General features: G+C 43.4%; 2 long non-coding RNA genes across 2 annotated transcripts; one reads left to right on the top strand and one right to left on the bottom strand.

Annotated features, from left to right (window-relative positions):
* The first annotated feature begins 12,973 nt into the window (after positions 1-12,973).
* Positions 12,974-17,354, top strand: LOC131925610 (uncharacterized). The gene is made up of 2 exons (XR_009383306.1): positions 12,974-13,380; positions 17,100-17,354. It is a non-coding gene; the product is annotated as an uncharacterized LOC131925610 (long non-coding RNA).
* A 1,979-nt stretch (positions 17,355-19,333) lies between these two features.
* Positions 19,334-67,102, bottom strand: LOC131925609 (uncharacterized). Its single transcript, XR_009383305.1, has 5 exons — positions 66,836-67,102; positions 27,634-27,754; positions 26,806-27,035; positions 20,131-20,238; positions 19,334-19,851 (listed from the first exon to the last, which is right to left on the bottom strand). It is a non-coding gene; the product is annotated as an uncharacterized LOC131925609 (long non-coding RNA).
* Between the last annotated feature and the right edge of the window lie 4,987 nt (positions 67,103-72,089).

The raw sequence follows: 72,089 nt of genomic DNA, 5'->3' as shown, positions 1-72,089 counted from the left end.
CTTGGTCATTTCTTGAACTTCAGTGACAGCGTTGCAGAACCATCTTGCAGGAAACGGCTGTAATATGTTTTGCAGACATCAGAAATACCCCGAGGAGACAGTTAATGGGAGGGAACATAATAAGCCTTTTTGTGCAAAGAGTGAGATGTGGAATATATTTTATCTTAACAGTTTTCAACAAAGCCCCTGGAGATTGTTTTTATGTGGTTAGAAGTTTTTCATTAAAGTAGAAGTCTATTTTTTTTTTAATTTGAAGCACTATTTTTGCTCTTAAATATCTTTTGTCCCTAAAGGGAACCTCAGGCCAAAACCCCTTTATCTCCCACAGTCCCCAAGCTATAGTGGTTAATCAGGGTCGTAGATATGCCAGGATCAATGAGGAAGCTTCCTTTTCTCTCCTTTGAGAATTTTCCTTGGGGGAAAACCTCTTTTAACTAAATTTTCTTGTTAATAAGACATAGAAAGGGATAAAAATTGCATTAAGTGATCTTGGGGATGTCTTATGGATTAAACAAAGCAGAACCTGCAAATTCATGGGGTGGTGTGGGGTTCAGCCCTGAAGTGTGAACTGGACTGAGGTAGAGGCTCAGCGTGGGTGTCTACAATGATGGCACGCTCACTGTTCCTCAGTGTCCTTAAGAACACCTCTCGGCCACACTCATAGCCTGCCTGTTCCTTGTAGCGGCATCTGCAGAGCTCCCTTCCTCTCAGTCTGACCCTCTCTAGCACTCGAGATTGAACCTAGGTCCTCCAGCAAGCACTCCACCCCTGAGCGATAGCCCCAGCTCTATTTTGCATAGTTGTTTATCTTAGATTTATGTATACACATTGCACTCAGGTCACCAGTTTTGGAGGCAAATGCCACCTCGCCAGTTCCACACCAGTCTTATTTTAACACTTTTAAAAATTTAGTTTGAGGCAAGATCTCAACTAAGTTCCCAAGGTGGCTTTGAACTCACTATGTGGTCCAGGATGACCTTATACATATGAGCGCTTTGCTTCAGTTTTATAATAATTGGGATTCGAGGCAATTATTTCATTTTTGTCTCAACATACAAAAAGGTAGACATGACTCATAGTTAACATCATACTGAATAGGCAAGAGTTAAAAGCTTTCTCTTTGAGAAGTGGGCCAGGACAAGGATGCCTGCCTCCCTCACTTGGAGTCTACATGTCCTGGAAGTCCTAGGCAGAGCAATCAAGACAGAGATTAGAATGGAGTTCCAAATTGTCAGTGTACAGATGGCATGATTTTCTATGTAGGAAACCCCAAAGACTCCATAAAAGAAAACATTATGACTAATTAACAAATTCAGCAGGTCTGTTCTCAGATGACATCACATAAAAAGTCTTGTATTTGAGAACTGAAAAGTATCCAATACATGAGATCTAACAGTGAAGGTACCTACTTTTAACTGTTGATTCATGATAAGTAATTATAATGAGTTTGGAATCAAAGGGCTCTAGGATGAATCCCTGTTCAATTTCTAGGTAGATGTAATGTTAGGAAGTATTTTTATACTTTACTTTCTTTTATAGACTGGTTCTGATAATTTAATATAATATAAAAGTGATAAATTTTTTATGTTTTAAATTATTTATGTTTTGGTTTGATTTATTTCTTTTGTATTTTTGAGACACAGTCTTGCTAGTTAGCTCAGACTGTCCTTGAGCCCATGATCATCCTATCTCAGCATTCCAAGTGCTGGGATGATAGGAATAAATCACCATACCTGGGTAAGCCAGTTTTAAATATTAAGAATGATGTGTACCATATAGACAACCACACATTAATTTGTGTTCCATACATTGAGCGTATGCCACATCCCATATCTGGGATAGTTGTGATTTGGCTTGTATATAGAATTCTAATCAGCATTGCTACATGTAAAAGTTAAAGTATCAACTACACTCACCATACATACACACACACACACACACACAAAATTCTTGTTTTATTTTAAATTATTTTTTATATGTATGAGCATCCTGCTTTTGTGTATGTGTGTATATCACATGTGTGCCTGTCCATAGGTTCACAAGAGGATATTGGATCATTTGAAACTGGAGATATGGGTAGTTATGAGCCACTACATGGTTCTGGGACCTGAAAATGGAACCCAGGTCCTCAACAAGAGCAACAAGTGCTCTTAACTGCTGAGCCATCTCTCCATCCCTTGGTGACGGATATATTTATTCACTTGACTTAATCAGTCCATATTGTATGGATGGATAATAACCTTAGCACCCCATAAATAAATAATTATAGCTTGTTAATTAATAATATTTAAAAAATCAACTGTATTCTCTAATGCACACTCATAAATATAGAAGTCTACCACTATTACAATCTGAAGTCAAAAGGAGAATTTGTTTGGCTAGATCACAGGACACGCTCTTGAGTTATCACTTGCCATTCAACTTGGAGTGCAGGCTCTTTGATGGAGCATTGTGTAAATGTGTGAGTGCCTGCAAGTTTGGAATTCGCTAATTGATCTGATTGTCCTCCTGTTGACTAACTGAAGTCTTAGGATTTCTCTAAGGGGTAGCTTCCATTGGCTTGTTTATCTTTAACTAGTGTTGAGCCCTGCCTTAACCACGGATGGGCAGTAGCTTGATGTTTTAGCCTTCATCCCCACATAAAAGGGGAACAGTCCTCAATGACATATCAAAAGCTATTTTAAAGGTCTTTCCAAGATGATGCAAGATCTGTATGCCCTGAGCGTGAGGAATACATATGTTGGAATCCAGCCAGAGTCATCCAGAGTAATTCCTGGAATGCCCTGCTAGGTTCTGGTTCTGTGTGAGGAAGAAAGGATGGAGAAGAAACACAAGGAAGATGGACATTCAGCAATCCTTGACTTGGAGGCACAGTCATGTACCACTTAGTGATGTGTTCTGAGAAATGCACCATTAGGTGACTTTATCTTCGTGTGAGCATCATAGTGCACTTCCACATACTAAGACAGCTAAGGCACAACAGCAGCACAGTCTTGAAAGACCACTGTGGAACATGCGGTCTGCTGTTGCCTGGAGCACTGTGGGGTAGTTTGAATAAGAATCTGCACCCCCCCCCCCATAGACTCATATGTTAAATACCTAGTCCCCAGTTGGTGGAACTGTTTAGGAACGGTTAGGAGATGTGGCTTTGTTGGGGGAGGTTTATCATTGGGGAACAGGCTTTGAGCACATTTCTAGTGTGCTGTTTCTTGCCTGTGGATGTGGATGTAAACTCTCAGTGAAGCAATATAGGCCCAACCAGGGCTGAAGATTTAGAAGTTCCCTGGAGAGTAGCCAGTAGGAATCTGCATTTAGAACTGGAAGACTCTAGAGGCTGGTGGCTGAGGATGAGGGCAGCAACAAAACTTCAAAAACTCAAGAAGACTTGAGTCCGACCATGGTGTAAGATTCTCCCTGCTTTTGCTTTTTGCTCTATTCAGGTCCTGGGCCAAATGGGTGATGTCACCCATGTTATCTCTACTTGTTTCTGTAACTGACAGAGCCAGTCTCTGGAAATGTCCTCAGAGACACATAAATTGCTTTCCCAACTTTCCAGGCATCCGAATGTAGTTGACAGCCAAAATAAGACATCCCTCACACAGAAATTGTGGCAGCCACTTTGAACCCATGAAGCACCAGCTGAGGATGAAGGGCTATGGCTGAGGCAGTGACACAGAAAGAGAGTCACCTGGCTCCTCAAGGAACTCGTCTTGCCACTGAGACTTCATTTCTGTCACTTGAGATCATGAAAATATACTTAATGTCCTGCATTTATTACCATTATGGGCTTATTGGCCACTGAAAACACCATAAAAGAAGTGAAATATCCCCAAGATCATAGGGGTAAGTGTCAACCAATGTAGTTGATAAGCAACCTGAGTTGCAAAAATACAAGTTGGGAATAGCAGAATCTTTTATCGGGAGGCCTAGGATGTTCTGGGCTTGGGGTGGCTGGGACAATTGCCCTTGATCGGAAGCAGTCACTGTGAGCCTGCGCACACATCAGAAGACATGCCATTTCCTCCTCCTGGTTCTAAACTTAGTGAGTGCTGTTTGAAAGCCTGTCATTTCTCCTCTGGTGTTTTTCATTAAACCCATCATTCTGTTACCAAAGGCAGGAAGTGGGAAGCAGAGGGTGCTGGCAGGGGATGACATTTGATACTAATAAATAAAACATGTTCAGATGCTCCGGAGAGACGCTAATGCTCCTTTACATGACAAGTCCACTGCTTTTAGACCTCGTTAAGATGATGACTTCATGCAATGTCACTCACAGCTGAGGGGCCTGTAACCGTGCCGGTGACCTCATTCTCATGTGTGTCCACGGCTTTCTGTTACCAGCTCATCTGTATGGTGAGTGGATCTAGGCCTCACCCCAGCCCAGGCTGGTGGAACACAGGCATGGAGGAAGGTATTCGCTTCCCCACACCTTGGCCCTCCATCCCTGTCTGCTGGAACTGAGGTCTGCATTAGTGGGTCATGAAATCCACTTGAAGTAATACTAACATCGAGAAGTAAGACAGACTAGCTTTAATGAAATCAGGTGAAAAAAAAATAGGATTGAGTAGGAGGCCTCAGAAAATGCCATGATTATAAAAACCATGAGGTCTCAGTTTGGTTTTATTTTTCTTTTATATTTGAGATGGTATCTCATGTTAGACCAGTCTAACTTCAAACCCATGTACTTGAGAATGATCTTGAACTTCTGATCCTCCTGGACCTACTTCCCCAGTTCTGGTACTATAGGCATGAACCACCAAGACCCTGGTTTATATGATGCTGAGAATTGAACCCAGGGCTTTGTGCATGCTAGGCAAGCATTCTACAAACTGAACCTCTGTCTTGATTTTAGGTGTATTCTTAAGAATACATTTAAAAATATTTAATTTAGATATATGTGGTGGCATGTCTATAACCTCTCAGCTCTTGGGAGGCTGAGGGAGAGGGATCCTAAGTTTGAAGCCATTCTGGGTTATATAGCAAGACCCTATTTAAAAATAAACACATTATATATATACGTGTGTGTGTATGTGTGTGTGTATACATACATACATACACACACACACACACACACACACACACACATATATATATAGTACTTGCTTTTGTTGACATAGTATTTATGGGCTAAAACATGTATAATGGTCAACTCAGGGTAATTGATATTTTCATCTCAAATACTGTAATTTCTACTTGAGCTGTTTTGAAAAGCATCACGTGTTTGCTGACTACAGTCACCCCACTGTGCTACACAACAGCAGGACCATCCTTCCTATTATTCAAATGTAGTCTGGCACTTAGCAAACCTTTCTCTGTTGCTCCCATCTTCCCAGCACATAGTGGCTGTTATTCCCCTCTTCCCTTCCCTTACCCCTTCCTTCCCCTCACCTCCTTTCCCTTCCCTTCCTCTCCTTTCTACCCTTCCCTCCCCTCCCCTGCCTCTCTCTTGTTTTATATTCCTAGGCTAGAACTCAGGTGCTAGGCAAACACTGCCACTAAGCTGCATCTCCAACCATGGATCAACTTTCTACTTCTATACGATCAGCTTTATTTTCTGTTTTTATAGATGAGTGATGATATTCAATATTTGTCTTTCTGTCCGTCTGCCTCAAAATGACCCTAATATCCTCCAACTCCATCTGTATGTAGGCAAATCTTGTATTTTCTCTTATTGTCCCTCTAATTGAAAATAGAAAATGTTGCCCGAAATAATTAAAGTAAAACCTTTAAGAGCCCACACGATGAAGTAAATGCACATTAATTCTAAACTAAGGCTGGCAAGACGGCTCTGTGGGTAAGGGCACTTGCCTTGCAAGCCTGGTGACCCAAGTTTGATCCTTGGAACCCACAGAGAGGTAGAAGGAGAAAAAAGACTCTCCAGGGTTGTCTTCTGTTCTCCACAGGTGCACTGTGGCATTTGTGGGTGTGCCCTCCCCCCACGAGAATAATAATAAAAATTTTAAAAATTAAAGAAAATATCAAACAAGCCTGTTCTAAGTGAGCTGTAGCATTCCTTTTGAGTGATTCTGTGATGGTTTCAAACTGAACTTGTGGCTGGGTAGAATGACACATGCCTATAACCCCACCAGGCGGGAGGCCGAGGCAGGATGCAGGATATAATGAATTCAAGTCCCTCATTGGCTACATGAGACCCTATAACATACAAACACACACATACAACAACAACACACAAACTAACACACAAACAAACCCTACCCAGGTCATAAGAACAGCCTATATTGCTTGTGGAACTCTTCAGTCTGTTTGTGGATGAACGCCTGCTCAGCAAGGCACATTTGGAAGCCACTATTCTAGATTAGTGCAAATTTCTGCTCAGTTCAGCAGATGGATCCAATATGATTTTTCAAATATTTGTGTCAGCTGTGAGTGTAGGCATTAATTAGTCTTTGAGTCAGAATCCCTAAAGCAGCTAGATAGAAGGTCCAAAGAAAATGAGGTAGAATGCATTGAAAGTCAAAGCTAAACTCTCTGCTCCTCCATTTTGATCATTTCCTATTTGTTTCAGAGAAACACATGTTCTTGGTAAAGCAGGCAGCTGAAGGGGTCTGCAGAACAGGGCTGTTGTGTTCTCATTGGAGATGGAAAGCGTTGTGGCAGGGCCTGGCTGGTCAGAGGAGAACCAAAGACAGGGGCCAAGACATTGTTGACTCTCTTCAGGTTTCTCTGTCCATTTCTGTTACACACACACACACACACACACACACACACACACACACACACACACACAAAGAGAGAGAGAGAGAGAGAGAGAGAGAGAGAGAGAGAGAGAGAGAGAGAGAGAGAGATTAGGTTCTATTTCACTAAATCACATTTGAAAATGTGCCAAAGATTAAACCTCAGAATGCTTGTACATAGTCTATCTATCTAATCTATCATCTGTCTATTGTTTATTTACATATATATACATCAATATATATGTATATACATCTATATATACATCAATCATCTATCATATCCATCAATCTGTAGTCTATTATCTGTCTTTGTATCATCTATTTATTCATCCATCACTGTTATCTGTCATCCACATGTTATCTATCTATCTATTTATCTTCATCATCATCATCATCATCTATATCATTTATCTACCTATCACCTATCTACCTACCCTATCAGTCTATCATCTACCCACCTATTTGTCTATCTCCTGCTATTCCAGAGATGGTTAGAAGCAGTGGTTCTTGAGCAGGCAGTCTGCTAGTCCCTTGGGTGATACAGAAATAGTGAATTATCCTCATCTCAAGCATGTCAGTCTCATGCTGAGACACACATCCTCAGTGTCAGTGCAGAATTTAAGTGCTAGATGGAAAGCCAATCAGTGTGTGAACCCAGGCAACTGGCCAGCCAAGGAGAAAGATGGTATGGGAAAGCTTCTAGATGAGATTTTAACTGATGAGTTCAAGACAGCTAGGAAATGGGGAGCACTAGAAGGTGTAGGGACAAAAGTTGAGAAGATTCTTCAAGCTGACATTTATAAATGTGTGCAAAGATACAGAGGACTAGAGCACATTTCATGGGAAGAGCAAGCGATGTTGACACATAGGACTTGTGGGGTAAAAGGGCTGGAGGATGAGGCTGGGGAGTTGGATGCTGTTGGAGTATGAGTCTTGTAGTCATGGTAGATAATGAAGATTTGCCTTTTTTTCTGCTGAAGGTTTGAAAGTCCCAACATCCCATCTCTCGCTGGTGTTTCCTCTTCTCCCTGTGTGTTACAGACTAGGGGTTCTTCAGGATCAGAATGATTTGGATAACTTAAACAAACAAACAAACAAAAACAAAACAAAACAAAACTGTGTGTGTGTGTGTGTGCTCTGCACGCCTGTGCACACATGCACGTACTTGCCATTCAGATGCAGGTCAAAGGACAACCTTGAGTGTTGATGAGTGCCTTCTACATTGTCTGAGACATGGTCTCTTTGTTATCTACTGCTGCATATGCCAGGCTCACTGGCCTGTGAACATCTATGGAGTCTCTCATCTCTGCCTCCTCGCTGGTTGTGGGAGCGCTGGGATTACAGATATGTGCAATTGCATCCTGCTTGATGTAGGTTCTGGAGACTTGAATTCAGGTCCTTACTTTTACATGGCAAGAACTTTACCTGTTGAGGCATTTCATCAGTGGCTTTTTTTTTTTTTCTGAAAACAAATTGCTGGGCTCCCCCCCAGAATTCCAGTCTCAGTAGGTTTGAAATAGTGCCCTAGAATATGCATTGCTGAGGGTGCGGGTGGTCCTGGGAACCCCAAGGTGAGAACCACTTCAGTAAACTGTACAAGCTCCAGCAGGGACATCCAAAGATATGTGGCCAGTCTAGCTTCTCTCCACCTGCAGAAGTAGCCTAGGTTTAATTGGGCAGCCTCGAGTTTTCTATGTGGGTTCTCTAAGGAGAAAAAAAAAGAAAAGAAAAGAAAAAGAAAAAACACAGGGAAGAAAGGCCAGGCTGTGTCTACACTGACTTGCTGACCTTCTGCATACATCTGAGCAGAGATGGTTTGGGAGTACTCTGGAGGCAGGCTGCCAAGCAGGAAATTAGACAAATTGCTTATCTTTTCTAAGCCTCAATTTCTGAGTCTGCAAAGTGGGTCTAATGATGCCTGAGTCAGAGGATTTAGGCAAGCTTACAGGAGGAAGTGCTCGCATATGCTCATCAGCATGCCGGTTCATTGTGGAGAGCTCAGCGGGGGCGGATGTCATTCGTTTATCAAACATTTTCCAAATGGCCCTTGAAAGGAGACAGAACAATGTATGTTTGGAACAATGTGTCCCAGAGAAGGCCTGATAACCAGTGACATAAGGTTCTCTGGACAGTTTCTGGTTGCCATGGGAGCTAACCAGTACTTAATGCCAGTGCTATCTATGTTCACACAAACTAGCATTAGGATCAGTTCTGGTGCCTCTGCCTCCATCTTTGCTCACACAGAGTCTGAATATACCCATCCATCCTGTCATTCCCCAGGGAAGCTTTGAAAGTCTGGGAATGTGGTCCTTCAGATAGTGGGTTTAGAGAGATCCAGTCTCATTTTGGCTGGTTTCTCGCTTGAGAACAGGCTATGGATAGAGCAGACTTTGAGCCCCTTGAATTTCATGGGGTTGATTTGCTTAACAACTAAACACTGAATTTTATTTATTTATTATTGTAATGTGTTATACGTATGTGTGATATGTCCAAGTGAGTGTACTCTGATGTATGTATGCATCAACTTTGTGGAGTTGATTCTCTCTCATCACCTTTATGTGATATGACAGTTTTAATCACCTGGGAAAAGACTATCTACGAGGGATTACAGGTTGGTCTGTGGGTATGTTTGTGGGGAATTGTCTTGGTTATGTTTATTGATATGAGAAGACCTGGCCTACTGTGGGCAGCACCATTTCCTAGGCAGAGGATTCTGGAGTGTGTTAAGTACAGAGAGTGAGCTAAATTCTAGTAGGCCTGTATGCATTCATTTCTCTACTCTTGACTGTGGATATGACTGGCTGCTTCAAGTTCCTGCCTTAACTTCCCCACACTCACCCACTGTAACCTGGAACTGGAGGCTGAGTAAACCTCTTCTTCCTTAAAATTGCCGTTGTCATGGTGTTTTCTATAGCAGCAGAAATGAAGCTAACATATGTGCATGCTTGGGATTGGAGACAGTTCGCCGAGCTTGTGCAATAAGCACCTCTACGCACAGTGAGGGTTTGAATGAGACTGTCCCCCGTAGGTTCAGGTGTTTGGATGCCTGGTGCCCACCTGGTGGTTTGAAGAGGTAGTAGAGCCTTGCTGGAGGAAATACGTCACTGGAGGTAGGCTGCCAGAGCTCAGAGCCTGGCCCCAGTTTTAGCTTGCTCGCTTTGTTTTGCGTTTGTGGTTTAAGGTGTGGTCTCTCAGCTTCCTGCTTCTGTTTGCTCCTTGCCTCCGTCATGATGGACTCTTATCCCTCTAGAATGGTAGTTTTCCACCCCTAGACCATGACCCTTTTCGAGGGGTCACCTAAGACCATCAGAAAACACAGATATTTATATTATGATTCATAACAGTAGCAAAATTGCAGTTATGAAGTAGCTACAAAAATAATTTGTATTTTGATTGGGGGTCACCACAACATAAAGAACTGTATTAAAGGGTTGCTGCATTAGGAAGGTTGAGAACCACTGTGTTTAGCTGGGAACCCCACTTTGGACCCACTCTCTGCTCTCTCCAGACCCTGCCCCTCAGAAAGTGTGCAGCAACTCCTCCCCCAGAGCTCCAGACTGCACCTACAGGGTATTTAAGGTCCAGTCCATAGACCTTCCATTTGGTTTCTCCTCTTCCCCAAAGAACACCAGGAATGCTTTTGTTGATTAAATCTGGACTTTTAATTTGGTTTGATTTGGCTTATTGCATTGGTGGAGAAACCCACTACCAGAGATTTCAAAACACTTATCATGCTACTCTAGAATGGTAAGCAACCCCCCAAAACTCTTTCTTCTGTGAATTGCTTTTTGGTCATGGTATTTTATCACAGTGACAGAAAAGTAACCAATATACCTGCTGAGTCAACCTGCCAGCCCGTTAAGCACAATTGATGTGTAATCTCAAGATCGCAGCCTCTCTGTAGCTACAGCTTGCACAGTGAGATTCAGAGTGATGACTAGTAACATCTACCAGGAACTCGTCTATTCAGCCCCGAGGTACGTGCTTTTGGAGTCATAAGGGAATGTCTGGGAGGGATGTTGTTCTCTAGAATCTTAGTTGTGGCCTTGCCTGGGTAAGTCTGGTGAATGTGTGAGTTGGGTATCAAACACTGAATTCATAAATTCTCTTTTTCAAAATCTCAGCCAGGAATCCCCTTTGATGCCTCACTAGAAAAAGACTTTCCCAGGAGAGCCCTGGACTGGGAGGGCAGAACCCAGCAAAGGGTCTGCTATTAAGTCATCCTTGTTCTCATCCCTCAGTGGGGGCTGATTCACTTAGAGGTCTTGGAGAACTTCCCCAGGTTAGTACATTCTCATTATGCCTTGTTGATTGCAAGTTTAACCATGGCACAGAAAGGCAAACGGTTTATCTCCAGAGTGGAAAGTGTGGAGGCTGGAGGATTAGCATGCCAAAGTCTAGTCTCGCGCCACCTGCTTTTGGCAGAGTCTGGATCCAAACTTTCATGGAGCCAGAAGCAGACTCTAGTTGAGGCGGAACCTCTCAGACTTGCCTTCTGTGAGTGTTGCAAGGGTGCTTGCAAATGACAAGAGCCTCAGCCTTTTCTTTTCTTCTCTTTCTCTCTTCCCTCCTTTGCCCTCTCTTCCCCTGTTCTCTCCCCGCTTCCTTTCCCTCCCTCCCTCCCTCCCTCCCTCCCTCCCTCCCTCCCTCCCACAGTTGGAGATTGAATCCAGGGCTTTGTGCATGCTAGGCAAGCACTCTATTGCTGAACTAGATTCTCTAGTCCCTTGATTTTCATTTAATATATGTAACTCTTATCCTAAATGAAAGGATCACCTGCACTTAGGTAATAAAACTGTAAAAGCAGATATAAAATATATGTGTTTATGTGCACATGTTAGGCAAATGGGTAATCAAGGAAAACTCTTATTGCCAGCATAGATATCTTTCTGTATAAATGGCAGAAGCTGTGATAATATGTACAGGGGATATTATTAATGTTTGAGACTGAAGTCATGAAAGCTCAGATCAAGCAATTCTTTCCTGCTTAGCCAGGATACTATAAAATAAATTTAATAACAATTTTTCATCTACCACTGTGCTCTTAAATACATAATAACACATAAAATAAATGGGAACAAGAGAGAATCACTGTGAATACAAAATCTCTTGGAAATTTATGAACCTACTCACAGCTCAACATGGACAAATCAGTGATGTTGAGCTTGTCTGAGTCTTCATGGTATGTTCAAGGTCCTGTCTGCAGATTCTCCGAGGGTAAAGGTCAGTGTGGTGTCCGTCTGGTGGGGAAGGGCCACGTGGGTGGACATTTGTTAGATGTCCGCGGAGTGCCTGACCTGAGCCGGGTGCTTCAGAGCTGGGTTACTAAAGCAGCCTCATGTGTTTCTGTCCCCCACCCTTCGCAATGAGGAAACTGGGGCCTGAAAGGTTAACTAGAAATAAGCAGAGAGAATCCCACTGGTTCTGATTTTCTGGGGGTTTTTGCTTGTTGTTTGTTTTTATTTCCTTCTTCTTTTGACTTTTTTGCCACAGGGCCTCACATATCCCAAGCTGACCTTCAGTTCCCTATGTAGCTGAGGATGACCTTGACTTTCTGATCCTCCTGCTTTCCCTCCTGAGAGCTAGGATTACAGGTGTGCATCGCCATGCCCACTTTATACAATGCTGAAGGTTGGACCAGTGCATGGTAGGTTAGCACTTTACCATTTGAGCTATGATCCCAGGCTTCTGGATATGAGTTTTCTGACATTCTCAGGGGCTCCTACTAGAGGAAGTGGTTAAACAGGCATTTCTCTTTCAGGGAGCCACAGAGGGTAAGCTTCTGGACATCCCTGGAGGAAGTGGCTTGAGAACAAATTTTCGCTGTAGAAGGGGAAGCCTAGGCTCCCAGAGTAAACATTCAACAGTGGTGTCATCATCACACACAGCAGTGACCTGGAGGTGACTTGGCTCCTGTGCCAGCTGAGGGTTGGGGTTCTATTGCAGGCTAGAGCTGTGTGCTGTCAGGATGGAGCAGGGCATCCAGGTCAGGATGGAGCAAGGGCATCCAGGTCAGGATGGAGCAAGGGCATCCAGGTCAGGATGGAGCAGGGCACCCAGGTCAGGATGGAGCAGGGCACCCAGGTCAGGATGGAGCAGGGCATCCAGGTCAGGATGGAGCAAGGACATCCAGGTCAGGATGGAGCAAGGACATCCAGGTCAGGATGGAGCAAGGGCATCCAGGTCAGGATGGAGCAGGGCACCCAGGTCAGGACGGAGCAGGGCATCCAGGTCAGGATGGAGCAAGGGCATCCAGGTCAGGATGGAGCAAGGGCATCCAGGTCAGGATGGAGCAGGGCACCCAGGTCAGGATGGAGCCCTCATCTCTGGACCCCTCCATGGGGACTCTCTTGCACGACACAGTGCAGCTTCTCCTACACAGAACCTCTGCTGATAGCATCAAGGCTGAAATTGGCACCACCACCAAGGAAGCAGAATAGAAAGCAAAGAGGGTTGCCTCCCTGGCACATACATCAGGTTGACTGACATTATCTAAAGGAGACATGGGTCTCTGCTCCCTGAGGAAGCAAGGAAGTGTCAAATCTGGAGAGATGTGCCAGACCAAAGGTCCCCCAAGCATTTCTTCCAGGTGGCTGTCTGACATATGACACAGAACGGGCTTGGCTCAGATCTCTGGCATGAGTCTCTGCCCATTGGCCTGGCTGCAGGACACACCAAGCCCAAGGTGAGAATCAGACCTCACCCTTCCTCTTGCATCCAGAGGCTCTGGAGAGGGCAAGGGTGGAGAAGGTTCTTCAGCCTCTGGTTCAGACCGTCTCCAGCGCGCTCTGTGCTCAGCCTTTTGCTCCATCTCCAGACCTCTGTATGTAGTGGAGGTCCTCTCCTCAGCGAGGCTTTCAGGGGCCTGGCTGTGAGGTCAGCTGAATTCTTGCCCTGTGAGGTAATGGGATTCATGATGCAGATTCCAGGACTCTCTACCCCAAGCAAGGACAGTACCGCAGCAAACCCTGGTCTGCCATGTTTTTCCCCAGCTGGACTCCAGCCCTCACTCTACCCACTGACTTTTTCTCTGGGCCTCTTGGAAGGATGACAGTGGGGAAGGCTTGAAGGGGAAAGCTGACTGGAGGAGTGAAGTTTTAGATACATATAGTGACATTTTAGCCCCTGCCTCTCTGTTTCTCCCTCTCTGTCTCTCTCCGTGTGACTCCCTGCCTCCATCCCTGTCTCTCTCCCTCCCATGAGAAAGAAAATGACTCTGAGGACATAGGCAAGTGTGCTATGTACCGTGTATAGCAAGAGTATGGTGAGAGACTGAAGATCCTTGGTGTCCTAGCCCACAAGATCTTCGCTCTTGTTTTGGGTGTTAGTAGATACTCCCAAAGACAGCTTTACGTCAAAACTGACTTGGAGGCTGGATAGTCACATTCACTGTCATAACGTGCCAACAGACAGGGCAAAGATAAGTTAAACCCCTGCTATTCATTATTTATTTATTGACTTATTGCAGTGATAGAATCTCCATTTCTACGTCAGATTCCCTTTGAACTGTTTTATTTCCTCTTGGAACTGGGTTGCACTGGGAATAGAGCAGTATGTTGAACAAATGATTCCATTAACATTCGCTGTGCAGAATGGCACAAAGGGGTATAAAAGTATGAGTACACAGCCCCCGGCTCTGGCTCTCTGACTGGTATGCAAAAGATGTCCTGGGGTTGTGACCTGCTGGAGGTAGGCCCTCCAGATGCACAAGAAGCACAACTTGCCTGTGTGTGTTCTCGGGACCATATTCAGGACCAGCACATGCCTGGTAGTACTCAAGAGAAATTGTCCAGGTGGTTTGTTAAGATGGGCAAGTATCTTAGGTCAGAGCCCTGTGATAGAGGAGAGACTGAATGCCACTCTACTTGTAGCAGGGACCAATGGGGATTTATAGACAACAGTTGGGTGAGGGAGTATGTGTTAGACTAGTTTCTTTAGAGGAACAGAACCATTAAAATATATAAGTGATTAACAAGGGACTCTCTAGACTGGCTTACAGAGTAGGGAGGGGCTTTGTTTGTAGTCCAACAATGACCATTAACCTTGTGCTAGGGAGTTTGAGAACCTGGCCACTGCCAAGTCCACTAGGCTGGATGCTTCAGCATTCATGATGTGGTGCTGAAGGACTGGAAGGCTTCTGGAGAGCCACTAATATTCAGTCCATACTGGGAAGAAGAAGAGAAGAAGAAGAAGGGAGACAGGTGATGATGATGATGATGATGATGATGATAGATAGATAGATAGATAGATAGATAGATAGATAGATAGATACACTATCAGAAAGAACAAAGGGAGGCAAGCAAACCATGCTGATATTTTCCTCAGATCTCTTTGTGTCTGTGCTAACCTTATCTCACTCTGTGGGGAGGGCTTTCTCCCTAAGTTAATTATTCCTGGAAATGTCCTTAGAGACGGACGGTCCAGAGCATGTCCCTCAGCTGATTCCAGATCCTGTGAAGTAGACAACCAACACTGACCATCAGAGTGCATGGGGAATTACTGAGAGACGTAGTTTGGTACTAATGTTGAGGTGGGATGAAAGGAACTTGGTTAGATCTCAAGGGTGGATGAGGAAGAGCTTGGTTGGATAGCAAAGTATAAAGGATGAGGATTCTCTCTAACTGGTACCAGAATTCTTGGCTTAAAATGGGTTCAGAATAAAGTTTGATCAAGGAAGGGTCTTTGTCAGTAGTCAGTCTGCATTTGTGGCTGAATGAGGAGACACATTTTGGCATTGGAATGGGGAGGCTGTGCCCATTCTTAATCCTGGCCTGAGTTGTGGAATCTGAAAGCCAAGCATCCATAAATGAACATGTGTTTGCAGTATAGCTAGAACCAGTCTGTCCTGGTTAGTTTTTATTGTCAATGTGATACAATGTAGAGAACCTGGGGAAAGGGGACCTCAGTTGAAGAAACACCTCGATGAGATTGACTTGTGGCTATGTCTGTGAGAATTGTCTTGATTGATGATTGATGTAGGAAGGCTCAATCCACTGAGGGTGGTACCATTCTTAGACAGGTGGGCCTGGGAGATACAATAAAGCTAACTGAGCATGAGCCAGAGAGCAAGGCAATAAGCAGCTTTTCTCCATGGTTTCTGCTTCCTTCCTGCCAAGTCCTCTCCACAATGGACTGTGACCTGGAAGTTTATGCTGATGAAAACCCTTTCCTCCTCTAAGTTCCTTTTGGTCAGAGTGTTTTTATCACAATAACAGAAAAGCAAACTGGTCGGTGGAGGGGGGTCCCTGCAAGCATCATGGCCGGCAGGGAAATGAACTGTGAAGAGGTGAGAACGAAAACTCAGTTCAGCTCGACTTAGTCAGACTGGATCAAACTTCTAGAGTCTGACCAGGCAGTATAGAGGTGTTTGTTCCACCCATGATCCTGGGCTGCTGGAGCCTGGTCCTCCAGTTGACAACAGTGTGACCATGAATCTCTGAAAGAGGAGGGGCAGGAGATGGTGACAGCCTCCCATTTCCTTCCAGCTCTTTAGAGGTCTTTAGCAGAACAGTCACACCAACCTACTCAGCTTATTAATCCTGATACTTAGCCCGGGGCCTCATGTCAGCTAGGCTCAAAAACAGAATACATGAAATATTTGTGAGCTTGTTCTGATGTCCCTGCCTTCACACAGGGAACTGGAAATCAAGGAAGCAAACGTTCATTTTTTCCACCTTACAGGAGCTCACAAAGGAGGCAGGGGACAGATCTGTGATAACAACAGCTTTGCCCAACCAGGAGAGTACAAGGTGGAGTCAGGTGCAGGAGTTCCACCCTAGGGGCACTGTGGTGGGGAGCATGTGTCAGACAGGCTGGCAGGACTCCTAGTGTGCCCCTGCAGACTGCTGTCTGCTTTTCTGTTCTCCTTGTGAAACACTAAGAATTCTCTTTTCTCCTTTGAGCTTACAGTTGGAGAGATGTGTTGCATTTTTAAAGAAAAGATTGTTTTAATTTAAAACTGAGAGGTTTGTCAAGATGACTTCAATTTGGCTCTTTCTTTAATATGAACTATATTTAGCAGTTATGGGAGTCCTTATTATGACCCAGGCACCATTGCATGATTCATCTTTCATCCTCAGAACAAACGCATAAAGCAGTGCTCTTACCTGCTTCATTTGCAGGTGAAGAAAAGGAAGCAGAAAGAATATAGATAAGTTACTGTCTAAGGCACTGTGCTGGGGCTTCTGACAGGCCCCAGAGTCCATTATTTGAGTCTCTAAGGCACTCCCTTACCCTAACAAGGGTCCTCCTAACTTCTTGGCTTCTGAAAAAGAGCTCAGGACTCATTCAGGCTGACATATGGAACACTTTTTTTTTTTTTGACAAGTAGATTAGACCCCCAAACTCAAAAGAATGGACCTTTCAGCACACAGACAGTGAGCCATTCTCTGCAAATATTTACAGGGTCTCATCCATGTGCCAGACACTCTGGAGATACAGAAGTTCATGGAAATAGACTTAACCCCATCTCTCTGGTTGGAGAGGAAGCTTGGCAGGAGCCATGAACAGCATGTTTTCACTCTACATGGAGTACTGCTTCTAAGGTAGACAGGAAGAGCCTGGCTATACTTGTTGGGGGCATTATTCAAGTCAGTGTCTGTTGTATATTCCTCAAGAATATTTGAAACTTGAAGTAAAATAAAACATACTCCCACCTGGTTTCTTTGTTTTAAATAGGTGTATATATGAGACTTCCAAGCCCATCAGGACCATGTGGGTATGTGGATTCTGTGGTGGAGCAGTCTCCTGGCACTAGACACAATTTGATCTGTTCCGTGAAATGCATCTAGGACATTTCCCCCCTGAAGCAAACTTCTCCTGAGTGAGAACACAGTGTATTTATCTCTTCAACAAGAATTCAGGTCTCAGGAGGCCAGGGAAGTCACAGTGACACAGAAAGGGTAAGGACAGCTTCAGGTCAATGTTGAACTAAGAATGGTCTTGGAGGGACAGGAAGACAGAGGTTCACAATTCTGTCACTGATTAGCCCCGAGGTTGCCTGGCCTTCCTAGAATCAAATGATAATAATCTTCACATAAAAGAGTTTTTGTGGATATTGCACATGTGCTTACAAAGATGCTATGTCCTGATACATGTTTAGTGACATCCAGATGAACTCACTGAGGTGTTGGCTTGACTCAGTGTCTTTCATGTTAAACACAAGAACACTGCTCAGAAGCTCTTCCATAAGAAGCTTGGCTCCAGTAGTCAACCTTTGTGTTAAGTCATTCTAGACAAATGATCCAGAAGCTCCATGTCTTCTTGCCAGATAAAGCACAGGACACCCAGCTGTGCCTCATGAGATAAACAATCTACTTCTTGGTCATCTGATAATTGGTCTGGCCAGCCTACATGTTTCTTTGCTAAATTTGCAACCTTACCACAAAAGCATTAGTTTTCCAACTTCCCCCTTTAAAATAAAAGAGTTCATCAGCTCATGGTTTCTCATCTTGAGAACTTTGGGAGAAGATTCTGGAAAAACATAAATTCCCTCCCCACAGTTCCTTAGAACCCTGGAATGTATTCATAATATTGAAACAGCACTCCCTGGGTTCAAATGTCTTTCTTGGTCTCCTTGGAGCACAGGGTATCTGGTGGCTTTCAGTGCTGCTTTTGCTCATCTCACAGTGCTTGTGTGTCCCATTTGAACCAAAAATATACAATGAGATTTTAGCCAAAAAGGAAAGTTAATACTTAACACAGAAAGCTTGCTTGGGGCATTTTGCTTACTTCAGAGAAGCTTGTGTCTTTTGGTGGTTCCCCAAAGGTTCCCAGAGAGAAGCTATTGGGAATAGATGGTACCTTTAAAACAGGGACTGAGTTGGGGTGAGGGTCATTATTAGATTGCAGAGAATGTGCCCTTAGAGAGGGTAGTGGAATCTTGCCTCTTCTTCTTCTTTTTCCTTCCTAGCTTCCTTTCCTTCCTTCCTAAGTAGTTTTGCTTTGCCGAGCAGTCATGCCCTAATGTGTTGCCCAAGACCTAAGGCATCAGGGACAACTGGTAATGGGCTGAGGTCTCCAATATGGTAACCCCAGATAAACCTTTTCTCTTTATAAGCTGATTAGCCAGGCATTTTGCTGTAATGGCACAAAGATGATTGACACAAGAGGGGAAGGAACAGGGAGCGTGGATTCAATGAACTGTGTAGACTGTGTAAGTATACCCACGCCTCCTTAGGCTTAGAATTACTCCATCACTCTTTTCTTTGTCAGTACTGTAATTATATCCAGGTACTGTTTAGACCCTGTGGAGACAGAGCAGTGCTCTGCAGGTGGGACGGATTGCTGATGAAGGATGCAGAAGCAAAGGATGGGATACTGTGTAATCCAGGCTATGGTAGAGGACAGCGAAGAAGGCTTCAGGGATGCAGGGGTGGGAGATGGGGGCAGGGAGGTGTCCTGGGTCCTAGAAGAGAGCCTGATGGAGAAGCAGACTTTGTTGACTTGTTGACACCACAGGAGGACAGATGGGAGAATGAGGCTGTGTGAAGGAAGGCATGGCTTGCCTGAACAGCTAAATGTAGATCTTCTGATCTCACACTGAGGTCTGTGATCGGGGCACTAGGGCCAGGTTCCTAAGTCTCACTCATTATTTGTTTGTTATTCATTTCCTAGATACAAAAAGACATGAAAACTAGTTGGAATTGTAGATTCTTAATGCCATTTATATCGAATCAACAGAAAACAAGAAACAAGTAGGTGAGATGTGTTGTGAAAGTCCAGTACAGGGTAGGCAGAGGAACTTTCCTGAGCCTTGGTTTCCTCCTGGGCAGTGGAGAGCATTATGTTTGTCTCTGAGGAAGTGTAGAAATGAAAGTACTCAATTACACTTGCTCAGTCTTTACAAGGTACCTGGCAGTTGTGTCAAAAGGCTGTATTAAGGCAGTTCAAAGTTGCGTATTTGTAGGCTGTGAAAAATCTGGATTCTATATCCCACCAAGCCACCCCCTCACCGTTACCTAAGCTAGACACCATCTTTCCCTTGATCCCAAAGGCGTGAACCCGCAATCTGATGCTGATGCTGTATGTGGCACACCCACAAGCCTCTATCACCATCAGGGCAGCCTTCTCCCAGGGTCATGATCATTTCTTCTTAATTCTTCAGAGTCCAGCAGTAGAAGATTTTCTCATACAATATGCCCCTGAGGAACAGTAGCTGCAAGATAATTAAGCTGATTGTTTTTAAAACACGTTATGCATTTCATGTCTGTCATACCCAGAGTACAAGGCTGGAGGACATTCATACTAATTAATTGCACTAATTATTACATATGTAGAGGTTAGGGCCACTTGAGTGTATTATTCAGATTTATGCAAAATAGATGGAAATGGCATAATCATCACCCTCTAATACAATTAGAGTTGTGGCTCTCACCCAGGAAATGTGTTTAGAAGACTGCACTCAAATTGTTGCTAACACAGACAGAGCTCTCACCTCTCACATCCTGTTTAATGGATTTCTTTAGGTCTGGAGTTTGAGAAGCTAATGGCATTTTTGGTTCTTTCTGGTAGTCTCGTTGATCAAACTTAAATACATGAATAGCTGACATAAAGAAGGAAGGAAAGAGGAAAAATTGTAAAAGTAAATGTTTGCTACTGTGATATAACACAGATAATTGACAAATAAAATCTAAGGGAAGGTCATACTTTAAACAAAGATGATAAACACAAATGAAAGAGGCAAATAAGGGTCTGAGAAATGATATTAAAGTTGAATGCTCTGCTTTCTAAAATAATTCACCTTTAGATAAATAAAATGCCAGCTTTCTTGGCATATTTAAAATGTGATTTCTATTTGGAACATGAACAAGCCACCCATAGATTTGGAAGATATTGGAAGAAGTGTTCCATAATGCATCATCATATAAGGTATTTTCTGTATGACTACATTGGAATTGTGGATTGAGGATGGATCTGAAGTGAACCTCAAGGGGGGATGAACTGGACATTGGCTGTGCGGTGAGAATAAGAATCATTACTTTTATCTCTGTAGAAGATTTGCAGCACAGGAACACTGTTCAATGAGTGGGGAAACTGAGGTGCTGGAGAACATTTGAGAAAAAGGAGTGTGCTTTGGGTTTCAGAAAGCAAGACCCAGGGACCTTCAACCACCGAGTGCTGAACGCTGAAGAAGGCTCTCAGCTGGGTTCCACGTGAGGACATGATGAAGGGATGGCCGGCCACAGCAGTGCCAGGCATTCAGAACTTACACTGTCCTAGAAACTGCCTCGGAGAGTTTGGTTTTATTTACTTGGCACTGTTGTGCATGCATGTGCCATGCATATAACATATGTGTGAATGCGGATGTGCTCATGCTACAGCATGTGGGTGGAGGTCAGATGTCAGCATGCAGGAGCTAGGAGTTGGTTCTCTCCTCAACTCTGTAGGTTCTGTGTGTGGAACTCAGATCAGCAGGTGTGTGAGGCAAGTGCTTGTCCTTGCTGAGCTATCCCACCAGCCATGCATGGGCAAGTTGTAGTAGTATTATTGCTTGGTTTCATACCCAAGGCAACGTCCCAAAGCTGCAGGAACAACTTAGGAACACCAACAATGCCAGATGTGTTGACTCTAAAACCCAGACTTTCAAGTGATTATGTCCAGGCATTGGAAAGTCCTGTGACACTCTAGGAAAACTTACCCATCAGCAAGTTTCTGAGAGTGCTAACACATTGCTAAAATATCCAAGGTAATATTTGGTGACAGGGAAGGCGTATTTGAAAAGGATGGACTCTTAGCTGCACTGGATAATCCAATGAGGATCAAGGTCAATGTTGGAGAACTTTGCAATTTTCACGTTGGTGGTTCCGAAGCAATTTGGGATTGCATATCCCTAGTGACATCACATTTGGCACCAAGATGTAGTTTCCAGATCTGTCATAGGGACTGTGGTTTAAAATGACACTGTTATCTGAAATGAAATGGGTGTGTGAGCCAAGACAGACCCTTTCTCTTCGTAATCTCTGGGTTTTGTTGCAGTACCAGGACGCTGATTAACACATGGGGTACCTGAGCCTGCCCCCACCCCCACATCTTCCCTAGCTGAAGCCACCCTGCTGTGCCTCCCTTTCAGATCTTAGACCCTGTACTTCCCAGCTGGTCTTCCTGTCTTTGTTTCGCTCCTCATGATTGAATGGTTTAATTTAGCTGTCATGAAATATCTTTCTACTATAGCAGTGGGTTTTGGTAATTTGTATCCTACACTGTCACATACTTTGGAAATTGTAATTTGGCAAATCCCTCTGTGATACAGTATATATGAAAAGTCATATAAGAGAAAATTATACTGTATTGATTTCTTGGGATCTAATTGTTGTCTTGGGGTTTTGGTGAATTGGATTGTCTTTTCCCCCCTCCCCCTCAGATATCTTTGTAACAATATCCGTAGAATTACTAACAGCATTTTTTATCTGTACAATCTATTCTGGGTTGTTTTGTTGACTTGACAGGCTAATTCTTTCATGCCACAGTTTGGTAGATAGCATGGGAAATATTTTTGGTTCAAGGGCAGTTTTCAGCTTATCTAGGATAGATGATTAGGAGGAGGGAGAGAGAACTCCGTGGTTAAGATGTCTAGAGCCTGGGAAAGTCAGTTATCTCTACGGAGAATGTTAAGATTTGAGATGCCTCTTTAAGAATGAACACAACTGTAGAACGGAGAGGGGAGAGAAGGGAAAAGTGTTGGAGGGAAGCAAAATGAGCCGAAGCATGGGGGTGGGGCTCCAGCCATGGTATGTGGAGAGCAGAGTGTGGAAGAGTACCCAGAGGCCAGGCACAGCAGCCCTGAATGTCAGCTAGGAACAAGCAGTGCTCTCGCAGAGGACCCAGGCTCAGTTTCTAGGACTCACATGGTAGCTGACAACCATCTAGAAATCAAATTCTAGGGGATCCAATACCCTCTTTTGTTCTCCACGGGCACTTCATGTACATGGTCCACACATATACATACATGCAAAACACTCATACACATAAAAAATAACAATTCTTTAAATGCTAAAAGATTGGTGAAAGCCATCGGCCACAGTGATTCTGACTGGCGCATTCCTCTTATTTGGCTGATCACTGACGTTGCCCATTTTCCTGAAAGCACATCTTCCATTCATATTAAGATTGTTTGTGTTCATTGAAAAGGATGTTTGGTAGTTCTTCTGCCTTGCTGTCGGGAGTGGACATCTCTAACTCTTCTTGGGTGATGCTGTGGAGGGAGCCAGGTGATACCTGGGGCTTAGTCCCACCCTGTCATAATTTGTTCTGTTTTCTTACATACTCCACCAGGTCATCCTGTGAAGGGGAGCCCAGCAAAGCTCCAGCTGGTGATTATGACATAAAATTTCAGTGGTTGAGGGCCCAATTAAATTAGATATTTTGTGATATTATCAGATTTTTTTTCTGAAGCCTTCTTTCTTTTATTAAAACATGATTGCCTGGCAATTAGAACCAAATGAATGACTAGATAAAAGGATAGCCAATTGTCTTTATTTTAAAAATGTATTTATATTTGATTAGCAAGCAAAATTTATGTATTTATGGAGTGATATTTTGATCTATAGAAATGTGAATATATGAATACATAAATCAATTTATGTATAAACATATCTATATATGATCATATATGAAATATATCCATTTACAAACATGTTATATATTAATATATAACTTATCACATCAATATATCATATATTAATGTACATAAATATAAGTAAATTAGTTAATGCCACCATCTTCTAACATCACTTTTGTGTGTGGCAACATTTGAAGCTTATTTTCTTATCTATTTTTAAGCATATAGCACATCATGCTGTAGATGCTCAGTACTGAGTCCCCATCATGCTATTCTAAAAACCTTAGGACTGAGTCCTCCATCATGCTGTACTGTAGACCTAGGACTGAGTCCCCATCATCCTGTATTATAGACCTAGGACTGTGTCCCCATCACGCTGTACTATAGACCTCAGGACCAAGTGCTCCGGCATGATGTACTATAGACCTTAGGACTGAGTCCTCATGTCTGAGACTTTGCATCCTTTTCCTAACATTTCCTTACCTCCCCATATCCCCTTAGGCTCTAGTAACTAGCATTGTATTTTCTGTTCCATATCCAAGTAAAGTAAGATGCCACTGTCTATCTGAGCCTCTGCCTCCCAAGTGCTGCATTAAAGGCTGGGCTACAGTACCCACCTAGAGCTGGAATTCTTGAGCAGCCTTGGTGACAGACAGCAACGCAGATGTAGTTCATAAAATCCCGATGGCTCAGTTGGCTCAGTTGGTGAAGTGCTTTCCAGGCGAGCATGAGGACCTGGCTTCAGTCTCTAGCGTTTATGTATAAAACCAGGCATGGAGCACCTGCAATTCCAACACTGAGGAGGTGTAGACAAGCGGACCCTTGGGCTTCCTGCTCTTTACCTTGTTGCATCAGTGAATTTCAGGCTAATGAGAGACCCTGTCCCCCCTTCCAAAAAAAAAAAAAAAAAAAAAAAGATGGAATGACCTTGTTCTGAGAACTGAGAACTGAGATCTGAGATTGACCTTTGGTTCCTATACAGATGGGCAAAATGGGCGCAGATGCTCACATGATCACACACACACAGTTAATAGATTGAGGTATCTTTTACGTTAGTGGCCACAATCTATAAGAGGAAGGAGTCTAATATTCTTGGAAGTCCCCTAGCTTTTCCTAGAGGTGTTATTAGATTATCAAGGAAGAACAGAAAAGCCTGTAGAAGTATAGAGACTGATGGTGTTTGGAATTAGCTAACATAAACCTCTAAGCTCATTCCTCAGGCTGCCATTCAAGGCTGCCATTCTGGGCTCTGGGTATTCCACACATCTTGGCTAGAGCCTATTTCCTGCATGCCTTGGCCCATTTTGCTTCCTGTATAGTTTTTTCTTTCTATTCCCCTATCCATTCTATAGTTGTGTTCATTTTATTATTATATTTATTTTTTTCATTTATTTTACATACTGACCACAGATTCCCCTCCCTCCTCTCCTCCCATTCTCTTCCCCCACCTTCCATCTACTGTCCCCTGAATCCACTCCTTCTCTGCCTCCATTCAGAAAGGGGCAGAAGGGACATGCCTCCCATGGGAGTCAACGAAGCATGGCACATCAAGTTAAGGCAGGACCAAACTCTTCCTCCTGCATCAAGGTTGGGCAAGGCAACAGAGCATGGGGATTGGGTTTCCAAAAGCCAGCTCAAGTGGCAGGGACAGGTCCTGATCCCACTGCTAGGAGCCCAACAAACAGACCAAGCTACACAACTGTCACTCATAGCAGAGGGCCTAGGTCAGTCCCACGTAGGCTCCCTAGCTGTCGGTCTAGAGTTGATGAGCTCCAATGAGCTCAGGTTGGCTGTCTCTGTGGGTTCCCCTGTCATGACTTTGACCTCCCTTGCTCATACAATCCTTCCTCTCTCTCTTCATCATGACTCCCAGGGCTCGGCCTAATCCTTGGCTGTGTATCTCTGCATCTGCTTCCATCAGTTACTGGATGAAGGCTCTGTGATGACAGTTAGGGTAGTCACCAATCTGATTATAGGAGAAGGCCAGTTCAGGCATCCTTTCTACTATTGCTACTTGTTTTTGCTGGGGTCATCCTTGTGGACTCCTGGGAATTTCCCTGGCACCAGATTTCTCCCTAACCCCAAAATGGCCCCCCAGGCTGTCTCTTTCATTATACTCCCTGAGTTGTGTTCATTCTTTAAGGCTCATCCCAAATCTTACATTCCCCATGGAGATAATTGACTCTTCAGGCTCCAATTATCTTAACCACGCTGGATTAAATCAAAGATGGTACCAACTGTTGATATGGTCTCTTGGGTTGCAAGGCCATTTCTCATTCTGAATTGATAGAACTTTAGAAGGTAGAGGACCTGTCTTTCATCATTTTCTGCCACATCTCACATTTAATACAAGCTCATGGTAGGAGTCAAGTCCCCACCATGCCTCTGTTCTTTCTTTCTTGGAAATGGTTAATCATAAATACAAGGGCAGCCTTTTTTTCTAGTCAGCTCAGGACCCTTGATGCCATTCTGAAAATGTTTGATAGCTCTTCATGTGTGGTTAGTGCCCGTTTAGTTTGTCATAATCCCAGATAGCAGCTCTGATTTATAGGAGTTCAATCAGAGAGACAGTGGTCTTACAGAATGTGTGGCTAGTAGCCGCCACTTCCTTCCATAGCATGGTGGGCTGCAGCCCATAACTGACATGCTCACTGTCTTCTCTGGGATGGATGCTGTAGGTACACTTGGCATAGAACCTGGTTCTTCCAGTGTGTGTGTGTGTGTGTGTGTGTGTGTGTGTGTGTGTGTGTGTGTGTATACATGTACAAGTATATGTGCCTGTATGTGGAGGCCAGAGGACAGCCTCTTAGGTGTGGCCCTTCAGGCATTGAGACAGAATCTCTCACTGGCCTGAATCATGTCTAGTAGCTGGGCTGACTTGTTAGTTAACCGTAGATATTGGCTTGTCTCCTCCTCATCCCTTGGTTTATGAGCACAAACCACACAGGGAACTATTTTAAAATGTAGATTCTGGAGATCAAACATAGGTCCTCATGCTTGCAAGGGAAGTTCTTGACTGGAGGAGTTCTTTCTCAGGCCCTAGGTCTTTCATTTTTAATACCTTGCATAAAGGAAATAAAAAACTTCAAGCCATTGTCCCTGCCCTGAGAGACTCTGCCGTGTTGTCACAGAGAATCTAAAGATTTGGGCTGCTCACCCCAGGCCCACCTCCACCTTGGAGCAGAGTGGAGCCCTGTCATATGGCGTTGGAAGTGGGCTGTGCCAGGGAGTGGTGGCTAGCTACCTGATTTAGTAAATTGAGATTTTCCTTATCTACAGACTGTAGAATTATAGCACCTAGTTGGAATTGTGAGCATTAAATTAAATCATGGACTTGAAACACTTAAAAAAAAACTTGACTCATAGCAAGCGTTCGGAAAGTGGCCACATTGGACCCCTGTGTTCTTGCATCATAGCACCTTAGCCTAGGCCATCTTCTCCTGTCTTCTTGGCCTTCTGTGTCTTGTCCTCTCTGACTCCTACCTGCCTTAAAGTCTTCTTGATTATGTCATGACCACGTATGAACACATGCTGTATCTAAAATTCACTTACTGTGTATTTAGTTGGCATCCTCTTGGTAATCCCTGCTTCTCCTCTATCTAGGAACGTCCATCAAAGGGCAAGTGTGGCTCTTCACTTCATTTCTCAAGGAAGACAGCTCCTCGACTCCATACTTATCGCCTGACTTGCCCAGCATGCAGAAGGGAAGTCCAATGGGAGAGCACTGGCTCCGTGGGGTTCCCATTCCTTGTCAGTGTGCTGCAGCATCACCGCACAGCGTCCTGAGAAAGGGAATGATTTTAGTCTGTTCTGCTCTAAAATTCTACAGCTTAATACAATTTTTTTATGTGTGTGAGCCAGTGATAAAAGTTCTAATCTCTGGAAAGCACGAGAAGTGTTAATGCAGCTTGGGAAAATACCCTCGTGTCCTTAATTTCTTGGCAAGTTCTCATCCGTTACCAACACAGAGCTTATCTCAAAAAGGCAGTGGATGCTGGGTGACACTCTTCAGACCAGGAAATGGAATTATATATATACATATATATGCACATTATATATATATATGTGTGTGTGTGTGTGTGTGTGTGTGTGTGTGTGTGTGTGTGTGTGCCTGCAGTTTCTTTTAAGTACTTTGTGTGGAAGCCACCGGCGTCTCAGAGGGAAGACATTATTGATTTGGATAGCTGCTTTCCTGCTTGTGTTTCCTGCAGTTTTATTAGCCACTGGTTTTACAAGGGCGTACTAAGAGAATCTAATTTTGAGAGAGGAAGGGGAAAGGCTTGAGATCTTTCTAGAAGGATGTCATGTTATTTAGCTGGTGAGCTAGACTCCTCAGACTCTTGTGTGTTTCATTAGAATACTCAGCCAGTAAACTCTTACCTGGGGGCTTGTTAAGAGCAGATCTTCACAACTGGCGTTGTTCAACGAGTGGAAGAGACTATGTAGCACTCAGCCCTAAGTGGAATATCTTCATCAAGACCCTCCCCTCAAGCTTGGAGATCTATGTGGAAGAAGAGATGGAAAGATTATAAGAGCCAGAGGTGGTGGATGAGTCCAAGGAAATCATATGTTCCAGATACAACAGCGGTGATACACATGAACTCACAGAGACTGTGACAACATACACAGCCCTGTACAGGTTCAAACCAGACAAAATCTCAGCACTGAGAGGGGACATGGACACAAAGTCCCATCCCCAACCAAGGAGCTATTTGTAATTGATACCTACTGGGAAAGGGAAAATCAGTTTTCTCCAGTGGGTATATCAATCCCATTCCAGGGCAGGCCCCATGCTCAGGAGTAGTTGGCCAACACAAAATAGACTCCATGGTTTTTCATGCACTTTTTGTTTTGGTGTGTGGTTTGTTTGTTTGTTTGGAGAGAGAACACAGGTACATGAAGTTGGCTGGGTAAAGAAGTAGAGAAGATCTGGGAGGAATTGTGGGAGGAGAAAGAATATGACAAAATATATTGTATGAAAAAAAATTAATGAAAAAAAAAGCATGGGTCTTGTCTTATTTATCTGTGGCCCCTGTGATGGGTAACCTTTATCGCCAACTTGATTGAGTTAGTCACCATGGATGGCACTGATGAGGTCCACCTTTGGGTGTATTTATGAGGGTGTTTCCAGAAGCATTACCCAAGAAAGGAAGAATGGGCAGTGTGGCAGTACTGTCCTCTGGGCTGGGGCCTGGGACTGATCAGAAGCAGAGGAAGAAGCCAATGGGAAGCCTGAGTTCCCCTGTGTTTGCTTCCTGGTTGGTGCCACAGCCAATGCTGTCCCCACTGCTGTCTTCCTGCCTGGTGCGCTACTTCCTGTGATGTGACCCAGGATAACCCCTCCCTCTCTTGAGTTACTTTTGTCAGCTTTCTGGTCTATTTCCTTGAGTGACTGTGGAGAAATAAATGACCGAGCTAGAAATCAGTCAAGCGTAGGCTATAGTCTGAGTTGTATTTCCCATCTATAAGACATTAGGTGAGTTTGATTTTTTATTTATTTATTAGTTGTCCTTGGAGAATCTCCTGTGTGATAAAGTTTTCTAAATGCAGACAGACAAAAATGAAAATCTTCTTTTTCTTTTCCCTTATTCTTCAAATGATATGATATCTACAAAAATAAAATAAGGGAGCTAGGGAGATGGTTCAGTGGTTAAGAGCACTCCCACTCTCGTAGAGGTCCTGGGTTTGAGTCTTAGCACCTACATGGTGATACACAACCATCTGTAACTCCAGTTCCAGGGAATTTGATGCCCTCTTCTGAACTGTGTGAGTCCCAGGTGTGCACATGGCACACACACATACTTGCAAGCAAAATACAATAAATATAAAATAAATAAATCTAAAAAAATCTTAAAAAGAAAATAAAACTCCTAAATACTTGATACATTTATGCACCCTGGCACCATTTGGCCATATTTGCCTCAGTTTTTGAAGAGTAAGAGATGTGACCTACAATTCTGATGTTACCAGTGATAACTCTCTTCCATCTGATTGTTCTCCCTTCAAGATTAACTACTATAATGAAATTGTTGTATATAGTTATGTCTGATTGTACTACTTAGTGAATGAATATATAATAAATTATATTGGAGATAATATTTTTATAAGCATTAAACCTTTAACTCCTAAATCATTGTAGCTGGGTATAAAATTTAAGTTTGATGGTTATTTTACTCCAGAACTATACAAGGCTTGTGGAGTTCCTGTTTGGCTATTATGAATTTGTCCACCTGTCTGTTTAATTCCTACCTCCTCATTTCTTTGTGTATATGTCTAGAAGTAGAATGAGTAATATGGTAATTCTATGTTCAGATTTTAGAGGCACCTACCATGTGCAGACTGCTTAGATGTCATGACATTAGTATCCAGAACATAGGGGGAGCTGAAAGTTCCAACAGCAATTAGAATATCTGTGATAATCCAACTTAAAAATGAGCAAAGAATTTTAATGCTCAATAGATATTTCTCAGGATGTACAAACAGCCAACAAGTACATTAAGAAATGTCCACCAACTAAATTCCATAAAGTGGTTAATGGATAAAGAAAATGCACTGGAGTACTACTTAGCCTAAAAAAAGAGACAGTCCTGGCATTTGTTGTAATATGGGTGGGTCTAGAAGGCATTATCCTAAGTTAAAAAGAAAGACAAACATCTCACAATTTCATTCACCTGTGGGACATACAACTATGGTGATATTTTATTTGTACTGAAATGTGATTTTATTTGTATGTTAATAAATGAAGTTGCCTGGGGGTCAGAGCTAATAGCAAGCCATAGCAGAGCTGGGTGTTTGTGGCGCATGCCTTTAATCCCAGCACTTGGTAGGCAGAGCTAGGTAGATCTTTGTGTGGTCAAGGATACAGCCAGCATTGGAGACACATGCCTTTAATCTCAATACCAACCATAGAAGACCTGGAGGTCTGTACAGACAGGCAGTGATGAGGCGGTCATGTGGTTGGGTTTACAACCAATGAGAAGGCAGAACAGAAAGTCTATATAAAGACAAACACACAGGAAGTAGGTCTCTCTTGGCTGAAGAGGATCGCTGAAGCAGGAAGGCTAAGGCTCTTAGCTCTGACCTCTTGGGCTTTTATCTTTACATTGGCTCTGTGTTTCTTATTTAATAAGACAGTTACTTCTACATACAACAGCTGAATTCAGAAAAGCACAAAGTAGAACACCCTTCTAGAAGCCAGGAAGAGGTAGAACTTGGGAGAAATGAGTCCAATGCCATACCAGATAGGAAGAGTAAGTTCCGGCATTCTGTTTCCCAGAGGGTAATTTCAGTCTGAAGAATATTGCATCATGTCATTCAAGCTGAGAAGGAGAGATAATTTTGAATGTTTCTATCCTGAAGAAACAGTAAGTGCATGTGACGGTGCAGAGCCCAGGTATCTTGAATCACTGTTGGTGCAGGCTAGAAATGCACCAAGCATCCAGCTACCACCCATAAAAACTCATGCTTCCTATTATCTGTCCCCAAATGGAACAAGCTCTCCTCCCCTCCTGGGCTATGGTCTTAGGCACAGAATATACAAATACAGGGAAACGTTGAGTCCTTCTGACCACTTTCCAGATGTAGTACTTCTGGGGAGTCTTATGACTGCCCAGACCCCAGTGGAAGAAGAATGCTGATAGACCTGAATGTGTCTAGGGGAACCCATTTACACAAGGAAGATCTTCACAGACTGTCACACAACAGAGGTAGAAGGAAGTAGGGATGGTTACAACGGGTAACGTGAGGAAGATGAGGGGACACACGGACTTTCCTTTAACTGTTGTCACGTAAAACGGACTTAGAAACTGTAAACCAAGACGAGAACCAGGACTTTCAGGTTGGGCTGTAGGGAGATGGGGTTCAAAGTAACACCCCAGTAGAGAAGCCAAACTGTAGGATGATGGAGAGTTTGTCAGCTGTATGATATACAGAGCAGGGCTGTGGTCTAGAAGGGAGATTAAAACAGGATCTGACTGGTACTGGGCAGGCAGAAAGACGTGCCTATGTACACTCTGGCCTCAGCAGGGGTCTTCAGCTTTCCAGTCACTGATGAGCCGGCAGCAGCTGCAGTCAGGGGGCCATGCCTTCCTTCTCAAACCATTTCTTTCCTCTGCCAAGGATTTTTAAAAGGTGCACTCCTGCTTTAACTGTGGCCTTAGGAAAACTGCTTTCACTTTCTGGGTCTTAATTCCCTTTCTCATAAACCAGGGCTAGTATTTATAATCACGTCTTCATTCCTGATGTCCAACACTTACTGTGCTCTCTCGGATTCCTCAGTTGGAGTCTGACCTTTGCGGTCTGACATACTACTTCCCTTGGGGAAGGATTTCTGGTGGCTCTCAGAATTTCCAATGACCTCCTTCAAAGCCGCCTGACACCCCCCTACCCCCCCATGTCTGCATCCCATACCTTAAGTTTCACTTAAGATGAGGCATCAAGAGAATGTCATCCTCTGTTTAAGCACTTCAAGGGAAAGGGGGACCAGGCCCTTCAAGAGACAAGTAACTCATCTTTGTTCAGGCAAAGGATTCTCTTAAGAGTTGGCAAGCTTTAGGTCGATCTTAAGCCTTGATGTCTCTTGGTTTTTGTGTCCCCTGAGCTGTGAAGGGGAGGATGGGCCAGAGGCATGACGGGCAGGAATAATGGGGAGAAAATGGAAGCTGACAACCCTCAAGGCTATCCTGCCCACTGTCCCTGGAGCAATGAAGCAAATGTCCCCATTCCCAGACAGCACTGATAAAGCCACACCTCTTTCCTGGAACTGTCAGTTCAGAGCTGTAGGAGGCAGCTGTGTGTCGCCAGCAGAGGAAGAGACAGTCATGCTCTTATTACTGCCATGCTCTCATTAATCCTTTCAGAACACCGGCCATCTTTCCCTACCACAGCCTCCCTTTCCTGGAAGTCCAGAGGCTCGTAGTTGGCCATACTTCTCCAGTGTTGTATATTATATGTGTCTCTGACTGTGGATGATGGGTCCACAGGGAATGCCTGTCACTCTCCTCATTCACGCTTTTCTCTCATAAACTTTCCTGTGCCCTCCAGAGGCAATTTTTTTATTTTATAATTTAATTTAATTTTACATATCAGCCACGGATTCCCTTGTTCTCCCCCCTCCCTCCCCCCTTTCCCCCCCAGCCCACCCCCTATTCCCATCTCCTCCAGGGCAAAGACACCCCTGAGGATTGAGTTCAACCTGGTAGATTCAGTCCAGGCAGGTCCAGTCCCTTCCTCCCAGGCTGAGCCAAGTGTCCCTGTATAAGCCCCAGGTTCCAAACAGCCAGCACATGCACTGAGGACAGGTCCCGGTCCCACTGCCTGGATGCCTCCCAAACAGATCAAGCTAATCAACTGTCTCACTTATCCAAAGGGCCTGATCCAGTTGGGGGCTCCTCAGCTATTGGTTCATAGTTCATGTGTTTCCATTCGTTTGGCTATTTGTCCCTGTGCTTTATCCAATCTTGGTCTCAACAATTCTTGCTCATACAAACCCTCCTCTTTCTCTCCAATTGGACTCCTGGAGCTCCACCTGGAGCCTGTCCATGGATCTCTGCATCCAGTTCCCTCAGTCATTGGATGGTGTTTCTAGCATGACAATTAGGGTGTTTGGCCATCCTATCACCAGAGTAGGTCAGGCAACCTTTATAGCACGTATTGTCCTTCGGTTCGTGTCCAGAGGCAGTTTTTGAGAACAAAGGTTCACAAAGGAAAAACAGCTCTGTTCTGTATCAGGTCCTACCTATTGTGTGTCTGCACATCTAGGGGGCAGAAACTCACCCTCTCCCCAGGCTTTCCTACCTCTTGGGTTCCCTCATCCTTGGCAGGGGAGTAGGGGTAGAGCAGTACTTCAGTAGGAACACTCTAAGAGAGTTTATTGTTGGTAGACATCGCTCAAAATTTCCTCAAGGAGCCAAGGATCTGTGGCAAGTCTACAAAGCACTCATGTACATTATCTAGTCAGGTGTGTCCCAGGCTGTGGGCGTACTGTGCTAGTTAAGGACAGACGAGGCACATGACTTTCTCTATATGGATCTAAAGAATGTCACAATTGAGGTTTAAACTGCTGGGTTTGGGTTCTATGGTACTCTTCTTTAAAACATAGTCATATCCTTTTCCATTAGCCTAGGATTTTTAGTCAATATAATATCTCAAAACACATTGTTTCTTGCTGCATTTACATGCTCTGTGAGGTGGTCATGGCAGACATGTATCACATGCCACTCTGTCTGAGAATTGTGTCTAGGAAAAGCACCATTGCTTCCCAGTACACGGCCACCCCGTCTCTAAGAGAGGTGAAAGAGACACCGTAGATTGTCATGTTGCCTGTGCTCAGATAAGCGTGTCACTGGTTATTCCATGTGGAGCTTTGATCACAAAGCTGGGCGTGTTTAATAATTGCCAGGACAAGTGTAAGCTGGGACTGTTACAGAAAATTTGAGATGCCTAGTCATTCTCAGCATTAGGGAAAGGAGAAAGGGAGGAAATTAACATATTTAAACAAAGTGGTATGTGTGCTGCACTGAGCATATTTTAGCTGATGCTAGATGTACAGGCTTAGAGAAGTCAGTGCATTTGCTCACAGTGCGGGCTAGTGATTAAGAGTACAGTCTGAAAGTATGTTTCTAGCATATTCATTCATAAGGCAAATGTTTACTGAATACATAGATATTCCACACACATTATTAACTGCTGGGATTGAGCAATGGTGCTCTTATGTTAGCAGTAACCTACAGCCAAATAATTGAATCTAAGTCTGTCCATGTATCCATCTGTGGTAGTGTGAATGGAATTGTCCCCATAATCTCATAGGGAGCGGCACTGTTAGGAGGTGTGGCCTTGTTGGAGTGGGTATGGCCTTGTTGGAGGAAGTGTGTAACTGTGGGGGTGGACTTGAGGTTTCCTATGCTCAGGATACCTCCCAGTATCACAGTCAACTTCTTGTTGCCTGCAAGATGTAGGACTCTCAGCTACTTCTCCAGTACCACATGTGCCTGCATGCTGCCATGATCCCATCATGATGATAATGGGCAGAACCTCTGAAACTGTAAGCCACTCCAATTAAATGGTTTTTTTTAATAAGAGTTGCTGTGGTCATGGTATCTCTTCACAGCAATATAAACACTAACTAACACAGTATCCATCCATTCATCCATCTATCCATGCATACATGCATGCACGCACCCATCCTTCTCTCCATCTATCATCTATCCATATATTAACTATGATTTATTTAATACTAAATATGTGCATATCTATTTATCATCTATATATCCACTCATCTCTCATCTATCTCTGTTATCTACCCATCACCTACCTAATGCTTAATATATTAAGTGATTATCTACTTCTTTATTATCCATTTATCATCTATCTATAATCTATCTATCTATCTATCTATCTATCTATCTATCTATCATCTATCTATCTATCTATCTATCTATCTATCTATCTATCTATCTATCATCTATCTACCTATCCATCTATAATCACTGTCATCTATCTAATACTATGTTAATCTCTGTCTACCATCTATTTACTCACATAACTTACTTACCTATGTCATTTCATAAACAGGTAGTGACACAAAAGAGCACAGCAGAATAAGGGGGCACAGATTGTTGGGGTACACTGTAAGACTGACCGGGGAGCCCTTCTGAGCGAGTCCTTTGAACTGCAGGGAATGAGATCATGGTTGTGTGGGTAGCTAAGTGAGGAGTGACCAGGTGGCAGGAGAAACAGATGCAGCAACGTGGAGGAGGTTTCTGGTGTGCAGGAGGGCAGCTGGAAAGTCAAGAGGAAGGGTCCTCTGTACAGGAAGGAGGGCAGCCAGGAGGCCAGGGGTGGGATGGAGGCTGGCTGAGAGGGAGGAAGGGAAAGAGACCAGGAAGTAAGAAGCACTAGGTTATGTGGATCCTTGGGGGCTCTGGATTGTATCTTGAGATAGGAAGCTGTACAATGTTGTGACAGAGGAGTCATTGCTTATTTTCATTTTCTGAGGACAGCGTTGGCCATGTGCATCCTGGATGGGGGCTGTAGAGAAGGGAATGGTGAGTGAATGTAGAGAGGGAATATCCTGAATACGTTGTGATGTTACAACCGGTAAGAATACTGTTTAATATGAGAGAAAGATGGGAATTGGTGATGAATCTCAGATATTTACTGTAAGCCTCTTGAGAATTTTAACATCATGATTGTGATTGTTATCTTTTAAGGTGGGGGGATCTTAGGAAGAATTTGATGTCAGGGTGTGGGGGGCCAAAATCCGGAGTTCTGCTGTGGGCACACTAGGTGCCTGTTAGTCACCGAGTGGTACTTGCTTCATATTTACTGATATTTTTTATGTTGGGATTTCATTTGGCCAAGTTTGTTCTCAAACTTGCTATGTGGCAGAAAATAACCTTGACATCATGATCCTCTTGTTTCTACTCCTGAGAGCTAGGGTTATAGGCATTTGCTACCATGCCTGGTGTCTTAGTTAGGGTTTCTGTTTCTGTGGAGAGACACCATAACCACAGCAACTCTTATAAAGAAAAACGTGTAATTGGGGTGGTGACTTACAGTTTCAGAGGTGTAGTTAATTATCATCATGGCTGGGAGCATGGTGGTGTGCAGGTAGACATGGTGATGGAGAAGGCGCTGCTACATGTTGACATGCAGGCAACAGGAAGTAGACTGAGTGTCACAGTGAGTGAAGCTTGAGCAAAAGAGACCTCAAAGCCCGCCCTCACAGTGACACACTTTCTCCAACAAGGCCACACCTACTTCAACAAGGCCACACCTCCTAATAGTGCCATTCCCTTTGGGGACACACACCTGGTTTGTGCTGCAATAGGGACACAAACACAAGCTAGCTGAGCACTGTACCAGCCGAGCCACATCCCTAGCTCTCATATTTATTCTGTAAGCTGTAATTATGCACCATGTACACCATTTTTCATGTGAAATATAACTCTAGGGGAACAAAAATTTCAGAGCAAGCAGAGCACAATTATAAATGACAATTAGAAATCTTTTAAAGAATTTTGCTATGAGGTGGGAAGGAAAAATGAGCAGTCACTCATAAGAGCTTGAGGGTGTCAAGTGGGTTCTTTTATTTTCTTTTACTTTTGTAGGATGAGAAATAAGTTTGTGCTGTGGGATGTTCTGTATGGCAAATGTGTTGCTGATTGGTCAATAAAACACTGATTGGCCATTGGCTAGGCAGGAAGTATAGGCGGGACAAGGAGGAGAATAAAGCTGGGAAGTGGAAGGCTGAGTCAGAGAGCCACTGCCAGCCACCGCCATGACAAACAGCATGTGAAGATGCCAGTAAGCCACGAGCCATGTGGCAAGGTATAGATTAATAGAAATGGATTAATTTAAGCTGTAAGAACAGTTAGCAAGAAGCCTGCCACGGCCATACAGTTTGTAACTAATATAAGTCTCTGTGTTTATTTGGTTGGGTCTGAGTGGCTGTGGGACTGGTGGGTGTCAGAGATTTGTCCTGACTGTGGGCCAGGCAGGAAAACTCTAGCTACAAGTTTGTGTAATGGATGCTCAAAAGGTCATCTGGTATGGATAAATCCCTGGGATCTTTCTGGAGCTGAAGTTACCAATCCCGTAAAAAGTTGATGCAGAAATGGTTAAGGCAGGTGGCAGGTTACTAAAACAGTAACCTGGGGTCTTAAAGGGAAGGGCACAAGTATTGTGTGGGAAACTTGATCCATAGTAAGCTCTGGAAGGGTAGAGACTGGCACAGATCTGGTAGATAGGTGGAGATGACAGGGGAAATGTCCACAATTTAAGTCTGATTTCTTTTATTTGCCTCTGTGAAATAGGAAGCAACTATCACCTGATGGAAGGGGAAGGAAGAAACAGGTTGAAGAAGACTAGAAGATTTGGAATAGAATGCTGGAGAGAAGGAAGGTCAGTGGACTAGGGTTGCACCCAAGCTGTTTAGGTAGCCTGTACATTGCTCTCTGACCATGTACTAACACAAAAGAAGCACAGAGTCCTATTCAGCCAAGTTTCCAGGAAATGGGACAGTGACAGAATTGGAGGTCTGTTTGATGGGTGGATTCATGTCTCTGGTTAACTGGGGGACAAGCACATGAGGTGGTGATGGAGTGGTGGTGGTTTGGGGATGGGAAGAAAGGGATGTGCAGTAGATGAGAGTTCTCAAAGGAGGATTATTAGAAGCAGGGGGCTGAAGTGAGGGATCAAGGCAGGAGTGATGAGGTAGTCAAGTAAGATCACAGCAGAGCTACGGCCTTGCTAATGATGAAGTCTATGGCTTAAGAAGGGAGCTGATAAATTAGGAGAAGTATAAGACCAGACAGTCAAACTTCATACAAACTAAAGAACTAGGAAGCCATGCTTTGGGAAGAATGGTTACCCAAATGTTCAAATAGCCGAGAATAGTGAGCAGAGTAGTGCTGGGGATAAGACATTGGCCCAGGTCATAGAGTTATCATGGGATGAGAGGGAGTGGGTCAGACTTCCAGATCTTTTTTTGGTTTTTTGAGACAGGGTTTTTCTGTACCTTTGGAGCATGTCCTGGAGCTCTCTCTGTAGACCAGGGTAGTCTTGAACTCATAGAGATTCTCCCGTCTCTGCTTCCCGAGTGCTGGGATTAAAGGCATGCGCCACTGCCACTTGGCTAAGACTTTCAGATCTTTCTCCTGGGCCAGCAGCACCTATACCACCAGGATGCTGGTTGGGGATAGGAAATCTGCAGCTTTATATAGGATTTCAGCACACATTGAACCTTGGGATTATATCCTTAAAGCCTTCCATCAGTGAAAGAAGTAACCTAATTACCATTGTTGAGGAATACAAGCCATTGAGGAATACAAGAAGGAGAGAGAGGAACCTGTGGTCAAAAGCATCTGTGAGGAGCAAGGGCATCTTGTGTAGAATGAGAAAGAGGGCGAAGGTGAGAAAAGAGCCAGCACTTGAGAGGGCCATGCAAGAGTTCACACCTCCAGGGGATAAGGCTGGGCTTCAGTTAGGGTAGATGGTGATGGTGGGTGTGTAGGATAATTTGCTAATGATTGAGGTGCAATTGGCAAGGGGATGGGAACCAGGGCATTATAATTTAATTGGACAATGGCTTAACGAAACAAAGCATGCCAGCTGACTTCAATGAGCATCCAGAGTTGAGATGCACTTTGCATAACGATTTTTGTGTTGTGTTGCTTCTACCCAAACTCGTATGTTCGGTTACCTTGTGCCTGTGACCAAATACCTGACAAGAAGCAACTTTAAAGATGGACCATCCAGTCCATCATGGTGGGGGAGGTATGGTAGCGGGAGTTTGCGATGGCTGGTCACATTGTGTCCACTGTCAGGAAGCAGAGAGCAGACAAGGAATGGGACCACACTATAAAGAAAGCCTCATGGCCCACCCCAGAGAACCACTAATTCCAGGAAGTCTCCTAAAAATTTTAAAACCTTCCCAAAGAGTGCCCCCATCTGGGGACTAAGTGTTCAAACAAATGAGCCAGCCCATCAGTCATCACAAACGCAGGGCAGATGGTAAGTTTCAGAGTAATTTTTACAGCAGATGGGTTGTCACAGAAAATAAAATGAGTAAAATTAATCAGTGGCATAGAGGGAAAGGATGTCCTGGAAGGAGGAAGTGGTCAGACTCGTGTTCCAGATAGTGCTAGCAGCTCGTGTGGAAGCTTCAGGAACGATCTGAGGAGTCTGCAGGTCTGTAAGGGGCGCTCTCTCTCTGGACCCTGTGAGTTTGGGAGCCCCAGGCTGCACAGTGAGGTCATGCCTGAGAGAAACCCTGCACTAGTCAGTGGGAGACCCTGCTGCCTTTGACACGGGCTCTCCCAGCTCTGTTCTCTACACTCGGGAGCCATGGCAGGAAGTGGGGTTAACAGCTGAGATGGTGGACCACTGGTCTGCTCTACCTGAGACTTTTCTTTCCACCCTCTGAGAGCCTCTAGAAAGACCCTGGCAGCTGCTTTTACATCTCTTGTTCCTTTACCTATTCTCTGCCTGGGTTTGAGTCTGATGTGACCTTGGCTCTGGCACTCTATCTGTCTCTTCTCCACTAGTGTGAGTGGTACACTACTTTTTTTTTTAATGGAAATCTTGACAATGGCTCTCCCTACCAACATATGGGCACACTAACCTTACCTGCCTCAGGAAAACACAATTACATTAGATTCCCTGAATGGCAAAGTTACCTGAGTTCACAGTTTATTGCAGCCCAGAGAGAAAAGATATGGAGATGTTTGGGGCACATTCTGAGGCTGTGAAAATAAAGGTCAACAATGGTGGAGGGCTACAGTCACTGGACCCCCAGATCCTGTGACATCTCTAATTCCACTGTTTTGACTAGACTTCTTGTTGGGCAGAATTGCCCAGCATGTGTCCTGTATCTTTCATACCAAGTTGTGAACTTCCTCTAGGTTAACAGCATCTCTGCCCAGGGCACCAGTGAGCCTCTGAATGCAAATGAGATCATGCATATGCAAGCAGTCTGTAAACAGCACAGCACCCTATGCATGCAAATCATCTTTACAAATTGCACACATTTTTAGTTGTTTATTGCGAGCTTTCCTGTATGGTCCAGCTCTGCTTTGAAATCCGTCAGCCTGGTATCTCAAGTGAGGTGACTCACTCACACAGTAGTTCAGCTATGGTAGACTGGGCAGAGATGTGGGTACCAAGTTCATCCCCTTCATACTGCCGCTCTCCCCAGCTCTGTCACTTGGCCACATCTTGTCTCCTTCTTCTCCATTTGTTACAATCTCTGTTTGTATATATCATCATTTGACAGATATGTTTTGACTTTCAATAATTCCTCAGCACCTAGGTATATCCCCAGATTGGCAAGTGAGTTAATTGCTATAAACCAAAATTTCCTTATGTATAAAATGATTCCTGCTTCACAGTATTATAAGGACTAAATAGCTTTAAATAGCTTAACTATATAAATGAATTCAAGTGTAATGTCGTCAATATATAAAGCTTGGGATATTAAGTTGTTTAGCTTGTTATGAGAGCATACTGAACTCAGAGAACTTGAGTCACCTAGAGACACACTGGGAGAGGTTGCTGAGCCTAGATCAGCATGCTGGTGTTAATATAGAATCTGCCTCTTTACATATACTGTCTGCATTGGTGTCTGTGTTCTTTGGCCTCCTCTTCCTACCTAGTTCTGCATTATGTTATCTGCTTAACCTCATAACAAACCTAAATCATATGAACTTTCATATAGAGCATGATGCTTACAACCCCATTGACCTCTGCAACAGCCTGGAGAGATTACTTGCATTTTAGGATGTTCCTGGAGATGAGCCAACACCCCGCTGCCTCTAGGCCCTTCGCATTTGGCAGTCCTCTGTGTATCAGTATAACGTCCTTACAGAGATCCTCTTGGCTGTGTGAAGCATCACCATCATGACTGCCTCGGCCTGCATCTTCCTTCATAGAACTGGTCACCACCTGGCAGCTATGGCTGTCTTGGTCCACCTACTTCTCCTAGTAGACTGCAGCCTGCCCGGGGGTCAGGTTTTAAATGATCAGTCCTCCAAGCACGCCTCAGGAAGTTATTGAATGGGTAGGTCTTGTACCATGCCTTTTCTTTTGGGCCACCAACCAGCTCCCAAATCATGACATGGAGGGTTATTACTAGTTATGAGTGCTCAGCCTAGCTTAGGCTTGTTTTTAACTAGGTCGTTTAACTTAAGTTAACCTGTTTCTCTTTATCTACCTTTTGGCTTGTGGCTTTTTACCTTTCTTTCTGTATGTCCTACTCTGCACCTGCTGGCTGATGGCGGGCTGGCAGCTGCCTGACTGGCCCTGGGTGTCTCCCCCTCTTTCTCCCTCATTCTCTCTTCTCTTCTTCTCTCTTCTCTCAAGCCTAGTGTTCTCCTCCTACTTATCCTCTCTGTCCACCAGCCCTGCTTACCCCTCTCTCTGCCTAGCTATTGACCATTCATCTCTTTATTAGACCAATCAGATGCCTCAGGCAGGCAAACGAAACAGATGCAACGCATCTTTACATTGTTAACAAGGCAGCAGAAACAAATGTAACACATCTTTACATAGTCGATCTTCTGCAGCATAAATAAATGTAACACATTTTTGCCCAGTTAAAATAGAATTCCACAACAAGGTCTATTCCACAGATGATAACAAGGTTCAGAGAGCACATAACCTGTCCGGTCACTGAGGGTTGAGAACCATGGCAAGCCTATACTGTGACTCTCCTAGGCTGGCACAGCTCTAACTCGATAGATGCATGCTTCAGTTGAGTTTCTGGACATACAGGTGTGATGGGTCCGTATTCAACTGAGGTCCCCAGATCAGATGGCTCTCTAAGTCTCCTGCAGGTCTTTCTTACAAGGTTACCCTTCTTACAATGAAGTGGGCCTCTGTAGGGAACTCCATTGTGCTGCTCTTTGGAAGTCTGAGCTTAGGAGGGTGGAAGAGAAATGGGAGGGGGTTCCATCTCCCTCCTTTGCCCTGGATTAGGGAAAGCCTCAGTCCTGCCTCTTTGCAAGGGAGTCATATCTAGAAGCAGAGAAAAACAGGGCTGTGGCCATGTGTGTGTCTAGGGTCCTGTAGTCAGGGAGGAATTAGCATTATGGAGTACAGTGAGGTCGCTGTCAGTTACTGAGGGTACCTACTGTTACCACAGCATCAACTCTTCCTTCCTAGTCTGCTTCTTACCTTTTTTTTTTCCTCTTTTGGGTATCATTTGATCTTCCAGACGAACACAGCAGGCAGGTGGGAGGAGGCAGTATGATGGTGGAAGACTGGGGTTCAGTCATGAACCCCACCACTGGGTATAGGTACTAGATATTCACAGAAGGGTGACATGTATCTTACATAGTCAACCGCGAGCTGCTTCCTGACTGACTCAGCCACGAGCACTCAGCGTGCACACTCAAGAATAATCTCTTAGGTTAAGTGAAAAGTGTGGCCATAGGAAGATATGCTAAACTTTGAAACTGTCTGCTTTGGGCTTCTCTGCTCATAGCCCAGACGATGGCTGCATAGATGCAGACAGCCAAGATTAAAACAGCAGTGACTGGGCAATGCCGTTGGTTGTCTTAACGACTGCTCTCAGTCATTAAGATGCCTGGACTGGATTTATCACCCGCGAGTGGATCGATTACTTGGTGCTCAACTGCAGTCTAAGTCTTTCTGTGCCTCCCCTTCAGTTATTTCATTAAGATGGATGAGCTGGTCAAGCCACACCCCCTGGGAAGCCGGGCTGGAGAGTTCTGCCTGAATGGAGCTTTGTAGATAAAAATAAACCAAGCATACAGTGGGTGAAGGGGCAGAGGGATGGGGCTCTTTGTTCACATCCCGTGGTGCTGGGTGAGCCACTTAGCCTGCAGCTGGTGGTGCAGCTCATGCCGAGAGGGTGGTGGCCTTCCAACGGGACTGTCCACATTGGCTGACTATGAATGCAGTTTCGTGGAGAATTTTAGGACTCTATTTTCCAGACTTAGGTCCTCTTCCCACACACAAAAATCTGTCTTTGTTGTCATGTGGGTCTCTGTCAGGTTCTAGCTGGGTTATTGTACCATGACTGACTTTTCGGGGAAAATTAAATGTCATCATGTCAGTGGTTTGTGCCTCTTGAAGAAGCTACAGAAGAAAAGGGTGGACAGCTGGCTTAGGCCTCGTGGTAGTTTAAATGAGAATGGCCCTCACAGGCTCATAGATTTGAATGCTTGGTCACCAGGGAGTAGCACTATTTGGAAGGATTAGGGGGTGACCTTGTTGGAATAGGTGTGACTCCTTGTTGGAGTCACTGGGGGTGGGCTTTGAGGTTTCAAAACCCCCATTCCAGCCTAGACTCCCTCTTCCTGCTGCCTCTGGATCCAAATGTAGAACTCTTAGCTACTTTTCCAGCACCGCGTTTGCCTGAGTTCCGCCATGCTACCTGCCAGGATGACAATGAATCCAATCTCTGAAACTGTAAGCAGGTCCCACTTGAATGCTGTGGTCAATGGTATCTCTTTGCAGCAATACAACACTGACTAAGACAGCTCCCATTGGTCCCTAGTTAGTGGAATTGTTTGGAAAGGATTAGAGGTGTGGCCTTATTGGTGTGTCACTGGAGGTGGGCTTTGAGGTTTCAAAAGCCCACACCAGCTCAGTTTTCCTCTCTCTGTGTCTGCTGTCTGTGGATCAGGATGTAAAATTCTCAACTACTGCTCCAGTTACTACCATGATGTTCATGGACTAACCCTCTGAACTGTATGCAAGTCACCAAATAAATGCTTCCTTTTATAAGAGTTGCCATAGTCATGGTGTCTCTTCTCAGCAATAGAACAGTGACAGAGACAAACCTCTTCCTCTTTCTAAGGATTTGTCTCTACTTGGTCAGTATGCTGACCAGCTCCTTGCTTGTTACCTGCTTTGCAATGTTCTGATCTCATCATTCCCCAGTCTGCTGCCACTGGGACATTCCAGGGACCACTGATTTATCCATCCATGTCACTGTTGCTGTAGTCTTGTAGAATTGCAGGGTCGCAAGAGGCCCCATGCTTCTAAGTCAGACAGTGGCCTGCTGGGTGTGTTTTTGAGTAGCACTGCACATCCCTTCACTGTGACACACTCTGATTCCTTGGCAGCCCTTAGCAATCTGAATGGATAGTTTCAGGGGCCTTGGCAACCCCTAGAAGACACTACCTGCATTCTCAAGAGGTTCACTACAGCTTGAAGTTGCTGTGAGCCTTTCCAGGTTGTCCTTTGCAGGACCCCTGTATTCATGAGGAGCCCAAGCCCTAGGACTCTATGTCTCAAAGTATTCTCGGCCCAGTGGCTTTCCTCCTGTGCACTAGCTCGCTCCTGGACTTCTTTTTCACAGAGGCAGGTTTTATTTACAGTTTTCTCTGGATATGCTATGCATCGTTCTTCCCTTTCTGGAACCTGTAACTCAGAAGCTTTGGGTGAATCACTTGCTTGGCCCTGCCTGGCCCTGGCAGCCTGTCTCAGCACAGAGCCTGGGAACTTAGCAGTACTCCATACGTTTCTGAGAGGGGCAGCCTCGTCCCTCTCGTGGGAGCATCTTCTTTCTTTGGTCACAGGTGAGTGTTGTACTTCTTCATCTTTCCTTTTTTCTTTTATCCTAAGGAAGAACGTATTTACTCTCTATGACTTCACTTCTTACCCCTCAGTCTGGGAAAATATTGATTACAAGCATTCATTTGATGTTCTCAAAGCCATTAGAACTTTTTAATGAGCTTCTAAAAGTTTAGCGGTGCGTACAGATTGTCTTTTACGGAATCTGCATAATCTGCTTTGAAAGGGGTTAGCACTGAGGCTTTCCACATGTCTAGCAGTGTGGTTGATATATTGTGCACCCCAATAAACTTATCTGGGAGTCAGAGGACAGAACAGCCATTATAATAAACATAGGTTTAGGCAGTGGTAGCACACGCCTTTAATCCTAGCATTTGGGAGGCAGAGATCCATCTGGATCTCTGTAAGTTCAAAGCCACACTGGAAACAACCAGGCATGGTGACACATGCCTTTAATCCCAGGAAGTGATGGCAGGAAGCAGAAAGGTATATAAGGCCTGAGGACCAGGAACTAAAGCCTTTTTTAGTTTTTAGCTTTTAGCAGCAGTTCAGCTGAGATCCATTTGGATGAGGACTCAGAGGCTTTCAGTCTGAGGAAACAGGGTCAGCTGAGGAACTGGCAAGGTGAGGTTGGATGTGGCTTGTTCTGTTTCTCTGATCTTCAGCATTCACCCCAATACGTGGCTCCAGGTTTGTTTTTATTAATAAGACCTTTTAAGATTCGTGCTACATAGTAGGGACATTTTCTTCCTTGGAAGAGACAGGCAGGCACCCTTGTAAGGAGTATAATGAAAGTTTGTGAAGCGGCTTAGGGGATATTTTAGTTTTATTCCTTGTCACTGTGATAAAATACCCTGACCATAGTAAGTTGAAAGAGAAAGGTTTACTCAGCTCACAATTTCAGATTGCACTCTGTCACTCCAGTGAAGTCAAGGCCACAGGAACCAGAAGCAATTGGCCACATCACATCCACAGCGAAGAGCAGAGGATAGTGAATTCATTTTCTCTACTCTTACACAATCCAGGACCCCATGCACAGTGAATGGTACTGCCCACAGTGGCCAGTTCCTTTCACTCAATGAATGTAATTGAGATAATTCCTCACAGCTGTTCTCAGAGGCCTTTCTTCTAGGAGAGTCTAGGTTGTGTTAAGATGATTAGAGCTAGCCATCACAGGCATGGAGCTGGGAAGTGGCTTCTGATTCTTATTCTTGGTAACAAGTTCTATCTTGGTCAGGATCCAGAAAGGCCCTTGGTTATACTGGCAATTTTGTCCTGGATGTAGAGGCCAGATATGCCAGCAGTGTTTAGGGATAGTCTTTTGGGTTCTGGTTTCTTGTTTTTATATTTATTTTCCTTTTACACATAGCTGCCTTGAAGGGATCCATTATTAGATACTTCATTGCCCTAGAAGGTATGTGTGAAACCAGACTAACTACTGGGATGGAGAGGTGCACAGGCATCTATCTCATGGTGGGCCAACTGACCTCACCAGCTCACGTTGCCACACCTCAAGAAAATAAAGCCTTATTAACACCAATACAAAGATTCTCAGTGGAAATTCCTCTTGTTATTTAGGAACTCTGCTTGCTTCCTTAAAAAAAACTCTCTTCTACAATAAAACTTCTTTCTGAAACATGCTTATGTTGACTGTGAAATCCATTCTTCAAATTTGTAAGACTGGCCCAGGGTGGCTTTGGTAGTTGCTAATCATCTAGTGCCCTAGCTTCCAGGATTATACTCACCTGTGACGAGAAAGTCTCTGTTTAATTCCAGAGTTGAACAGCAGGGTATGAGCACCATAGGTACAGGGCAGGCAGAAGCCTGGAAGGGCTCCAGAGAGAGATGCTGATTGACACTGATCAAGCATGGTCAGGAGGCTCATGCCAAATGCCATGGGGGACCAAAAAAACAGAGGTGGCCTGAAGAGTGCCATTGGCCACTGGGACGTTCATGGGTGTTTTCTGTCCAGTCTAGCAGGAGAGTGGAATGAACAGGAGGAAGTGTCTTAAGTCCGTGGAACTCACAAGCAATGATTCTCACAAGCACTGATTCTCCAGTGAGTTGGGAGCCTGGGCGCCACTGGGGGTGGTGGTGGTGGTGGTGGTGGTGGTGGTGGTGGTGGTGGTAGTGGTGGTGGTGGCTTGAAGAAATTCTTTCACTAAACTTATTCATACACTGAGGACTTTGAAAGATTTGGAGAGGGCAACTTATATTTCAAAATGTAATGTCTATCCTGAGAGGATGATAGGATTCATGAGTGTTATACTTTTCTGCAGCAATGAAATGGCTTCTGATCCTGTCAGTTGGTGACATTTACTTCTCTGGGAATTTTAAGCCTTTGATAATAAGGTATTGTGTACTAACACAGAACATAAAAACTTTTTCCCTTCTTTACTAAAATATTTTTTCAATAAATATTTTTCTCATGTTGAATTATATTTTTGGGGAGTGTGTATGTGTGTGTGTATGTACACAGTGCAGATGTAAAATGTGTCTGTGTGAGCTTGTTTCATATTCAGTATGTTGGACAAGGAATATGCTAAGTGTGTATAAGTGAACAAGAGGGATATGGTTGAGCTTGTTCAAGTTGAGATGTATATGTCTGTAGCCAAAGTATTTTATGTCATTTTGGGAGAACAAATAAGAAGAGCAACCATATAAAATTTTAAAGAGATGCAATATCATCTCTATTTAAATAAGACACCTTATGCAGGATTGTGCTGGGAAATTGGCTCTCTGGGTGACTGAAGAGTTAAGCCGTGATGTGTATCAATTGCCAATGACCATGGTGTAAATACTCTCCCTGTGGCTAACTTCAAATTGCCACCATGATGTCACCAAGTATGGAGGACTGGGGGAGATATGCAGGCTTGGCTCATGTGAGTCAGCATGAACCTGACTCAGCATGCCATTAACCACTATGGAGGCAGAGATACAATGACATCCATGAGTCTCACTTTTGGAAGTTTTGGGAATATTTTCCTTTATGTGCTCAGCACTTTGGGTGTGATGCTAGAGGATGGACTAAAAATCCCTTTCTCGTTTATGGCCATCAGGGAAACTCTGGTGTAAGACACATGCATGAAGAGATGGTGTCTTTTAAGGAATAAAATATGGGATGCATATAAGCATGGCTAAACCAGAATAAACCAAGGCAGACTTCAACTATGGGTTAATACTGGACAGAGAACATGCAAAAGAGGCCCCTTAAAAGGGTGGCTAGCTGGTCTAGCAAGGAAAGCATCCAGAAGAGATAGCCAAGGATATTAAAGACAATTTTTCCTATGTCATAATTCTGCTCAGGGTATGGTATGCTCATAGATCGTAGATCATAGATCTTGCCAAACAGGGTTCATGCTCCATTATCCACTCTAATGGAGGAGAGCTGAACATCATAACTCATGACAATGGGCAACCTTGAGAGGTATACGCAAATGGATCTGCAGAGGATGCTGGTGTTTCTGTCCCATGAATGGGTTACCTGCTCTCTCTCAGGAGCTTGGAGAACAGACTCATGACAAAGCATATTGTAAGAAATCAAGAGAAACTGTGTGGCCTGTACCATCTCGTCGCTTCTGTGTACTTGAGTATGGAGTTATGGTGAGGTAATCAGAGCTTCCCATGAAAACATTGGCAGTCTCACTTAAGAATGTGTATTTACTGAGCAAATGTGAGGATGTGAGTCTATATTCCTAGCACCCATGTGTAGTGGGTACCTGTTCTACCTATGACCTTGAAGTACCAGCCCCTAGGGCATGGCCTTGGGGCTAGCATAAGCTGAGGAGCATGTACACTTGGTTCCTTTTCTCCTTGTGGGCTTGGATGGTGTGGACTGACTCAGGCAGCAGGATCAGCATGGGATAGGACATCAGCCTTCCAGGACCCTGCAACAATTTTGCCTATTTTGTGTAGGGAGTTGTTTACTCCAATTTACGTCCTAACAAACTCCCTATACCCCTTAAGCAGACTCCCTTGGATTTCTCGCTATACCCATGTAAAAGCTGAAGTTCAGTGTGGTATGTATCTGTAACCCCAGTGCCATGGGGGGGGGGAGCTCATGTTCAGTGAGAGACCTTATCTCAAAAAAATAAGGTGGAGAGAGTTAGAGGAAAAGACTCAAAGTTGACTTCTGTCCTCCACAAGTGAAATCATGAACACACACACACACACACACACACATACACACACACACACACAAGTTCTAATTAAAGGTTTGAAACAAATTTCATCTTAGAAATAAAATACTCTTTCTAAGAGAAACATTTAATTCTTTTGTAGGGTTTAGAGGCTTTTACTGTGTTGTGGAATATTAGTTGAAGATGTATTATTACATTTCTTTATGCCTTGGAATATTTGTTTAATGATGCAAAGATGTGTTGCATTCTTTTATGTTGTATTTGTTTAACTCTGTATAGCTGTGTTACTTTGCTTGCTTAAAATACTTGATTGGTCTAATAAAGAGCTGGATGGGCAATAGCGAGGCAGGAGAGGGACAGTCAGGGTTGCCAGGCAGAGAGAATAAATAGGAGGAGAAAAAGAGAGAAGAGGTGAGAAAAGGAGAAGGAGAAGAGGATGCCAGGGGCCAGCCACCCAGCCACACAGACAGCTATGGAGTAAAAAGTAAAGAAAGGTATATAGAATAGAGAAAGGTAAAAGCCCAGAGGCAAAAGCTAGATGAGATAATTTAAGAAATGCTGGCTAGAAATAAGCCAAGCTAAGGCCAGACATTCATAAGTAAGAATAAGCCTCTGGGTGGCAGGCCCCCAAAGAGTTTAAAAACAAACAAAAAACCCAACTACATCTCTGTCTGTCTGTCTGTCTGTCTGTCTCTCCTCTCTCTCTCTCTGTCTCTCTCTCTCTCTCTGAAGGTGTACAACTTCTGTTGCTGCTGACTATAAAAGAAATCAATATCTGGCCACTGGCAGTTGTGGACTGTTATTGCTTGCTGACAGCTGATATATTGGTAGTTGGCAATGAGGAGAAAGACTGGTATACATCCTATCAATTTTTAGAGCATATTTTATCTATAGCAATACCTGTGACCCAACCTTCCATTTATCATTCTTGCCCATGGAAGAAACAGTTGATAAAGAACAATAACTTTTAGCCTACATAATTCATGTACTTTTCTGCGTGCCCATTGTGGGACAGAAAAAGAGAAAGAGAAAGTTCTCATGGAGGCTGGGGGTATGGGGCACACTTGTCATGCATTTCAGGTGGTAGATGACGTGCCCAGTGTACACAAAGCCACAGACAGCTTCAGTCCCTGGCTGGGACCCACTTGTAATCCTAGCACTTGGAGGATAGAAGCAGAAAGATCAGAAGTTCAGGGTCATTCTTCAGCTACACAGTGAGTTTGAGAGACACGTAACCCAGTTTGAGATACAGGAGACTATTTCCCAAGGGGGAAAATCCTTTAGTTCTGTGGCCTGAGCTCCCAAAAGCCTACAGTGACAGGCTTTTCCTTTGTGTGTTGCATCTACTTCTCTGGTTCATGTCTGCCTTCCTCACCATTTCTGGGCTGTATTACCTCACTAAGAGATAAAGACACCACTTTCTTTCTTGGCAATGAGAATAATCTTTATATCTAATACCTCAAAGCTGAGTTCTGTTCACACTTGGCTGAAGGTTGCTCCTACCTTATTCTATTTCGTCACCAGAGCATCCCTGTGATATCAGAAACCGAGGCTTGGAGTGCCTGAGCATGGGCCTGGACTTTCCCAGATTAAGGGAGGGTGGACCTTTACTCTGACTGCAGATGAGCACACTGATGCCACACAGACATGCCCAGTATGTCTTTGTGCTTTCTGTTTCTCCTTGTTCTGATATAATACATGCATAAGAGCCAGAATGATCAGCCTGTGCATTTTCACGTTCCTGGAAGATCTTCTGACGCACCTACCCTAAACACTTCGGCCTTTTTCTTCTGAAAACCCCAAGTACTCAGCTACATGCCAAATGACCCTTGGCCACTGGTTTCTTCCTGTATTTGTTCCTTCTTCTTTAGTACATGTCAAGTAGGTGATCAGTTACACCCTGTGTGCTTTCATGGATCTCAACATGGCTTTTGTTCCTGCAGCAAGAGGTCTTAATAATATCAAGAAGAAAACTGCCAGGCAGAAACAACCAACCAAGCAGTGAAGCCTGAAAATGTTATTCCTTCTTCTGCCTTTGAGATAACAAACGGACTCATCTTTTGAGACTTATCTCAGATTACAAAACTCTTCATATCATCTATCTAGCTATTTTCTATCATCTATCCATGTATCTATGTATGTATGATCTATCATCTATCTATCTACCTATCATCTATCTACTTAACTATGTACTTACCTAATTTTCTATCATCTATCTATCTATCTATCTATCTATCTATCTATCTATCCATCTATCTATCTATCATCTATACATCTTTCTATCATCTATCAGTTAATAACCTATTATCTATCTGATCTGTGACCTATCATCTATGTATGTATCTATCATCTATCTATCTATCTATCTATCTATCTATCTATCTATCTATCTATCTATCTATCTATCTATCTATCTACCTATCTATCTATCTATCTATCTCTATTGCTAGTTATGTCATTTATCAGTCCATAATTTATCTATGGTTGTCTGTCATCTATCCATCCATCCATCCATCCTTCATCATCATCATCATCATCATCATCATCATCATCATCATCTATCATCTATGTGGACAGTTTTCTGATTTTTCTTTTTAAAATTTTATGTCCCTGAGTGTTTTGTTGGCATGTGTGTAGGTCCACCAAATGTGTGCAGCGTCTATGGGGCCTGAAGAGGTTGTTGAATCCCCTGAACGTGGATTGCCAGATTGTTACGAGCCACCATGTGGGTGTTGGAAACTGAACCCATATCCTTTGCAGGAGCAGCAGATGCTCTTCACTGCTGAGCCATCTCTGCAGCCTCAGTTTTCTTTTTTCTTTTCTTTTTTTTTCAGTCAAACATAACCCATTTTGTGGATTTTCTTTTTGTGGTCACTTGTTCCAATTATTTTTATTTTTATTTTTTTATTTTTTGTATCTTGCTCCTTAAAACCTTTTAATCCTTTGTCAATGGCAACAAAGAATTTTACAAATAGGACATACTCCTAATGTATCTGTTGAAGTTCACTGAAATTAATTAGTGTGAAGGCACTCCAGGGCAACAGAAAGCCTTTAAGCAGTGTGATTACTATAGTGTTTATTTTTTGTTAATTAAAAAGACAAGCACTAAGGAAACCTTTCTTTTAAAAAGAAGCTATTTTGTGTGCTGTGAACAATTTAACTTAACATCTGCATTCATTTGCTAACACCTCTACTCATTCGCTAACGTCCTCAGTGTGGAGCCAGGGACTGCTCTTTGAGGCTGGGTTCACTGATTTCGGTTCCTGGTTTCCTTTTTGCATTAATCATACTCATAATGAATAATTTAATATTTACAATTTGAGTTTCTTCAACGTGGAAGGAAACTTAAAAACATCTGGGATTCAATTTGAGGACAGTGCTTCTATTAAAAAGTTTCCCTGGTGCTTCAGAATTGTCTCAAGGGGCTGGAGAGATGGCACAGAGGTTCGAGAGTGTTTACTGCTCTTGCCAAGGGAGTGCCAGACTTTGGTGCCCAGCACCCATGTCTTGGTGGCTCACACTCCAGCTCCAGGGGATATTATGCTCTGTTCTGGCCTTCACAGATACCTATAGACACGTTGCATGCACACATAGAGACTTATATACACATATAAAGAGAAAATAATTCTTAAAACTACAATTCTTTAGTGTTACATTGCCCACTATAGTACGACGTTATTATGTTTTACACGTGATATAGGAAGTTTCCATAGCAGTGGGTTTCAATATGACTTTCCTAAAGACCTTTTAGTTCTGTTTAGTCCTCCCCCATTCTTTCCTCTTCCCCTCCAGTTTAACTCTCCCTATTCCATTCTTCTTCTTTAAACCTTCACACTGCTGCATTCTATCACCCATCCCATGCACCCTCCCACCCCAGTCCCTTACTAGTTCCCTGACCTCTATAGGTATTTCAAATGAAGCACACATCTGAAGACTCAAAGCTAGCATTCACAAATGAGAGGAAATAGGTGACATGTATTTTTCTGCATCTTGATTATCTGACTCAGAATGGTTGCTTCCAACTCTATCATTGACCTGTGAATTTAATGATTTCATTTTTGTTAACAAATTCTGAATAAAAGTCCTGTGTGTGTATGTACCACAGTTTCATTTTCCGTGAATTAACTGTAGGCATCTAGGCTGTTTCCTGTCTGTTGTGACTAGAACAGCAATGAACATGGATAAGCAAATGTCTGTAGAGTAGGATGTAGGGTCCTTTGGGTATATGTCCAAGAGTGATGTAGATGGATGCAGTAGATCTATTCTTAGCTTCCTGGGGAACCTCCACACTGATCTCCACAGCAGCTGCACCTATCTGCACTCCCATCAACAAGGAAGAAGCATCCCCTTTCCTCACATGCATTCCAGCATTTGTTGTCATTTGATATTTGAGCTGGGGTAAGATAAAATTCTGACTCGGGTAAGATGAAATCTCAAAGCGATTTTCATTTGCATTTCCCTGATGGCTAAGGATAGTGAACTTTTTTTTTTTTTCTTTTTGAGGCAGGATTTCTCTGTGTAACAGCCCAAGACGTCCTAGAACTTGAGGCTGACCTCAAACTCATAGAGATCTGCCTGCCTCTGCCTCCGAAGTGCTGGGATTAAAGGTGTGCAATACCACACCTGGCTCAGGATGTTGAACTTTTAAAAAAGATGCTTCTCAGTTATTTGTATTTCATCCTTTGATAACTCTGTTTAGTTCTGTAGGCCCTTTTTAAATTGGGCTGTTTTGTTACCTCAGTGTTAGGGTTTTGTTTGTCTGTTTTTAGTTCTTTGTATATTCTGCATACTAACCCTCTGTCAGATCCATAGCTGGCAAAGGTATTTCCCCCATTCTGTAAGCTGCCTCCTCGCTTGAATAATGGCATCCTTATGACACTGGGGTCTTACTCAGAAAGTTCTTTGTGCCAATGATTTCAAGTGTATTCCTTTACCCTCCCGCAGATTTAGATGCCAGGCCATTTGATTATTTAAAGTGACTAACATCATACTTGACAGGGAAAGGGCATGGAGAACAGCCTTCTAAAAGATTGTGCCCATAGCAGCACTGATAACATCCACTGTCCTTGTGTGACCCCACCACGGTCACCTCAGAGCCCTAGAACCAGGCATGGTAACACACGCCTGTAATCCCAGAACTTGGAAGCCATGGTAGGAGATAGGTACATGAGTTCAAGATCGGTCTGGGCTCTAGAGTGAGAAGCTGACTCAAAACAAACAAATAAACAAGCAAACAAATAACCCAGCAAACCTGACTACTATAATAAACATGGGAACAGTTGACCTCAAAGAAACCATTCAGTATGATTTTTATAATAATAGTGGTAACATTTATTATTATTATTATTATTATTATTGGTATCATTTATTATCTTCTAGGACTGTATATACAAAACCCTATCATGTATCTACATAGCTATAATATATAGCTGTCTAATTTTTTGTTTTGAGATAAGTTCTGGTTACATTGCCTAGGCTGGCTACAAGCTCACAAAATTTTGGGCTCAAACCATCCTCTTGCCTCAGCCTCATGAGTACCCGAGACTAAAGTTAGTCTTTACAACAGTCAAAAGAGAAAATACTGTCACCTCTGCTGTTCACAGGAGGGGATGAGGGTGCAGGCAAGGTCATTTACCAAATGCCACCAAGCTTAGAAATGATAGAATTCGGGTTCTTAATAGTTTCCATGAGTTTTATTTTATTAAAAATTTTAAATTATGTCCATTTATTTTGGAGGATGTTACATGCCATGGCACATACTTGGAGGTCAGAGGACAACTTGAGAGGATCCTGGGGATTGAACTTGGGTCATCAGGCTTGTTGCCAGGTACCTTTACCTGCTGAGTCATCTCTCTGGCCCCTGATTTTTAAATGAAAGCTACTAAGAACAGGTTTGTTTAAAAACGAGTATTTCAAATAAAAGTCAAAATAAAACTCTGAGGCCAACACACACTTGATTTCTTCTTGAGATAATGCTGACTAAAGCTGCTGAGACCTCAGTTTAGAAGTCGCTTTAGGAATGCAGGAAAGAAACCTTGGTGCCAGGAGTTGCGTCGTGTTCGCCTTTAACTAAAAGGGCCCAGAGCCCTAGAGTCAGATTTATTCATCGTCCGTTGCGTGCCAGGAACTGCAGTCCCTCTAGTTGATGGAAAGTGTTGGCCTCACAGTTGACAAATCACGCTTGCTTACATAAATCTCCATGCCTGACCCTGGAGATAATTTGGTGTATGCAGCAGAGTAAGAAACCCAGGTTCAGAAAAACGAAGGTCCAGGCATAGAAAGTGTACAATAAGGCGCACAGATGAGACTGTCCCTTCCTACTGAGGGCTGGCTATGCTCATGGTTGCTTCTCCACAGCAGATGTGCACAGGAGCTGCTCATCTTCATCTGCTTCCCCATTCCATGTTCCGCTTTTTATCTGTAATCACCCTGCTTCCCAATTTCTATGGCTTTCTGATCTATCGTTTTAATTCTTTTCACCAACACAGACAGTGTTGCTTTGAACTGCCTCACTTTGCATGTTGCTGATAAATGCATACCAATTTCTTTTTATCAAATTCTAGTTAAAATCACTGGAAGGTACCTTCCTATTTTCCTTTTTAAATTATCTCTATAGCATCTAAAAGGGATTAAAACTGCTACTAACTGCTTTTAGAACTAGTCTCTGAGAGACCAGTAAATTATTTAGCATACAACTTATACTGGATGCTGATGCCCAGTGTGTGTCTACTCATCTTCTAGCTTCATTGAATACACATGTCACCTTCAACGGGCATAGCATTCTTCCAGCTAATTTCTTTAAATAGATGTTTGATTATATACTTCCTTTTTAATTTCTCACCGTGGGAAATATTGAAATATTTAGAAGAACAGCAACTAGTGTGGTCATGCACCTCGGTGGTTATCAGCTACGGACAAATGCGCTTCAGACATGTTCCCAATCACTCTCTCCCAGTTGGCTTATTTAAAAGTAAATCCCAATTTCCCATTATTTCATCTGAAATTCTTTCAAGATGTAGCTCTAGAAAGAGAAGACTATTTCAAAAAGTGTGTCTGGGGGCTAGTGAGATGGTTTTGTGGGTAAGAGTATTTGCTCCACAAGCATTAAAGCTTGAGTTCAAGTCCTTAGCACCTATGTGAATGTCCAGGCATGCCTGGGTGTGCCTGTAACCCCAGCACTGGAGGGTGGGGACAGACAGATCCTACGAGTTTGTTGGCCAGCCAGCTTAGCTGAAATGGTTCAGTGAGAGACCCTGTCTCAGAAAATTAAGGTAGAATGCGACAGAGGGGGACACCTAATGTTCTCTTCTGGCTGCCACATTCACACATGGACACACAGACACACAGACACACAGACACACCACATGCACTCACACTCACCACACCACATACATACATTTAAAAGGAAGCATGGGCGTGATATTGTCGGCATATCTAAACAAATGATTCCTTCAAGTAATTAAATATCCATTCGTTGTCCATCTTCCACTAGCCATCTTTTAAATATGTCTTAATTGGTTTATTTAAATTGGTTCTCCCAAAAGGCCCCATCTGTCTCCCTGGCTGATATGTCTCTTTAAATGTCTTTTTACTTTATAGATTTCCTTTCCATCTCATTTATTGCTTGTGGTTGATAACTGAAGAGCCTGGCTGCTGTTGCTGCAGTTCCCATAATGGATTAGACTTGGCAGGAATCCCATATACTGACAAATGCCCACCACGGCTTCTGCTTTCCAGGGCTGTCTGAGGCCAACTCACCTTCCCTCCTTGCTTCTTGCATAAACGCTGGTTCCAGGAGGGATTTGTGACTCACCACGTAGCTTCCGAAATACCTTTCTTTAAGGGTTTGTAGGGAGACATGTTGCCCATATTTGTTGTAGCAGTCTTTAATGAGTCTCTTGTTATTGTTGATCTGTTTGTATTCCAGATCACATGATGGAAAGAAGAAAGGAAAAACAAAAACCCTTCAAGGGTCCAAAGGATGAAACATAAGGATCCTTGGATACCAGTCAAGATGTCTGAGATGTTTGAGACGTTCACCAGAACCTACTTGGTAGTGTTCTCTGGCATGTTTTAGATACACATGTGAATGTATCACAGAGAAGGGGGAGGGAAGGAGAAAGGGAGGGAGGGAGGGAGGGAGGGAGGGAGGGAGACCACCAATACTTCTTAAGTATTGACTCTAGATGTTCTAGATTTTGAGGGGACTTAACTTTTGGCCTCAAATCTGGGGGACCCATTGCTGACTAGTTAGAAAAAGAGTAAAGCAGTGAGCATCTGGGACCGTATCTCACATCCCCCTGATCTTTGTTGCCATAGCTCAGGTTCTGGCGTACCTCAGTATTCACTGAGAATACCAAGAAGCACAACAAGAAAGGATTATGTCTGAGGAGAAAGGGAGCCTGGGGTGATGAAAACGTATCAGTAATAGCAACAACAAACTAGCAATGGACGGAAAGAGGAGTGTGTGAAAGAAGGTCCGGGTTAAGGCTGTGAAAAGGAAAACCATAGCAAGAGATAGAGCGGACGTTAAGACATGAGTGAAAAAAACTTCCCTGAGATTAGAAAAGGTGTTTTAAAATCCGTTGGAAACACGTTGAACTGGCCCGATGGCTCAGCAGGTAAAGCTGCTTGCCGTGACAGCCTGATGACCAGAGTTCAGGCCCTGGGACCCATGGAGAAAAAATGTTCTGACTTTCCAAACTCCCCCAAAACTTGCCTCTGACCTCTGCATGCATCTGTATGCATATCACACACATACAATAATATCAAATATAATTTTTATAAAAAGAGCTTACAGAAAAATATGTTGTACAGTGGAGAATATCAACTTGGACAGACACACACCTTGACACAAAATAAAATAACATTTAAAACAATCAAAGAAGAGAAACACGAACCAAATATTCTGTAATATTTAAAACCCATTCTCAATAACAAAATAGAAGAAATGTTATCACCGTGCAAAGACTTGGTATATTGTTCTTTTTAAAATATTTATTTATTTATTTTTAATTTGTGTATGTATGTAAGTGTATGCCATGTGTGTACAGGTGCCTATGAAGGCCAGAAGAGGGTGTCAGATCCCTTGGAGCTGGAGTTAAAGGTGGTTGTGAGCCTCCTGATATGGGTGCTGAGAACTGAACTCTGGAAGAGAGCTCGTGTTCTTGACCACTGAGCTCTTTCTCCAGCCCTTACATGTCATCCTTACCTTACAACTTAGAACAAACAATGTCTAGAAAGATATTACCATATTGGCTGGTGATGACCATTGAATATTTACTCTAGAATTTATAGTGAGGGACAGCACAATTTGCAGTACTTACAATATAGCAGATCATAAACAGAGGCGTATTGGTGAAAGCAAGTACAGAATTTTAATTATTTTGGGCTAGAATAACTTTCTTGATATTATTGAGTATTTAATATGAGGTGTTCACATGAGTCATTATGGACTATTTAATTCTGTCAACCATACATCCTTAAAAACCAGGTGTCTTGACCTGGAACAAAGAAGTCACAGATACCACCTAGAAGAGTACAGGTTGCTGGAACACTTCATGCCTAAAAATAAAAGTGTAAACATCTGCTTTTAGCTCTTTCTACTGCAGAGGCTTGGGCAGGATGGCTCACCCAATGCCACCAACTCCCTTAGTGAATGGCGATAATCTGGATAGCAGCCAGAGATCCTTGAAGACTCCTATTCTGGGCAAGAAGTGTAGAAGATGAAGCCCAAACACCTTCCGCAGCAGATCTAGGAAAGTTGTTAAGGCTGTGAAATGTGTGAAAAGCACTTAGGATGAGCTGTGATTCCCCAAAGGCCAAGTGTTAAAGGCTCCACTGCCAGCTCAGGGTACTTTCAGGAGGTTGTGGAACCTTCAGGAACCAGGAACTGAAGGAAGGAGGTGACAGGGGGTGTGCCCTGCAAGGGGACAACCTGCCCCTGAACACATCCTTGCTCACCATGTGTGTTTCCTAGCTGCCACAGGGTGAACCACTTCCCTTTACCACACCCCTCTGCCATGATAGTGCGCTTCAGCTGAGAACCAGAAGCATGGGGCAAAGTGACGATGATGAACCAAGACCTTTAGAACCACAAGGCAGGCTTACCACAAGGTAAGGCTTCCCTCCCTCTCCCCTCAGGTATTTTGTTACAGCCTTGGGAAAGCCAAGGTAAAAGATAACAGGAGCTTCCACTAGACATAAGGGCAACACTTGAACCACAACGAGAAGAGTGATTTTGTTCAAATAAAACTTAGTGATGTGTTTAAGTCCATGAACTCACAAGGATAAGAACTCATTTTTGAAGGATGGTAGAATATGAGTTTATTGCTTTCAAAACTGAGGAAGGAAAACATCAAGCACTTTTTATAATTTTCCATTATGAAATATAGTATTGTGTGGATATATAGTAGATGGGAAGTGTTTTGCTATGATTTCATTATGGTGGCATCTTAATTAACAAGTGGAAAAAGTAACAACAGGACTGGAATGTCACCATTAAGAGATGCAGCCATTGAGCATAAAAGATTACTAACATCAGGAAATGGAGGCAAAGATTGTGACTCCTAATGAAAACCATGCATACCACTTACACCTCTATTTGGCCCAAAGACTTGAACCCAAGTCTGATGAATTTTCTTAGACCTAACTTTGTAGAACATACAGAGGACAAATAAACCACATTGTGAGTTGTTCAAGACAACCAGCATTGATATAAGCTTAAAAAAGTAAGAAGATTTTGATTTGGGAAGCAGAATTGATAACAAGGGGGCGAGACTCTGGGATAACAATGAGCTCACTTCTTCCCCCAAGAACAAGCAGATTTATACCTGAAGAGCACAGTGATGAAGGAGGAGTGTAGTGGATGGAATGTTCCTGAGACTCAAGCATGAGGAGATTATTGCTTTTAAAAACAGTTGAACTAAATTCTTGCTGAAGAGAGGCCAGAATGATTAGATGCCACATCAAAGGTGAAACATAAGAACTTTGATCAGAATATCCAAGGTATCTATTTTTGTCACTGTAACAAAAGACCAGAGAGTAGATAATGTATGAAGAACTGAAGTCTATTTGGCTCGTGATCCTGCGGGTGAGGGTCTTACAAACAGTATCATCACATGGGGAGGCAAAGTAAGTGAGTGTGCCAGCTCTGGTCTTCTATTCTTCCTAAAGAACCAATGATCCCATCATAGGTTATGTGATAACCTCATCTGATCCAAAGTGCTTCTAAATTGTGATCTCCAAGTAACAGAATCACATGAGTTTGGAGATTAAGTTTCCATTCTAGGGAGATTTGAGGACCACATTTAAAGCAAAGGGTGATCAGAGATCAGGGATGGGAGGGGTATTGCCAGGACTCACTGCAAAAGCTGACATTCAGGGTTTTGGTATGAGTTCTAGTGGGGGGAGAGCTGCTGGTGGCCTGTATAAACCCATACAGGGGCAATGTCTAAGAGTCAGATGGACTGAGCTACACTTAGGTTATGGGAACTGCAGCTTAATGGTCCTAGGTGATTTAAAAACTGTGGGCTAGCTGGGTGGTGGTGGCACACACCTTTAGTCCCAGCACTCGGGAGGCAGAGGCAGGCGGATCTCTGTGAGTTCAAGGCCAGCTGGGCTACAGACTGAGTTCCAGGAGAGGCACAAAGCCACACAGAGAAACCCTGCCTCAAAAAACCAACAAAACCAACAGAACAAAACAAAACAAAAACTTGTGGACTATACATGTCATGGACATGGTGTCTCTTCACAATAATAGAAACATTAAGACCAAAGTTAGTACCAGTGGGGTATTGTTGTGACCACGCTTTTGCTTAAAGAATATAGACTTTAGAACTATGGATTAGAAAGCAGTGGAATGCTTTAAGTGCTTCTTAATGGGCCATCCTAGTAGGAACATGGAAGACAGTGGTTCTGAGTGTGATTTGAAGTGTTGGGGGCCTGGATCAAGAGGTTCCAGAGGATAATATTAATATGTGGCCTAGAGATTATTCTTGTGATATTTTGGTGAAGAATGTGGCTGCCCTTTGCCCTTGTTTTAAGAGTCTACCTGAGGCTAAAGTGAAGAGATTTGGATTAATTTCACTGGTAGAGGAAATCTTAAAACAGCCTCTGTGTTTTAGATTTAGTATAGACTCTATGGTGTGGCTACTAGTGTTAACTCTAGTGAAGTTATATAATGAAAAGGAGCAAGCTGAGAAAGAAAAAATATTTGAGGAGAAAAGGATCACTAGGGTGTAAAATGGAGTTAAATCCTGTGTTCAAGGAGATAAACAGATTAAGAAATGGAATAAAGGGAGTGGTGATCTCAGGGCAAGATCCTACCCAGCTAAGTTTCCAACTTGTGAAAAGGAATTAAAGAAAAGCTTAGAGCTGGGTGTGATAGTGCATGACTTTAATCCCAGCACTCAGAAGGCAGAGGCTGGTGGATCTCTGAGTTTGAGGCCAGCCTGATCTAAGAGCAAGTTCCAGAATATCCAAGCTTAGGCAGTAAAGGAAATCATCAAAACCAGAAAGTTGGTAGAGGTGTAATTGAAAGATCTCTGAGTTCAAAGCCAGCTTGATTTACAGAGCAAGTTCCAGGACAATCAAGCTTAGGCAGTGAAGGAAACCAACAAAACCAGAAAGTTGGTGAAGACGTAATTGAACAAGGTGGCTATGTTCTAGCCCCAGGAAGTAGCAGAACTTGGCAGCTTTGACCACCCAGTTCTAGCTTTAGGTTAAGGATAGAAGAAAAGGGTTATGGAATTTGCTTCCAAGACTAATAAAAACAACTGAAACTAGGCATGTGTCAGGGGCTTCCCTGAATGGAGGCCTAGAGAGGCATCATATGAAGCTGTGAAGTTGAATCCTGGATTGCCTTGGAGACCCCAAGATGCCAGAGTCTTTGGATACCTGCCGAGGAAAGCTTCTAATAGGGAGTGAAACTAGCCCAAGAGTGAGAAATGTGTTGTAGTCAACAAAGTTGAAAGGAGTTGGAGATCTGAAGAGCATTTGATATCAGACAGGGAGATGCAGAGTTTGGAGTTTGCCCAGCTGGTTTTCAGTCTTGCTTTGGTCCAGTATTTCCTTACTATGTTCCCTTCCCTATGTTTTGGAATGATAGTGTATGTCCTGTGCCATTATATGTTGGAAGTATATCATCTGCTTTTTGATTTTGATTTTACAGGGGATTACAGTCAAGAGATTGCATGAATCTTAGAAAAGACTTTCAACTTTGGACGTTCAAGTAAGTTTGAGACTGTTATAAACTGTGGGGACTTTTGAAGTTGGGCTAAATGTATTTTTACATTATGATATGGCTACAAACCTTTGGGGCCCAGGGAGTGGAATGTGGTGGTTTGAAAGAAAATGGCCTCCAAAGGGAGTGGCATTCTTAGGAGGTATGGCCTTGTTGGAGTAGGTGTGATCTTGTTGGAGGAAGTATATCACTGGAGGTAGGTTTTGGGGTCTCATATATGCTCGATAACACCCAGTGAGACAGACTACTTCTTGTTGCCTGCCTATCAAGATGTAGAACTCTCAGCTCCAGCACCATGTCTGCCCATATGCCACTGTGTCCCACCATAATAGTGGGCTAAATCTCTGAAACTGTAAGCCAGCCCCAATTAAATGTTTTCCTTATAAGAGTTGCCATGGTCATGGTGTCTCTTCACAGCAATAGAAACTCTGTCTAAGACACTGGTGTTCTGATAAGAGAAAAGAGAGTGAGAGTTAGATACAGGCACAGAGGATAAGACCATGCAGAGACAAAGACACAGACTGAAGGACTACCACCAGCCAAGGGTGGCCTATGATTGTCAGCAGCCTGCAGAGGCCAGGAGACATGTGACAAAGTGACCCAAATGACTTCCTTGTTCCTGGGGGAGGCTGAGTCCGAGTGCTTTTGACCCAGACAGTGGAGATTATAATGTCCATATTGTAATACCCCTCCGTTCTGCTGTGTGGTTTACATTTTCTGAGTTCCACTTTCAATGAAAAAGGATTTAAAGTTCATTAATAGTCTATCTGTGGCTTCACATATCATATGATTCCCCCCATCTTTTATGTAGAAATCACACATCTGATAATTTATTCTTGATGGAGTCATGTTAAAGGTATCTTCTATTTTTCTTTCATTTTTTGTCAATGAATATTTTGCTGTTTTTATTTTTCCCTAATGTATTGGTCATCTTTTCATCTGCTGTCACAAATGCCTGAAATAACAGAGTAGCGGGGGAAATATTTTGAAGGACAGAAAGAGTTTTGGGTGTGGCCACTTGGTCCTGTTGTCTTGGACCTGCGTTGGCACAGTGCGTTATGGTGGGGACAGGCTGCTTGCTTCTTGGTGCTGGGAAGGAGACGGCATGGGAAAGAGGCTCCATTCTCCCTTTTAAATACCCTAACTTCCTTTTACTAAATGACTCCATCACCTAATGTAGCACAGGTTGGCCACCAAGCCTTTAGTATGTGACCTTTAGGAGACATTTAAGATCCAAACCTTCATACCACATATCAAATCTATCATTAATTGATTCTGTTTCATAGAATCATCTTCTTCATATTTTATAGATGTGCCAGTTTGGAAGCTATCAACCCACCCTGAAGTGTACACCCCCGTCCTTTGCTAATTTGAACATATCATTTTCTGTCTCTCTCTCTCCCCACCACCTTTTATTGAAAATAGACTCTTTTCTCATACAATATCTCCTGATTACATTCTCCCTCCCTCCGCTCCTCCCTGTTCCTCCTCACTTCTCCTCCCATCAGGATCCATTCCCTTTCTGTCTCATTAGAAAGAACAGGCTTCTAAGAGATAACAACAAAACATAAAATAAAATATAATGAAACAAAAACCATCACATCGTAGTTGGACAAGGCAAACCATCCGAAGGAAAAGAGCCCAAGAAAAGACACAAGAATCAGAAACCCACTTACTCACTCAGGACGACTATAAAAATACTAAGCTGAAAGCTGTAACACACACAGAGGACCTGGTGCAGACCCATGCAGGCCCTGTGCATGCTGCTTCAGTCTCTGTGAGTTCATACGAGCCTTGCTCAGCTAATTGAGAGGGCCTTGTTCTCCTAGTGTCCTCCACCCCTCCTGGCTTTTACATTCTTTCTGCCTCCTTTCCCTCAGGGTTCCTTGAGCTCTGAAGAAGAGGGGTTTGATGGCGTCATCTCCTTGGAGCTGTGTAGACACATCATTTTCAAAAACACACTCAAGTCACTTCCTCCCCCAGTGGAATCCAGTTTTTTACCTTCCGCCATAGATGATGCAGACCAGATCATTGTTGATCTTTAAAAACGTAGTATCAGGGTAGAGACTGAAAGGAGCAGTAATCATCTGTCCTCTCTAACACGACCTGTTACGTGTGTTTTCACTTCTCTGCTATTGAGGTGGAAACTCTCACCCCATCTTCTCTCAGGTGATGATGAAAGCCCAGATCTCTTTGTGGCTCTTAGACACATTGTGGAGGTTGCTGCTTGTCTGTGCTATGTGTGACAACCACACAGTGTTTCCCTGGAACCATGTCCGACTCTGACAGCTGCGCCTCTAGCTCAGGACCAATTTGCCAGTCTTCTAATACCATCACTCTGTCTATCAGACCTCCTGGGCTTTTCCCCTAACATTCTGGAATCTTCTCATCCTGGGAGGATCTTTTGAGAACTGACAAAAACTGATTCGCAGAACTGCATCAAAACTTTTCAGTTGATATGAGACTGCAATCTATTGCTCAGACTATACATGTTCGATGGAATTACTAATACTAATATTTGAGCTGTTTGTCTCAGCAGCATTAGAAACTATAGGAAGGTATGCTGGTTATAGAAAGTCAATTATAAATGTTGGAGGAGATAAATATGGCTAACAGATTTAAACATCACACAATGTATATACTCAAATACTGCATGGTGTCTTTTTGACATGTATGATTCTCTGCGGGGTGTGTGTGTGTTCATGTGTGTGTGCACTTGTGCGTGCATGTATGCACACGTGGATATGGAGGCCTGGGGTCAGCACTGAGGTGTCTTCCCTAGTCACTCTCTGTCTTCGCTTCTCCAGCACTGGGGCTATAGATGCATGAGGCCATGCATTTCTAGACAACTGTGCACACACGTGCGCGTGTGCACACACACACACACACACACACACACACACAGATTCCAGAGGCTCAAACTCAGGTGCCCCTGCTTATGCTACGAGCACTTTATTGACTGAACCATTTCTCTAGTCCCAGCATATTAATTTTTATGTATCAGTTTTAAAAGTTTAAGCTTGCCCTAAAGTCTCATGAATGTGTAGAATTTATAATGATCACTATGCCTGTGACAAGATTTCATTATAACTTAATTACTGGATAATCTCTCTCTCTCTCTCTCTCTCTCTCTCTCTCTCTCTCTCTCTCTCTCTCTCTCTTCCTCTGCCTTTTAATTTGCAAATAAAAATTTTTATGTATTCATAATATATGTCAATTTATGTTTATATATATGTACATATGGATAGTAGAACAGATAAATCAAACTACTTAGTATAAGCTCTACCTTACCCTATTATTATTTTTGGTAAGCATGGTAAGAACAATTAAAATTGACTCTCTCGGCATGACATGCAATTGGTCTCTTGAACTTAGACCTTCTATGTAACTGCAGTTTCTTGTCCTTTGACCAACATTCTCCACACCCTAGAGAGATTTCTACAGCAGGAAATTCAATGGTGCTTCATTTCTACCCAGAATCTAGTGGTTCATTGGAAGAAAACTATACTGTTATGTGGTTGTAATGACCATGCCCTTCCCAGGGCTTTTCATGGTTTTTCAGATAATTAGAGAGAGAGAGAGAGAGAGAGAGAGAGAGAGAGAGAGAGAGAGAGAGAGAGAGAAGCTACTGTGAGAGAAACCACACCTTGTTTTCTGTGTCTGTTTGCTGTGCTGGAGAATCACACACGGGGTCTTCCATGTGCTAGCCAAGCACTCTACACCAGAGCTACTCTGCTTATTCTATAAGGGCAGAGGCCATTTCTATTTTATGAGCAAGTTTTCAGTGCCTTGTGTAGAGAGAAGGACAAGGGTGAAGCCCACAGTGATGGCTGCTATACACTGTGGCCCTAAGGTTCACAGAAATAGTAATGGGAAATAAATAGGTTTGTGGTCTTTAGATGCAGGGCATCTTCATGTGGGTAAGGGTGACATTGCTGTCCCTGCCGTGTGGTGTAGGATTCCAGGAGTCCATCTATATCACCTCATTCTACAACCTGGTGTCTCACTGGGCTATTTATCTTCTGTAAACTAGGAAATGCCAGAAAACTGTGTTTATGCCTTTGAGTGATTAGTTATAATGCAACTGATCTGAATGGTTCACGGATTCAGTATTTGTAAACTCACCTACTTGCTAAATGTATGAGTTGATTTGAGAATCAACATTCACTGTGCTTTCTTGGTCATTTATAGGTTTGAGCAGAGTGTCAACAACATTTGAGCCACTTATGGGCCAATTTCCAGGGATCTAACATGGAGACATTCTGTTTTTACTTCAACTTACCATGAATCTTTTAGGATCTTTTCTGTTTTCTTTTTTTTTTGCATTTGTGGGTTTTCTGTTGGTGGGTTTCTTGTTAAAATAGGGCCCAGGTGTCGTGCTGATGTGCTAATGAAAATGGGCGGTGTAGGCCTTATGGAGAAAATATGAACGGGGTTAAGTTCTGCCTAGGTGTGAATTACTGCACATTTGGCCATGAGTTCAATGTTTATGAATCAACAACATACATTAAGCAAGATGCCTGTAAGCAGAAACACACATAAAAGGTTATATATTGATCTGCTGGTGAAATTACTGTTTCCAGAGACCCATAGCAAGCTGCTCTGTATTTCTCCTGCAGCAGTGGTTCAGAACTTATTAATTCAGTTTTCCTGGTAATTTTATATAACCCGACCATTGTGAGAACCAGGAATCAGCTATCTAATGTGATTTTTAACTAACAAGTGGCTAAGGGCTTTACATGCATGTTTCCATTTTAACCTTACATAAAAACTGCACCGCGAGGAAGGTATTATTATCTTTTCCATTTCACAGATGAGAAAACCGAAGTGGAGAGTATATATCTGCTTTCTGTCCCTAGCAGGGAGGAAGAAGGATGTCGGGAACACAGGCAGTTGGGCTCAGGATCCTGTGAAAGCAGTCTCTGTACCATGACTTCACACGGTCCAGGGTGGCAAGAGAGTGTGTTCAGTGTAAACCCTAGAGAACAGAGGGAGCTCTGTGACGTGAGGCTTATCGAGCCATTGCAGATGACAGCACAAGAGCGGACTGGGTCCTGGGAGGAGGAACTGGCAGCAGGGCTGGGTGGCAGTTGGAAAGCACCATTGGGCTAGAGCTAAGAGCTCATTTTATAAACCCTGGGGGATGAAAGCAACTTACCTTATCCACCCGTCAGGAGACGCAGGCCAAGCTTTGGGATAGGAAGGGAGCTTAGAGGGAGAGATATGCACTCCTCCCGGACTGCTCAGGGTTAAGGGCTCAGGGAGGTTGTGTCCGGAACGGGGTGAGGTGGTCCGCTGTGATAGGATGAAGGCCAGTGTTTCGGTCTAAGCTATCCTCTAGGACAGTCCAAGCTGCCTGTAGTTGTTACTTTCTAATTAACTTCCCTTGTCCTCTACCTCACCCCACCTCGTGACCTTTGTAATTCAGTGGGGACACATAGTAGTTTCCCTCTTCTCCGATGTCCATGGGAACCTGCTTCATGAAATACGATTTGTCGTCATTGTTACTGATTCAGGAATGTTTGGTTTATGGTATGTAAATTTGTATTTCAAAAATAAATCTCTGGCCATAGCAGCACATGCTGTAGTCCCAACACATAAAAGACAGGAGGATTAAGAGTTCGGTACCATCCTCTGATACTCTGTGAATTGAAGGTCAGCATGGGCTACCTGAGAGTCTGTCTCAAAAACTTAAAAATGAGCAAATAATGATGAGGACAAAACAATAGATTCATTAAGCTTTTTGAACAATGAATAATTGCCAAACATGTCTGTCTGATTTTGTCATCAGGATGACACAATACTTCAAGTCTACAATTAGAGTGACCAAAGCCAGCCCCCTGCAAAGAACCCAGTCATCTTAGATCTTGATGATAAAAGGTTGGAGCTGGTCTGAGCCTCAGCAGTAAAGTGGCTGCCTTGTGAGAAAAGGGAATGAAATTAGGAAAATAGCTTCTAACCCTGTCTCCAAGGATTACTCATTTCCAGACTGTCCTTCCCTCTGCCTTCCCATCCTGAGCTTTTCAAAAGCCACATGTTGTCAGCAATTTATGAATGTGAATAATGTGATTTACATTCCTTTGATTTAATATAGTGATTAAGTGTCTTTGTAGTCTGTTCCAAGTCACTGAAATGAAACAATACGTTTTCTTTAAAATCCTTTGTCCTTTATTAGTAATTTTCCCCTTCCAAATTTGCTTGGCTTTGGCAAATGAGAGAAAGATAAATTTTACTTTGATTCGGTGGTGCAGAGAGCACAGGGGAATTAAGACATTAGTCGAAAAGCATGAGGGAACTGAATGGGATCAGGAATTAAGTCAGTTGAGGCGAATTACCTTATGTTTGTAAATCAACAGGGGTTCAGACAGATGCAAGGAATTTGTTTTTGCTCCAAATAATTATTCTTGGTTTTCAACAATAACGCTTTCTACACTAAAGCCGCTCAGAGCCTTTGGGTTCTCCAGAGCCAATCCTTAATTAAACATAGCTGACCCCTCTGTGATGGGCTGGGGAGGACCACAGCCTGTCTCAGTCTCTTGTGCCTCAGAGTGACCCCAAACTCATCCCTTAGTAAATTTCTCACTTAAGAAAAGAGACATAAAGAGGAGCTTTAAAAAGGCGAACAGCAACACAGCCCTCCAAAGGCCTTATTGTCATGGAGAAGAGGGAACTAGAGGCTGAGATTATCCTGGGACTCAGGAAAGAAGTAACCAGAGCCTGGGCTCAGTTGGTAGGGTGCTTGCTTAGCATCCATGGTTCCATCCTCAGCACCCTATAAACCAAGTGTGGTGATGCACACCTGGAAGAGCATCACTCTGGAGGTAGAGTTTGAGAGAATCAGAAGATTAAGGTCATCATCAGCTGTTAGACCACGTCTCGTAAAACAAACAAACAAAATGATTGGGCTATTTCTTCTGGGGTCTTTTTTTGTGTGCTCTTTGGCTCTGAGAAGAATGGGAAGGTGAAGAGGAGGGCACATGCAAACACTTACACTTGTGTGGAAGTGGAGCTCAGATGCACGTTCACCAATAGGAGTGCACTGTGTCTTCCAGATATTCGGACAGAAACTGGCCGTGCCCTGAGAAGAGTGAGCCTAGTGTGGGTCTGTGCATCTCAGCAAAGCTAAAGACTCTTGTCCTCATCCCCTTGCCTGCAGGTTAGGATTGGTTTTCTGTGCCTTGCTTGTCTCAAAGCATTTAGATGAGGATCAGTTAAGATACCATGTAGAAAATGCTTTGAGAAACATGAGATGTTTGCAAAGGGGAGAATTTGAATGGCATTTCATGAGAATGGAGTTTCTGAATTGGGATTTTTGCCAGGCTCACTCAGTGGGAACTTAAAAGGAAAAACATACAACCCACCTCTTCAGGTTCAGTCCCCAAATTGTGAGGGGTGGGGCTTAAAAATGTTTTTCAAAACCAGAGTTGTAGAAATGCAGGAGTAAAAATATAAAGAAAAATCGATCGGATGATAATGGTGATGAGTACAGCCACTAAAATAGACTCTGAGTAGAAAGCAAGGTTATCTTTGCTGATGCAGTGAGTATGTTTGGAGCTTTGTATCCTGTGAGCTGTGGCTGATAAAAGCCTTCAGTGATGGACTTATCTCCTCCCTCCCTCCCTCCCTCCCTCCCTCTTTCCTTCCTTCCTTCCTTCCTTCCTTCCTTCCTTCCTTCCTTCCTTCCTTCCTTCCTTCCTTCCTTTCTTTTTGATGAACAGATTGTGACTATTAATAGCAGTTCTTTCACGAAAAGGAAAATAAAGAAACTAAACATTTTAAGGGTCTTCTTTGGGACAGGAACAGGTATAGGGTGTTATATTTTTCAGCATCCAAGTGGTCTCCATGAACTTCTGGGTCACTGGACAAATACATTCTTTATTGGTCTGAGTTGTTTGACTTTTCCAAGGGCAGACATGAAGACATGTCTGTTCACTCCAGATACAGAACTATACACCTTCTACTTGGTGCACTATTGACTTTTTTGGGGGGGGGCACGGGTAACTTTCAAAAGTAAGGGTGATTCAAAGGTAGCTACATCACTAGGAGATGACCAAGAAATCCAACTCTAGTCAATTTAATTGACTCTGCTGTAAAGTCAAGGATGACCTTGAGATCCTGGTCCCTGTCTCTACCTCCCAAGTGCTAGGACTCCAGGCATACAGCACCATAGCTGGTTTATGCATTGCTGCAGATCAAACTCAGGGCTTTATACACACTAGGCAAGCACTCTAGCCACACCCCCAGCCCCCACTTAAAGCTTATACAATGGTGACTGGAGTCTTTGGGAGAGAGGGCCTTGTGAGAATTTCCTAAAAGCTTCTTGAGTCTCATGAGACCTTTCCTCCCTCCACAAAGGGCTCACATGAAGATTTTGTGAAGGTCATTGCAATCATTCCACTTCAAACTGGGGATGAGCTGCACTCCAGTCCCAGACAGGAGCAAGGGCCCTGTCTTTCCAAGCAGAGCTTATTCGAAGGTCTGTTGAGCACTGGTAGCTTTTGATAGGCTGTATCCTTATGCTTCTCTGTTGAGTAGGCATGTCTGCCTTCTTGTAAGGGTGTCCCAGTACCCTTCCTCCAAAGAGATAATACAGAGTTTAATCAACTAATGCTGTTAAAAACTTGGACGAGGAGGCAAAGTATTGTGATTGAAGTTTCTGCAATCCGGAAGAGAGAAAGAAACAGAAATGTGTGGCCTCGGCTTTAGTCTAAAGATCAATGCAGAATTAATGTGAACAGCCTTGCCAAGAACACCACAGCAGCATGCAGGGCTGTGCTTGCAAATCGCCTTCCATTTACATCCAAAGATCAGAGCCGCTAAGAAATTTTTGGTCTGTATTTCTGCTCACGTATTCCTTAGGGACCACAGCTGACTATTTCAAAGGAACCGAAAACAACAGTCTATTCTTTTGCTCCTTCAGCTTGTGATCAGTTCCTACAAGGCATCTCTCCAAACCACTTCTATCAAGATTGCCAGGGTCACAGCAGGACACGGCAAAGCAGTGTTCCTTCGTTCTCCAAGAACATTTACACACAGGTCGCAAATGCACACTGATTACTTCCAGTTGCTTTCAAAAACACCAGTGCAATTTAATCTCTTCACGTTTCTTTCCTTTTAATAAAATAACTGCCACTTGAAAATCACCCCTTAATATGGAAAAGTTTGCATCCTTTCTTCAAAACGTGCAAATGTTTAGGGAGCACACCAAAATAGTGGGCAGTTTTGAAGAGCTTGGAGCTCTGTGAGGATACACAATTGAGGAACCATGGATGTGTAAGAGTTGATGACTGTCTAATGAGCTATAGGTCCTGCCCTGGGTCTTACAATCTCCCCAAGTTTTTCACAGCTATTGGTAGTCAAATCCACAGACTCTTTCATGTCTTTGATCTGAACCATCATCAGGCTGATACAGTGTGTGAATTCATTAAGTCTTTATGCTAACTTGGTGGTATTTGTGGTCCAGTTTGGTTTTCCTTGTCCACTGTCCTTTCTGTTTAAAATCACCTGAGTCCATTCTTGTCCATCCATGATGGACAGACGACTCGGGTTCTCATTTCTCATTTGAAGTGGAGCCATGACTTCATGATTATTTCATCTTGCTTTGCCTTAAATAACACCATGCTCATCTAACCAGTTACCTAAGCCATAAATACCTCTTGAAACTCTGGGTTTCCCCTTTCCTGCTCATAGGAACCCTTTGTCTCTGCTCTTCATGCAAGGTGCTGTGTAGACAGATGGCTCTGTGCGTCTGAGATTCACCCACCCCATCTGTTTGTAAAGTGCCACCTTCTTGCTTTTCTGGGCACAGTGGATGCTGAGTGCTTTCATTCATCTTTTGTGGCTGAGGTATGTGTATCCCCCTAGTTTAGGGGAGGTGCTGATCATTGGAAGATAGCAGACATGCCTCACTTTCAGTTATTTCTAGAGGTTAAAGAGAGCTCTGCGCTTAAGGCTGTTTCTTCTTCCTAGGGTCACCCACATCTCATGTCTGATTCTCCCTCACCCAGTTAAGTTTCACTAGGCCATTTCAGTTCCATCAATCACCAGAGTTGAGACCTTCATCATGGGTGCATCATAACCCAACTTTCCCTTTGGTGAAAGCTGGTCTTCCTCCTCCTGCTAGGCACTGATCTTAGGAGCACTCTGAGGAAAAGTTCCTACATTTCAGTGGTGGTCTACTCAAATAAAGTTTCTAACAATAGCCATTCTTGAATTTTTCTATAAACCACTGGAGTATTTTCTAAACTGCTATAGCATTTTGTTTATATGATAGAATAGGATGCATGCCATTTAATTGTCTTAACATCAGCTCCAAGAAGGCATCCTCCTTCCGAGCATCCTCCCCAGCAAAGGACACATGACTCTTCCTGGGTGAAGATGACACCAGGCATCACATCTCTGCTTTAGAAATG

Source organism: Peromyscus eremicus, chromosome 15 (genome assembly GCF_949786415.1).
Source record: "Peromyscus eremicus chromosome 15, PerEre_H2_v1, whole genome shotgun sequence".
NCBI classification, from domain to species: Eukaryota; Metazoa; Chordata; class Mammalia; order Rodentia; family Cricetidae; genus Peromyscus; species Peromyscus eremicus.
This window is presented reverse-complemented; position numbering and strand designations above follow the sequence as displayed.